Source organism: Acomys russatus, chromosome 32 (genome assembly GCF_903995435.1).
Source record: "Acomys russatus chromosome 32, mAcoRus1.1, whole genome shotgun sequence".
Lineage (NCBI taxonomy): Eukaryota > Metazoa > Chordata > Mammalia > Rodentia > Muridae > Acomys > Acomys russatus.
The window spans coordinates 23,882,355-23,954,443 of record NC_067168.1 but is presented as its reverse complement, the minus strand read 5'-3'; the positions used below and the strand labels follow the sequence as shown (position 1 = coordinate 23,954,443).

Here is a 72,089-nt window from a genome sequence, read left to right as displayed (position 1 = left end):
AAGCCAGGCATTGGGGCTGGAGAGATGGCTCAGAGGTTAAAAGCACTGTCTGCTCTCCCAAAGGTCCTGAGTTCAATTCCCAGCAACCACATGGTGGCTCATAACCATCTATAATGAGATCTGGTGCCCTCTTCTGGCCTGCAGGTATACATGCAGGCAGAACAGTATATATTTAATAATAAAGAAAGAAATCTTAAAAAAAAAAAAAAAAGCCAGGCATTGTATCTGTCACCTCCTAGTGCTGTGTCAAGTGGAAACAGGTGGAACTGGCCAGCCATTGAGCTGAACCAAATGAGCTAAAGGGTTCATAAGAGACCCTGCTTCAAAAAATAAAGTGGAGAGTGATAGAGGGAAGTGCAATACCTCTGACCTTCTGACCTACACACACACACACACACACACACACACACACACGTGTATATACACCAACCCCCACACACCCATACACACAAAGAGAGAGGCTTGAAATAGAAATATTAAGTTGGACCTTGGAATGAGACGATATTGATAGCAGTAAAGTCAATACAGGTAGTAAGAAAAACAGCAGACTGTGCATGGATCGCCTGGGTTAATCTTCAGAACAACTCAGTTTACAGATAAAGAATCCAAAGCTCGGAGAAGGCAGAGGACCTTGGCCAGTGATGGAATCAGGCTTATCAGCAGTCTAAGCAGGCGTCCTTCCCAACACATCCGATGGACGTGCCCCTCCCCAGGGGTAGACAGGAACAGTCCTTGCTTGTCTCTTGATAAAGTCTCTTGATATTTTCAAGTTGTAAAACTAATGTAGTATGATTCAAGGGCCCCTGGATCAACGTAGGTTTATAAAAGAAAAGTAGCCGTGGCTTGTTAGCTGAGTTGGAGATCAGCTGGTCATTCATTTGTTCTGAATAGATCCCAAATCCTCTGAGGAAAGAAATGAGATCTAAGGAAAACAAAAATTAGAGGTAAAAGACCAAAGCAAAAGACCCCACTCACTGGGAAGGAGAAGAGGGAATGACTAACTTAAAAAAAATTTTTGTTTCAATTTTCTTACATTTATTGTGTGTGTGCATGTGTGTGTGTGTGTGCCACTGCACATGTAGAGAGGTCAGAGTTCAACTTATGAGAGTCTGTTCTCTCCTTCCCCTGTATGGGTTCCAGAGAATGAACTCAGCTTTTCAGGCTTGCCAGTAAGTGCTTTATCTGCTGAGCCAGCACTCTGAGCCCCAAAATGGCTAGCTTTCAGAGAGAATGCAAAAGCTAATGGACTCCAGGCAGAGAAGAGGCATGGGTGTGTGGGAACCACTTCTGTGTGCTAGTACACCTAGGATCACAGGTGATGGAATCTAGTCTAACCGTAGACTATGTGGTACCCAGTCTCCAAGATGACGTCACATCTGTGTAGTCTCCTGCTCTATTGCACCAACATTGTGTTTTCTGCCCGCTTCATGCCTGCATGCATGGGTGCATGCATTCATGCGTGCATGCATGTGTGTGTGTGTGTGTGTGTGTGTGTGTGTGTGTCTATGTGTGTGTCTGTGGTGTTTAGTTTCACTCCAATAGAAGTTAACTACCATAGAATGACAGCCCTATTTTTACAGGGGCAAATCAGAGTCCAGAGGGATACCCACTGGGATTTCTAAGTTGTGTGCCAAGATAACGAATTTAGAGCAAAGATACATGGATAGTGAGTGATAGAAACACAGGCATTTTATTAGTAAAGAAAGCACACCAGAGGGTAGAAATGGGCCATTGATCTGGGAAAATACAGAAGTTCAAACACTCCAACATCTTGAGTTCTGATTTTTGATGCTTTACAGCTCGTTGCTGGGTCTATCTCATCTCCAGATCGCTCAGGCTCTTCTGTTTTCTGTAGTCCGGTGAGCAAGAGCTTCTAATCAACTGGCTTATTTCAACTCTCTCTCTCTCTCTCTCTCTCTCTCTCTCTCTCTCTCTCTCTCTCTCTCTCCCTCTCTCTCACACACACACACACACACACACACACACACACACACACACCTACCTATTCTCCTGCCACAACCATGGCAGAAACAACCACATGAATTTAGAAGCAGTTTCCCTGACCTCCTGAGTGGAACTTTAAGGAAGACTGGCTCAAGGGAAATCCTGACTGTGACTTCACGAGCAATCCTGAGCCACAGCCACCCAGCCAAAGCTCCTCTGGGACACTGGCCTCAGAAACTGTAGAAGGTAATAAATGTCTGTTGCGTTGATGGCTCCTTTTTGCGTTAGAGCCAGTACAGAGTGGGGGAGTGGGGTTCCCAATCAGGCAGAGGAGCTGCAGAAGAGAGGAGCCCTGGGATCCTCCTGCCTGCGGGTCCAAAGCTCACTCTGCTCTCTGCTTCCACATAAGCTATTCTTTCACCTGTGGCATCATCGTCACCTGACTACCTACCTGCCTCTCTGGTCTGAACATAAACATCACCTCTTTCAGGAGTCTTCCCTCACCTCCTTCACTGGGTACTTCCTCAGTCTTCTGCCATCTTGGCAGGAACAAAGAGAGACACATGCCTTTCCCTTGCAGCAACAGACCACACGGAATTGGAACGTCCTCAGAATCTGGAGCCCTGGTGCTTACTGCCCAAGAAGAGATGTCACATGCTTCTGACAGCTTTAGAGATATAGACTCCAACAAGGATTGGGTCAGTGGCAGATGAGACTACACCTTGACCAGGACAACTTAGTTACGCACACCTCTTCCCCTCAGTTTGAACCTCAATCTCATGTCACAACCCTGGATATGGACTAGAAGTCCCTGGTCCCATCTGTTTGTTCTTCCTCTGCTATTACTTGTCTTTTTAATTGACATATTGAAGACAAATGGCCCCAGGCTTTGTCCTAAATGCCAACAACCATCCCACAGCTCCCCCCTCCCCCCTACCCAACTCACCTCCTTTTTCACAGCATAACTCCTTAGGGTCTGCCTATTTGTCTGTCCACTGCACAGAACAGGGCAGGCCTCATCCCAACCCCTTAGCTAAGTGTGGTCACATCATAGCTACCCAAACTTCCAAGTTTCAGTGGCTCTGAGAGCTCAGAGACGTTGATAGTCCCTAGGAGGTATAAAAGGCCCCAGACTTTAGCACAACTGACTCCATGGTAGAAGTATCATTCAGGCTGTAAAACTCAGCATGCAGAAAGAACCATCAGCCAGGCGGTGGTGGTGCATGCCCTTAATCTCAGCACTCGGGAGGCAGAGGCAGGCGGATTGCTGTGAGTTCAAGGTCAGCCTGGTCTACAAAGCGAGTCCAGGACAACCAAGGCTACACAGAGAAACTTTGTCTCAAAAAAAAAAAAAAACAAAAACAAAAACAAAAACAAAAAGCCATCTGCCCGAACCAAATCCATCAAAGTCCATATTGTTCTGGGAAGTTCTCAAAATGTACTAACCTTGCCTCCACATCTGGCTAACTTTTCTTGTTAACTGAAGTATGTCAAACCAGAAAACCAGACCATGGTTTTGGTGCTTACAAGCTCCCCCCTGAGACAAGCTCAGGGCTACCCTGGGATCCTGCGCATCCAGTGTAGTCACTGGACTGCTTATAAAGACTTTCCATTGGCTTCAACCCATGTCTAAACAGTCTTCTCTTTGAATAACCTCTAACAAAGAGAAGCAGCTGCAAAGAAGCTGCCGGGTCCCAAGAACTAGGGGAGAATCTTTGGGTTACAGGGGCAAGAGACTCTGCCTAAGAGAAGCCAGAATCAAGGCCACCAGGTCATCTGCCCTCAGAGCTGAAACATAATTCCAAGTGAGCTGAGGAGCCCTGAGACTAGGACTTCAGCTCTGGCCAGGACCCACCATCCAGCCGGGCCAGCGTCCTATTCCAGCTGATCGTCCTTGATCTAGAAGCCAAGCTGTCTTTATTTAGAAAGCAGCAAGAGCTGCCATGAGGGAAGGAGCCCAGGCTAAGAGTGTGATCTGTCGAGTCATGAAGTCTAATCTGGGACTATGCTCTCTCTGGCTAATCAGAAACTAGGTTTCTAGAAGACACACTAGGCTAAGGTGGGGGAGGAGGACACCCACTGGCACAGTGGAGTTTTCCATTTCTTTCCTTTCTGTGATTTGATTTGGAAAAACAAACTCAAAAGAAAAAAATGTTTTTCTTCATCTTGATCAAGAGCCAGAAGAAGAAAGAGATGAAAATTCTCTTGCATTACAGAGTTTCTCTATTCAGTCTTGATCTGTACAGGCACTGGAACCCCAGGTGTGTGCCTGGAGCAGCAGCAGCAGCAGCAGCAACAGCAGCAGCAGCTGTGTTAGCAACACTGCAAGACATTAGCACACACCCTTAATACAAGCCATTGAGGAGGCTAAGCACGAGGATTGTAAATTAGGGATCATCAAAATAAAGAAAGAAGCCAAAGTTTAATATTGTTATATCTTTTCGTCCCTGGTGAAGGGTTATGCAAATAAAACAGGCTCTGTGATTGACAACCACTTTTTCTAGGAAGGCACGTTATCCATGATCAACCCAGCCCCCGCTCCCCATCATCAGAACTCAAGGGCCCTATTGCCTTCCCAGGCTCCATTTGACCCAACGCAGGTTTATTCTAAAGCCTTGATTTGGGTTGATTCTTTAGGAAACCAAGAAACCAAGCTGCAGATCTTTTTCTCCAGTTTGTTTTTCTACTTTGCAAAAAGAAAAGCTTTGGCCAGATGACTTCTTTCAATATTCTCTGTGGGGAAAAGTTTTCCAGTGTAAATTTCATTAGGGTGTTGTTGTTGTTGTTGTTGTCGTTGTTGTTGTCATTGTTGTTGCTGGGACCAAACACCTGGCAGGAAACCACTTCAGGTAAGAAGCGTTCATTTGGTTATTTAGGTTATTCAGTCCATCACTGCGGAAAGGCATTGAGAGTTGCTCACATTTCATCCACAGTCAGGACACAGGAAGCACACCAGAAGTCCAGCCAGGCTGTAAAACTTCAAAGTCTGCCTCCCATGGCACACTCCCTCTGGCAAAACTTTGCTTTCTCAAACAGTATCACCAGTTGAGACAAAGGATTCAAACACATCAGCTTATGGGGAAGGGGGAATTTTAGATCTAAGCCACAACACAGTAATTTTTTTGGTTTTGTTTTTGGTTTTTTAAGACAGGATTTCTCTGTGTAGCCCTGGACTCACATTGTAGACCAGGCTGGCCTCCAACTCACAGAGATCCAACTGCCTCTGCCTCCCTGAGTGCTGGGATCAAAGGTGTGTGGCACTATGCCTGGTTACACAATACAGTTTTTATATGATAATGCTTTGCAAATATTTTCTTGCATTCCATGATTTGCTTTCCAATTCTTTTGATTTGACTTTGATATTTAAAGTTTTGATACATCCATTTAGATCCAAAAGAGTTATATAAGGAAACAAAGTCTAATTATTCAACAATGGACTATGCTTATTGTGATGATGAAGATGATGATGATGAGCCCCTAGCATTGTATGCATCAGTGACACAATAGCCATCTTATTTTAAGTAGATTCCATATAGCTTATATAATATTCAATTTGCTTAAAGACAACTTTCTCAAAATATACATCTATCTATGTAATTTTATGTGAGTGTCTGAGTGTTTTGCCTGCATATATGGATGTGCACCTTGTGTATACCAATGGATGGTTGTGAGCCATCATATAAGTGCTGGGAATTGAAACCAGGTCATCTACAAGAATAGCAAATTTTCTTAACTGCTGATCTATCTCTCTAGACCAGGTGAATTTAGATAGTTCACCTTCAAAACTTATGGTACTTGGCTAGATACCGTTAGCTGTAGAAAAGTGTCTTTAGAATCTGCTTTGAGAGAAATAGAAGGTGGACTTGGAAGGTCATGCTTTACAGATATTTTACAATAAAGAAAGGACCCCTTCGCAGTTAGCCTAGGCTTGGATAGAATACCTGTTGGTTTGAGGCTGGGAGTAAATCAAGTTCTTTCTGTGTTAGGAATATTTAGTTCAAATTATGTTGCTATGACAATCATGTAAACACAATGTTTTTTTTTTTTTTTTAGTAGGACAGGATTTATTAAGGGATATCACACTTCTAAAAGAGAAGGAATCATGCCAGAGCTAGGAGGGATAATGGAAATGCAAATGTACCATGGCAGAGGGCTGTGCCACTTTATAGGTCATGTGTACAGCACATAATTTTCCACTCGTGCTTCATCTGTTACATAACACAATGGCTTTAGCCCAGGGAAATTTATGATTAAACTTTGCCAAGTATTGTTTAAGAAATAATAATCAGGTCATGCTGACCATTGCTTGCAAATTGATTGATTTTTGCCGTATGCTTTATTGTACATTATACAGAACTGTTTGCATTTCTTTATTAGATTGTCTTCTTCCTCTGTTGGTTTTTAAATGTTCTATTGGTTGTAAAAGATGAGAAAAATCATGATGTAAACGGCAATAAAAAAAAATTGAACTTCACTTTAGATAAAGTACTAGGGTTAGCCTAACAAGTAAGCAAGCAAGTAACGTAGACAGGAAAGAGAGCAAGTAACAGAAGGAAATCAGATGAAAAGTAATGGTCTCCTGGGCTATAAGACCTTTCAGTTCGTACCATATATGTATGGGTCTTAGTATTTCTTTTTTCTCCCATTCCTCACCCTCTCCTCAACAATTAGTTCCTACACTAGTTGTTCACCAACAGTTGGTTTCCCTTAACCAACTATTCACTGCCTGCTCAATTCTCCCTACCTTGGAATCTTCCAAGACTCTCTTTTCTCCTCTTCACTGGTTCCCAAAGCTGGTCTGTGGGACAGGAAGTTTCCCAAGGGTAACTGGAGCATCCTAGGGAGCAGAGGTCATTAATCTGGGGGCTCTGGGCACTTCTCTTTCTTCTCAAGCTGGCCATTCACTAAGGGTAGGAATAGTATCACATCTCTGAGGGAAAATATATATATATATATATATATATATATATATATATATATATATATATATATATATATATATATATATATATATATTCTTTCTCATCAGTCAAAAGAGCTCCTGGAAATTGATGATCCTCTAGGGCAGACTGCACCACTTTCATGAATCACTGGCTACCTGCCTGGAGTATTGGACATTCCCTCCTTCCTAATGGCCCTTTCACTCACTCCTTAAACTTTCTCTGGCACTGCTGCTCCCTGTACCCATGTATGCCATGGGCCAAAAAAAAAATAATAATAATAATAATGGCTCCCTGTGTTTCCGTTTTGTTTGTTTGTTGTGCTTTTGTTGTTGGTGGTAGTTTTGGTTTTTTGAGACAGGGTTTCTCTATGTAGCCCTGGATGTCCTAGACTTGCTTTGTAGACCAGGTTGGCTTTGAACTCAGAGATCCACCTGGCTCTGCCTCCCAAGTGCTAGGATTAAAGAAGTGCGCCACCATGGCCAGCTGACTCCCTGTCTTTGATCCAGTGCTTACATTCCTCCCGGACAGCAGAAAACCACTTAGGGACATGACAGCTTTACCCCACAGCCAACCATCTTGGAAGGCTAGAAATGCCTCCTGAGCTGACTGCTGCTGAATCTGGACGGAGAAACAATGTCTTCAGCTTGATTCTGCTGCATTCCTCATCTTTTTCTGGGATACCTTGTTTTTCCCACCTTTATCAACCGCCTTTTTTTTTTTTTATCATTTTGTTCTCCTTGTCATATATATGTATATATTTTGATGATGATGATGATGATGATGTTTGCAGCTTTAGCCAGAAGGGCAAAGGACAGAACTAAACAGAGTCCTGAGGATATTGGGATGTTCTGGTGGGACAGCAAAGAGGATCATGGCATATACACCAGTGTGGAAAACAGACATTAAGGACTTTCAATGATGAAATAAATCAAGGGGGCCAGTGGTGCAACGGATGACGCATCTAGCAGTGAGTCAGAAAAATGACACAAATTAAGGTTACTTAGTGGTGATCAGAGTTGAAGTCTGCAAGAATTCATGATTAATCTATCATAGAGAAAAAGTTAATACACTTTTATTATTAATGATGCACTGTATTATTAATACAAATAAATGGTCCCTTTTAGCAACTCCATCTTAATATGGCCCACAGCCTGATGTGGTAATCCCTGGGGAAGGAGACAGTACAGAGCTCTGAGCTGCTGTGGGCTGAAGTTACAGGTACCTACAGCTTCTCATCTTTACAGTGATGATGACATCACTCAGTTCACTTTCAAGATTGTGGTAATGATATGATGTATCTCACATACAGTAAGCATGTGGCACGTTCCTATGATTATATAGAGTTAACTAATGGAAGTTTATTCTACTGAAATTACCTAGTACCTACTGAAGTCTCCTTGTCCTAATCATGACGCTTAGTGGGCTAGCATCTCTGTGGTGATGAGCTAATTTGGGTTAAATGATATTTTCATTAGAGGTGCCACGTATTTTCTTCCTTATTCCATCCACTCAGTCTCCTCTCACTCCTGGCCCTGCCATCATCCAACAGAATGTTATTTCCTCTGAGACCACTGCCCAAGTTGCCATTGGCTGCACCTCCTGACAATCTCCTATTTCCTTTCTAGTCCTCCTTCTATCCAACTTCTGCATCACCAGAACAATATTTGGAAATTGAAAACTAGACCCTCATACTATCCCCACTTAAAGCCTCCAGCAGTTTCCCATGTCCCTTAAAATTCTTGCAGTGACCTATAACATGAGCTGGCCCCTGTCTTGTCCTTCCTGCTTCCTCTGCTTCAGCTCCACTGGCTGCCTCTGTCCTTAAACTTACTCAGGGCCTTTGTGCTTTCTATCCTCAGATTATGCACTTGACCTCTTACTGTGAATTATACCCTCCAGCAAAACAGTAACAACAACAACAACAACACTCACTTTCAATCCCTGCAGGAATGTGACTTCTTTTGTAAAATAGGCCTTTACAGCGGTAGCTAAGGTTAAAAAAAATTATATATATGTGTATGTATGTATGTATATATATGTGTGTGTGTGTGTGTGTGTGTGTGTGTTATTTGTGTGGAACCTAATGCAAAACGATTTAGTTCTTCATCAGAGGAGATCTTGATACAGACACACTCAGGGACAGTACAGTCAGAAGGCAGCTGCCTGCAAGCCAAGGAGAGGCCTCAGAAAAAGACTAAACCTTTGGATTGAAGTTCTGTGTTGAAGGCCCTAGTCTGTTCCACTTCATCAGAGCATCCCTGACACTCTACTACAGCCCCACCCACGTCTTCACATTCTCGGTTCTTGGCACAAATGGCACATCTTCAGAGAGGATGTCCCTGCCCACGCATTCTGAACAACTCTTCTTTCATTTGTTTGTTTGTTTGTTTGTTTGTTGTCTTCACAGTAATGTGTCTTGACTGGTATTGTTGGTTTTCCACTAGAATCCAACTTTGGTTAAGAGATGGCTGCCTTAATCTGCCACCTGGGCTAGGGTAGAGCCTAGCAGAGGGAGGGCAAATGGACACTATGCATTGAATGTCCACATTGGCAAGCACGTAAGAGGCTACAAATATAAGCTGCTGCAAGCCTGGAGAAGCATGCTGCCAGCTATGTGCCAGGAATCCTGGCACTCGAAGGGTGCCCGGGTAGAGGCTGTAGTTGGAGCATTGTCTGGAGAGGTCGGAGGAGAACTGGACAAGCACAGAGGGGAGGGGTGTGTTCCAGAGGCGTGTCTGCAGGCACAGAAGAGCGAAGCGGTTGTGTGGCAGCCAGCAGTGCAATCGACCTAGAATAACCTGTATTTACAGGAAGGGTGCAGGGGTGGGAAGGAGAGGCAAGCAGCCACTTCAACGTGAATGGCTGAGTGCCAAAGTCAGTAACTCTTCCCACTCACTCCTCTCCTTATAAGTAGGGAGGAAAGTACAACTCACAGATAGGTTGATAAAAAATTAACTAAGTGAATTTAGCTGCCTATCTGCGTACACAAGTTTTGTTTCAGTCTTTGACCCAAGTGGATTCTACAGTTTCTCAACCACAATCACAGTTTGGCTACTTTGTGACTTCGTCAGCTAGCCGCCCCTTACATGCACATACCTGGGAACTTCATACCATTGGCGTTGGCATGATCTCTTTGACCACATCAAAGTATGGTTGTGCACACAATTTATAGGAAGCAAATTGTATCAGCTGTAGAGTCACTGAAGCCTGAAACAGTCCTTTAGTTCAGCTAAAAGGGCTAACTTCCTATTTTAATTTCTTTATGCTCAAAAACCAGAATCTGTGACTCCAATCCTCTTAAATTTTTTTGAGATGTGTTCTGTTGCTCTGATAGGATCCGTAGGATGAATGTTCCATGTTCCACGTGGTGAATGTTCCATGTTCCACGTGGTAAATGTTCCATGTGTGAACAACATGAATTCTTCTGGGTAAGTAGGAACACACCTGCAGTCTCAGCCCTTGGCAAGTGGAGGCACAAGGAGTTCAAGGCCAACTTCAGCTAAAAAGTTCAAAACCAGCCTGGGTTACAAGAGGCCCTGACCTCAAAAATGATGACAATAGAGCTGGCAAATGTGGGTTGCATTCCCAGAATTCACAAGAAGAAAAGAAAGACCCGGGCCCTTCAAGTTTTCTGCCTCTCCATGCATGCTGCGGCATGTACGTTTACTTCATCTGTCCAACACACAAATAAGTGAAAAATAAGTTTTAGAAGATGAAGGACAAGCCAGCAAGGAGAAACCATTGAAGACAGTCCAAGGGCATTCCCGGTGTTTCACTCCCTCACTGGAAAGGTGACACAGCCACAGAGAGTGACGAGAAAACCTACTGGCGTCGTGGCGCTTTGCCCCAGAACTTCACAACGTGGGGGATAGATATAAAGTCCCTAAAAGGCCTTGAAAATATAAGTCAGAGAAGCAGGCAAGCAGATTGGAGCAAGAGCTCAGTCTGCATTGAATATAACCAGAAACGGAGTTGATGAGTTAGGATGCAAGGCGGAAAAGTGACAGGGATCCAGGGAGGAAAATAAGCCCCTCACACAGGTTTGTATTTCTCATCGGCTGAGAGACAAGAATCTCTTCACTATTGAAGGAAAAACTAAGAATAAACAAAACAAAACAGCAAGCAGACAGAGACACCTGAAAGACTGCCAAGAGACGCAGCAATCTCTTTCCAAGAAACATCTTAAAACAGCATCAAAACAGAAAGGGGGAAAGCCTCGGGTTTTACGTGAACTTCTTGCTCTTCTAGAGGACCCAAGTTCAATTCCCAGCATCCACATGGTAGCTCACAAACACCTGTAATTCCAGTTCCAGGTGTTTGGTATCCCTCTTCTGGCCTCTGAGGGCATGAGGCACACACATGATGCACAGACATGCAGGCACAGCATCCATATACACTATATAAAATAGCAAAAATTATATTAGGTAGAATGATAGATAGATAGATAGGTAGATAGATAGATAGATAGATAGATAGATAGATAGATAGATATTAGATAACATTGAGGTTCTGTGGCTTCTTGGGCTTTCCCACGTTGCTGGGGTTCTGCTGGCCCCTCTGTACTCTAACCCTACTGCTGAGGTTCTGGGCTCTTGCCCCAGCCTGCGGGGTTCGACTAAAACTAGGGAAGAAGTTCACCTGTTGAAAATGCAAGACACAAAGAAGGAGAGCAAGTCTGATTGATCAAGCTCTCAAACTTTATTAGTCAGGCAGCAGCTTTTATAAGTCAGAAGGCAGGGAAGCATATTGCTGTAGCAACCCAATTGCAGGCTTTTCTCAAAACACAGGGAATTCCAGGCAGGGTCATAATGTCCTGCCACACAGGGTATCTGGCTCCCTCTTTGTCTAGTCGAACTGCTAAACCATAACAGGATTGCTCCATCTTTATCTGTCTTTAGTCTAACTGCTGACCCACAACAGGGTCAGCTAGTTTCTGGTGAAAGGCAAGCTCTGGGAAAAACAGAGACTTAAAGGTGCAGGCTCTGACAAGATGGCTGAACATTGGCCATATGGCCTATTGTCCCCAACAGTCTCTCTTTTCTGGGCTCTATCTCGGCAGTGGCTTAGAAAACCTAGGACCCTGGATGCAAAAAGAGGTAGTAGAGGTGACATCTTTTGGTGTTCCCAATAAAAACTTAATATGCTGCCTCTTCATCCCATGTTGATCCACTCAGAAGACTTGGGCCAGTTTAGAAACTCCCAGTCTTGCTGGGTGTAGTGGTGTACGCCTTTAATCCCAGCAATTGGGAGGCAAAGGCAGGTGGATCACTGTGAGTTCGAGGCCAGCCTGGTCTACAAAGCAAGGCTACACAGGGAAACCCTGTCTCAAAAAACAAACCAAAAAAAAAGGATAATAAATAAATAAAATCCTGGGTTGGAGAGATGGCTCAGTGGTTAAGGGCACTGACTGCTCTTCCAGAGGACCCAGGTTCAAATTCCAGCACCCACATGGCAGATCACAACTGTCTGTAACCCTAAGATTTGACACTCTCACATAGACATACATGATGGCAAAACACCAATGCACATAAAATAAAGGTAAATAAAAATTTTAAAAATAAAATAAATAAATACATACATAAAATCCCAAACTCTAAGCCTCTCTAATCTCTGTGTACAGGACCCCACCTGGCCTCTTTTACCCCCACTTCTGCTAAACTCTCAGGCCTCAGTTCATTTTCCCGTAATAAAACTGGCTCTTGGGCTGCAGGAGCAGCACGCCCCGAACTTAGGTCAGTTACAAGTTGAACTTAGTGCCATTCCAGTGGGTTCTTGGAAAAGTAATCCTTCAGCTGACTCCACTTACCACTGTGGCCTTCAGGGAAACCTCAAACTCCTATTCAAAAACAATTGGTCCCTTTCTAGGCCTGCTGGCTAGCATGCCACATGGACGCGAGTGGCTGGCATCTTATTGATGCATGAATACAGATACCAACATGACCATCTGACCAACCGGCACAGGAGAAAACTTCATCGAAAAGTAGTCAGAATAGAAATAAATGTCCGTAAACTCCTCGGACCTCACCTCCCTCTATTCCTTATCCCACAAAATAATACCTAATTGTGTGTGTGTGTGTGTGTGTGTGTGTGTGTGTGTGTGTGTGTGTGTGTGTGTGTGTGTGTAAGTAGTTGTCAGATATCTTGGAGCTAGATTTAACAGGCATTTGTGAACCTCCTAACTTAGGTTCTGAATCTGAACTTTTCTGATAAGATAGTAAATTCTCTTAAATTCCTGAGCCATCTCCCCTAGTCTCCCACTTTTATTTTATTTTAATTTATTCCTGGGGGTGTCATGGCTAGTTTTATGTCAACATGATATAAGCTAGAGCCATATGGAAGGAGGGAATGAGAAAATGCCTCCAGGAATCCAATTGTAGGGCCTTTTCTTAGTTAGAGATTGATGGCGGAGGGTCCGGCCATTGGGGGTGTGGCCGTCCCTGGGCTGGTGGTCCTGGATCTCTAAGAAGCAGGCTGAGCAAGCCGTGAGAACAAGCCAGTAAGCAACATCCCTCCATGGCCTCTGCATCAGCTCCTGCCTCCTGGTTCCTGTTGTTTGAGCTCCTGTCTTAACTTCCTTCAGTGATGGACTATGACGTGGAAGTGAAAGCCAACACCCTCCCGATTTGCTTTTGGCCACAGTGTTTTATCACAGCAATAGAAACCCTAAGACAAGGACCACACATCTTCTTCAGGATGTGTGTAGAAGTCAGAGAACAGCTTGAGTTAGCTCACCCCTTCCACTATTTGAGTTTCAGGGAATCAAACTCAGGTCATCGGGTTTGGAGGGAAATAATTTTACCTGTCGAATTGTCTTGCCTGACCTCTTTTTTTAATTTAAGTTGAAAATTTTTTTGGTTTTTTAAAGATTTGTTTATTTTATGTGTATGTGTGTGCCTGCTTGTTTGTATGTATACTACATGTGTGCAGTGAGGAGACCAGAAGAGAGTGACAGGTTCCCTGGATCTGGAATAACAGGAGTTCTGTGTCACCCACGTGAGTGCTGGGAACCACGCCCGGGTCTTATGGAAGAACAAGCAAGTGCTTTTAACTACTTAGCTATCTTGTGTGTGTGTGTGTGTGTGTGTGTGTGTGTGTACATTGAGACCCAGTCTTAGTCTCACTGTGTAACTCTGGTTGGCCTGGAACTCATCATGTTGACCAGGCTAGCCTCAAACTCACAGGACTCTTCCGGCCTCTTTCTCCTCAGTGCTGAGATTAAAGGCGAGTGCCACCACCCTACTGGACACCGCCCCTACCATGCACACACATGCGCTGAAATAGTAGATTACGGCAACTACTCCCGATATTGCACATATCAACCACACCTTACAGTACTTTCTCCGGATTGCTGAACTCCTACCATGTAACAGCCCCATAGGACTGACTTCCTAAACTACAGCCTTATAACCTATCTAGGCCCCTCAGTAATTTGTTAAGCCCGGAGGCCTTCTCTCCTAAACTCAGTGACCTCCCCTCTCTCAAAACTCAGAGATCCTACGCTCTAGTGCATTGGTTCTCAGCCTTCCTAATGCTGTGACCCTTTAATACAGCTCCTCATGTTATGGCGGCCCCCAACCATAAAATTATGTCATTGCTACTTCATAACTGTAATTCTGATGTTGTTATGAACAGTAATATAAATATCTGATATGCGAGGTATCTGATATGTGACCCCAAAGGAGTTGTGACCCACAGATTGGAAAACGCTGCATAAAGTCTATGGATATGAGAAATCGTCTTTGATCTGCAGGTGCTGTTGAGTCTCCTATTCCAGCTTCCATTGCTATGAATGGCTGGCCTTAAGAAGGACCAGATCTCCCGAAATCTGCTTAAGCACATCCGTTTACTGAACCTGGATTTTTTTTATTATTTAAAACACTGAGCAGTTGGGATTCCAAGCCCTCGCCACCAAGCCTGGCTTCCACCTTGACCCATCTCAGTGTAACTCAACACCATCAGGCAGATTAATATCACTATGTAACCATCACCATTTCCAGATCTTCCCATTATCCCAAACTGGCCTTCATCCGCATTAAAGTTTAAAGTTCCTACAACCTTTCTCTCCTACGGGCATCTAATTCTGCTTCTGTCTCTGTGATTTTTGCCTTTCATTTATTTTTAAGAAAAAGAGAAAGAGATGTGGAACTTAAAGCTAAAAGCAAAATCTTTTTTTTTTTTTTAATCATTATTTTTATCTTATGTGCATTGGTGTTTTGCCTGCATAGGTATCTGTGAAAGGGTGTCAGAACTTGGAGTTAGGGCTGGAGAGATGGCTCCGAAGTTAAGGGCACCAACTGCTCGTCCAGAGGTCCTGAGTTCAATTCCCAGCAACCACATGGTGGCTCACAACCATCTATAATGTGATCTGATGCCCTTGTCTGACCTGCAGATGTACATGCAGGCAGAGCAGTGTATACATAATAAATAAATATTAAAAAAAAAAAAAAAAAGAACTTGGAGTTACAGACAGTTGTGACCTGCTATGTGGTTGCTGGGAATTGAACCCAGGTCCTCTGGAAGAGCAGTCAGTGCTCTCACCTGCTGAGCCCTCTCTCCAGCACTTACAGAGATGAAAATGAAGAGCTAGGAAGGTTAGGGGGTCTGTTATTTTTTCTTGTAACTTTCATAGTAGTATATATTTGCTTTATGACCATGTGCGCTGCCTACATACTTTTATTGTGATTAAAAATCTACAATATAAAATTTTACATGTCAACCACTATGGAAGATAACATTTATTGGTGTTTAAGCATCCTCATGAGTTAGGCGTGCTGGTGCATGCCTGCAAATCCAGCACTCAGAAGATAAGAAAGGAAGATTTTAAGTGTCAGGCCAGCCTAGGATGTATATAGCAAGTTGAAGATGAGCTTAATGTATGTACTGAGACTGTCTGAAAAAAAGCAAGAGCTTGGCATGTAATTCTGTGGTGTAGAGCTTGCCTAGCCTGTGCAAAGCCATGGGTTTAACACTCTTATTGTGTGGCCGCCATCCCTATCACTGCCTGGAACACTTCTATCATCGTAAACTGAAATTCTGTACCCATCAAGCAACACCTCCCCTTTCTTGTCCCTTCTCTTCCCCTACCCTGGGTGACCATTTCCCTGCTTTCTTTTTCAGTGGCTTGACTATACTTCATACTAGTGAAAACACAAAACATCTGCCTTTTTATGTCAGGCTAATTTCCTTTAAAGTTCCTCCATGCTGCAGCCTGTGTCACAGTGTCTTTCCCCTTAAGGAGGAGTACCATTCCTCTGCATGCACACATCATATGTAGTTCATCTACTAGTGTGCTTGTAGCTGGGGAAAGCCCTCTAGCTGTACTGCATGCTGCTGTTGCTGCTGTTGCTGCTGTTGCTGCTGCTGCTGCTGCTACTACTACTGCTGCTGCTGCTGCGAGCACCCAGTCATCTCTTTGAGTGCCTGCTTTCATGTCTTAGTGTATGTCTAGAAGTGGAACTGCCAGAGGCTGTGGAAATTCTGCTTGACCTTTTGAGGAAGCACCATGAAGTCCCTCACAGAAGCTGCAATGGTTTACATTCCTGCCGGCAGTAAGCGAGACTCCAACCTCTCCAAACCTGGCCAACCCTTGTCATTTGGGGCTTTTTAAAGTCTGTTCGGTCACTATCTCATTTTGATATTGATCTCTATTGCCTTGGTGATTAATGACATTAAATGTATTTTTCATGAACTTGGAACCATTTATATTGTTTTCTTGGTTTCTTGAGACAGGGTCTCTCTGTGTTAGCCTTGGCTGTCCTGGACTCACTTTGTAGACCAGGCTGGCCTCGAACTCAGCGATCAGCCAGCCTCTGCCTCCCAAGTGCTGGGATTAAAGGCATGCGCCACCATGCCCAGTAGGACCATTTATTTTTAAGTCAGTTTTTTGTTTGTTTGTTTTTGTTTTTGTTTTGTTTTATAAAGGCCATTCAAATTCTTTCCTCATTCTGTTTGATCTGGACTGTTTATTTGACTACATTGACTTTTGTTTGTCTGCTTGTTTTGTTTTGTTAAATAAAGATTTAGGGGCAGTGAAATGGCTCAGTAGGTAAGGACACAGAATGGTTAATCTTAGTTGTCAACTTGATTGCATCTGGAATCAACTAAAACCAAAGCAGCAACTTGTTTTTTTTTTTTTTTAATTCCCTGACTGACCTCAAACTCAAGAAATCTGCCTACCTCTGCCTCCTGAGTGCTGGTATAAAAAACATGCACCACCACACCTGACTATTCATGATTTTAGACAATCTGTGGAAAAAGAGAAAGTGATGCTATCTGGTTGCTCTCTCTCATCTCTGCATAAATTGACAAAAGACTGAGATTCCTGATAACGTTAACCAACTTGGAACATCTCAGGATAGTAACAATTAAAAAGAACTAACTTCTTGATACAATTGACTGGCTCCAGATGCTCATGAACAGTCTAAAGGTTTCAAGCCCCCCCCCCCCCCCCCCACCCCCTACCGGAAGAGAACCTTCTCTACACTAGCCATAGAGCCCAAATTGTGGAAAATCAAACAGAAGCTCTCGTTATAAAATTGGCTGAGTCACAGCAAAAATTCCAGTCCTAGCCTTGTGGTTAAAGTAAGGCCACTGATGGTTTAAAAAAAAAAAAAGTCTTATAGCTTGCGATGGAGATGTATGGGAGGCAGGGACATAGAACTTTGAACTCTTAGATCAGTGGTCCTCAACCACCCTCATACTGCAACCCTTTAATACAGTTCCTCATGTTGTGCTGGCCCAACCATACACTTATGTTGTTGCTACTTCTTCATAACTATAATTTTGCTGCTACTATAAATCTTAATGTAAATATCTGATATGCGCTATATCTGATATACAACCCCTTTGGGAGTTGAGAACCATGGCCTTAGATTCTCAAGGGTTTAATCTCACCTGGGGAAGTGGCTGTTCCCCTCCCTTAGGAAAGGATGCACAACCACTCCCTGCAGTATTGCCCTTTCTGCCTTTGCCTGAGAAATTAACCCTTCAGTGTTTTCTGAACAGCCAGGGCTTTCCCTGAAGGAGATGCCAGGCATGACAATACTGATGTCCCTCAGGGCCCTTCAAAAGTTGCCTCTAGACCTATAACCAGACTTAAGGCTAACAGGCTCCTATAGAGAGGCGGTAGAAGACTGGGGGATGCTCATAGGAATGGATTTTAAGGTGTGGGATAATGGTGGGAGGAACAGAAAACTCGATCAGGCTGAGTTTGTTGATATGGGCCCACTGAACGGAGATTCAAGCTTCAATATGGAAGCTTGTACAGTTAAGAAAGGCTGTGAAAAGTTTGATTAGTTGACAATATTGGACTGCTTCTTTCATGGTAATGGCAATGGTTTGAATTTACTGGAAATGATATTTATTCTAATTATGGATTTTCCTTTCCTGAATGTAATGCTTCTGGCAAAACTGCTATCCATGGACTTACAGAATGCCTTATCCACTGTCACAGCATTCCACATGGCATTGTTTCTGACCACACAACTCACTTCCACAGCCAGGTAAGTCCAACAATGGACTCATGTTCATGAAATCCATTGGTCTTAGCCTATTCTCCACCATCTTGAAATATCTCACTGGATAGAACTATAAAATGACCTACTTTTGATTTTTGATAGAAAAAAAATAGTTTTTTGGTTTTTCAAGACAGGGTTTTTCTGTGTGACCTGGACTTGCTTTGTAGACCAGGCTGGCCTCAAACTCACAGAGATGCACCTGGCTCTGCCTCCCTGAGATAGAAAAAAAAAAATTTAACACACAAAAAATTTTATATGTATTGTTAGGTTTCAAACCTGGGGCAAATGGCTACCTGAGGTGCCCATTAACATAACAAAGCAGACACTGGCTGCCAGTTCCTCCCAGCATCCCTCAGTCTCTATGTGCTATAGGGCCCTCCTGGCTGGCATACCTTGCCCCTTACCCTGAATTCTCCAGCCCAGACACTGGGCTGGGCATCCCTCCCTCTACCCCCACAGCTCCTCTGGCCCCTATATAATGCTGTCATTTGGATATGCCAGTCTCTTGGCCCAGGCTGTCCCTCTTGGTTGGCAGCTTTTCTCTGGCCCTCCCCTCTCCCATCCTTCATCTCCTCACAAAGTTCAGGGTCATCTTTACTCTAGACTCTCCCAGATGTCCCTGCCTCTGGCTGTGATCTCCCTTTTATCCACAGTAAACTTTCTCCTCCACCTTACCTGGAAGCAGTCATGTCCGTGTGTGTGTGTGTGTGTGTGTGTGTGTGTGTGTGTGTGTGTGTGTGTACATATGCCACCTGTGTGAGTCTAGGATGTCAGATCCTCTTGAACTACAGTTAAAATGAACTACCATGTGGGTACTGAGAATTAAACTCAGATCCTGGAAGAGTGGCCAGTTCCCTAAACCAACGGCCCTAAGCCCTTGGAATGGCCTTTTGAAGACACAGTTACAATGCCATTTAGGTATCAGTAGCTTGGAGGGCTAAGGTAGCATTGTTGAGAATACGTTGAATCAGCATCCAGTATGCGGTACAGTTTCTCCCATAGCCAGGATTCGGGGGCCCAGGAGTCAAGAGCTGGAAATGGAAACAGTTTCATTCATTATCACTCCTACCGACCCATTAGGAATATTTTTGCTTCCTGTTCCCGTGACCTTAACTTCTGTTGGCCTAAAAGTTTTGGTTCCAGGCAGTGGAGCAATTTTTGTCTGGAGACACAAGAATTGTCTTTTGAACTGGAAGTTCAGCCATCCCTCTGGCCACCCAGGGCTTTGGGTATCCTTAAGAAAGGAATAGCAGGGAGAGATGGCTCAGAGGAGGTCCTGAGTTCAATTCCCAGCAACCACATGGTGGCTCACAACCATCTATAATGGGATCTGATGCCCTCTTCTGGCCTGCACTGTATACATAATAAATAAATAAATAAATATTTAAAAAGAAAGAAAGAAAGAAATGACAGTCTTAAGAGAGGTGATTAAGCCAGACTGCTGAGGGGAAATTGGATGGCTTCTTCATAATGGAGGCGAGGAAGATTCTGTCTGGAGATGCTTTAGGCCCTAAAGTGGTTCTCAAGCTTTCTAACACTGTGACCCTTTAACACAGTTCTCACATTGTGGTGATCCCAGCTATACAATTATTATTTTCATTACTACTTCATAACTATAATTTTGCTAGTGTTATGAATTGTAACATAAATAATTGTGTTTTCCAGTGCTCTTGGGTGACCCCTGTAAAAAGTTCGGTTGATGCCGGGTGTGGTGGCACACTCCTTTAATCCCAGCACTCGGGAGGCAGAGGCAGGCAGATCAATGTGAGTTTGAGGCCAGCCTGGTCTACAAAGCGAGTCCAAGACAAGACAGCCAAGGCTACACAGAGAAACCCTGTCCCAGGGGCGGGGGGGGGGGGGGGGGCGGCGTGCTTGACCCCAGCAGGCCGAGAGCTATGATTAAACTCAGTGGGAAACTAAACTACCAGTACAAGCAGGATGACACAAAGACCCTTCAGGAAGGAACATGTGGGTGACCCCTCCTGGAAAAAACAAGCCAGCCCTGCTGAAGTGCTTGATAAGGGTTAGGGAAACACAGTCTCAACAGTAGAGGTTAAGTAGTTACAAATACCAGCCATGTGACTAATTGCAGAAAAAGTGGATTATAACTGACATGAGTGTTTCTACCCTGTTTTGCTAAGAGCATGTTCCCACCTACATGCACATACATTAAGCGGTATTTTGTTTTCTTTCTTCATCTTGTAACCCCTACCCGACACATTTAAGTTATGTTGACACTAAAACACCAAGTGTTCCTCAAGGGGCACCGCTGCCTATTTTAAAATATACGGTGCATTTGCAGTTGTCCCAGCTCCGAGAAGGAGAAGTACACATCGAGTTCAACCCCTGACCAAGAAGCTGTTTGCAAATGATGCCTGCTTGGAAAGGGAACATCAGCTTTCCCCACGGGAGCGTCACTGGGTGCATCATCCACACTTCAGGACAGGCCCCACGCCCAGAAGTTCGAGGCCAGCCTGGTCTACACAGTGAGTCCAGGCCAGCCGGGGATACACAAAAAACCCTGTCTCAAAGGAAAAAAGAAAGCCAAAAGAAGTTCAATGTCATCCTCAGATATGTAGTAAGTTTAAGACCAGCCAGAATGCATGAGGTCCCATCTCAAAAAAGAAGATAAGAGCTGGGTGTCATGGTGGCACACATCTTTAATCCTAGCACTCAGGAGGCAGAGACAGGCAGATCTCTGTGAGTTCAAGGCCAGCCTGGTCTACAAAGTGAGTCCAGGTCAGGCAAGGCTACACAGAGTAAACCCTGTTTCAAAAAACTAAAAAAGAAAGAAAGAAAGAAAGAAAGAAAGAAAGAAAGAAAGAAAGAAAAAGAAAAAAGAAGGAGGAGATGAAGAGGAAGGGGAAGGAGGAAGAGAAGAAGAAAAGAAAAGGCACATCTGGTAAAAGATTGTCTACTTAACCTTGGAGCAGTTTTAATGAGAAGTGTCCCACACAATTTCAGGCATCCGGATGCTTTGGGCCTCAGTTGCTGGTGCTGTCTGGAGAGGTTTGGGTGGTGAAGCCCTGCTGGAGGAAATACCTCATTGGGAGCAGGCTTTGACCTAAAGAGACTTGTGCCAGCTCCAGTTGGCTGCCTGCTTCCAAGGTTGCCACAGAGGATGTCCTCAGCTTCCTGCTCAGGCATCATGCCTACAGCTAGCTGGCTGCTGTGCCTCCCCACCACAATGCACTCTTATGCTTCTAGGACCCAGAACTGAAAGAAGCTACCTTAAGTTGTTCTTGGTCATGGTGTTTTACCATAACAATACAATCTTTTTTTCTTTTCTTTTTTTTTTTTTTTTTTTGTTTGTTTGTTTTTTTTGAGACAGTACTTACTCTGTAAACCAGGCTGGCCTCGAACTCTCACAGCGAATCGCCTGCCTCTGCCTCCCAAGTGCTGAGATTAAAGGCATGCGCCACCACACCCGGCTAACAATATAATCTTATACAACAAAACCCCATCAAACATTTAAAAGTGCTGTTGCCAACCCAAGGCCTGAAGCTTAGAAGAATTTTTAAACATGCAAGAAATAAAAATAACAGGAAAAAGGCCGGGCATGGTGGTGGCTCACGCCTTTAATGCCAGCACTCGGGAGGCAGAGGCAGGTGGATCGCTGTGAGTTCGAGGACAGCTTGGTCCACAAAGCTAGTCCAGGACAGCCAAGGCTACCTCAAAAACCAAAAACAACAACAACAACAACAACAAAAACCAACCAACCAAACAAAACAAAACAAAACAGGAAAAAAAAGAGATTAACAAAGGCCAAAAAACAGTGTGGCACTGATCTAACTGTGACCTACTCCATCTACCCTCATAGACACTACGAACTTCCTTCAATTCTCTAGCAATTAAAATTAGGAACCATCCTTAGTCAGGAAGTTGAGGTCTGTGTTTGTTTTGAGGTACTCGTCTAATTGTGACCGCCCATGCTGACGGCATGGGGAAGATCAGTTTGGTCCCTAAATCTCTAAGAGGTTTTTATCTCCCCAAAGCCCTCTTGGTAGAAATTATTAGGGATAGGAAGCTTTCACTTCCAGTCTCCTGGCCCTAATACCTACGTTCGGGAAAGCGCAAAGAAGCCTGCAAAAAGGGCAAAGGGAGCTGTGGAAAGAATTTGTTGAAGAGGCGTCCCAGTCCAGAGAGATAAGGGAGGTTACGACAGTACTGTGGACCCGGCATGCCTTGAGTCCTTGTGGACTTCAGTGTCCCATTGGGCGGCACCCCGACTTAGCCGGAACATACCTGGTCAGAGTCTGCTCCACAGTGGCCTCTAAGAGAGATGGAAAAGATGTACAGAAACACACCCACAGAACGTGTTCTCAGCCGCAGCTTTGGTAACAGCCTCAAGAGTAGAAAGGACCCGGCTGGTCATTCACTGAATGTGGACCATATTCAGTCAAGGAAGGAGTATCAGCTGGGAAAGGTAACGGAGCAGGCATCATGCAGCCTGCTAGGGTTCAAGTGAGTTTGGATGACACTGTTCGGTGAACAAGTCCTCACACCAAAGGCCACACATCATGTTATTTCTATTCACGTGCAATGCGCAGCACAGGCAAGACCTGAGGGATAGGAAATAGATCAGTGGTTTGTGGGAGGAGGAGGAGAAGGAGGAGGGGGAGGGGGGGGGGAGGGGGAGGAGGAGGATGGGAGTGACTACTGACAGATAGTGGTTGCGTTGGGGTGGGGAAGCATTCCAGAATTAAGTAGGTAAAGCTTGTACAACCAGGAAAATACACAACAACCCACCAAACCACACACCCTAACAACTATACGTTATGGGAATTGTGTCTCAACAAAACATCCATATAAAGAGATACTCACGGGATGTCATGCCGGAATTTTTGGCATTTGGCCAGAGTTGTCACTCTTTGGGTCTGATCTTCTAGTCTTTGCCCCATCCCCCACCCCCGGGGGCCCTTTCCTTCTCTGCTCCAATATACAGCATTTTTTTTTTTTTTTTTAAACAGGGAAAGCTCTGAAGTCAGACTCTCCTGGATTCAAATCCCAGCTGTTCTAGGGTGAACTCGGTAACCTTGGGCAAGGAGTTTGACTTCACGCGCCCCTCCGCCAATAACGATACTAATCAAAATAAGAAGGCACACAACATCACCGGCACTGACTCGGCGCTGCTGACGTCCTCTACTGTGGCGCGAACACTTGCGGGCTGTACGTTTTGTAAGGATTTAGGTGCACGTCAAACACGGAGAAAGCTAAGGCAATTAGAGACTTTGTGAAGGAAGCGGTGCCGGTAGGAAAAAGTGTCTCCGGAGAATTTCATATGGGCTGGAGAGGGTATTGGGGGCCCTGCAAATGGGAAGGGCAGTTGTATGAAATAATAATAATAATAATAATGATGATGATGATGATGATGGTGATAATGATGGCGATGATGATGATGAAAAGTTGTTCTTTCGGTGTGATTAGCATATTGGTATCTATATTATTTTGCAGGTTCAACTGTATTGAAAATAATTACCAGTTGCAAGGGCTGGGCAGCCTTCCAGATTAGCGGATCAGGTGCGAGGGCGAGCCTGCTGATCTACTACACGGGTGAAAGCACTCCCGCCCTGCCCCGCGGCCCTTCATTGAGGAGCCCCCCCCCCCCCCAGAGATCACGTGAAAGAGGTGTGCGACTGTCGTGACGTCACGCCACCTAGACCAATAGGAGCTTCTGTTTATGTAGGGACCTCCGACTCCTCGCCGACTCCGGCTGCGCAGTCTAGCCGGAGCAGGAACGCCGCGGGAGTGGGTTCGCCGGTGGCCCTTCCGCAGCCGCGGCTCCGCCCGCTCGCCGGCGTCCTCCCCTCCCCACCCCCGCCCCGTCTCGACCCTCGCCGCTGGCCGCGGCGGGCTGCTGGGTCCGAGTCCCGCCTCTGCGCCCGGAGGACATGCAGAAGAGAGAATGAGCCATAGGGACACGCTGGTGCATCTGTTTGCCGGAGGGTAAGGTCGGTGGGGCGGGCGGGGTGGAGGCTGCGGGCCTAAGGAGGCCACGCCGGGCCTGGGCGTTGTCGCGGCCTAGCTGGTCTATACTGCGCGACAGCTGGGGCGCGCGGACCCCGGCCTCAGGGTAGGAGGCTCGGCCTGGCGACAAAATGGGAGCAAGCTCGGCCTCCCCTGCCTCCCGCCCCGCGCGCCTGGGCCCTCACGTTGCCCACGTTCGCGGGCGACCTTGTTTCCGGCCGCCGCTGCGCTGTGGCTGCTGGCGGGTGTCGCAGCGGGCAAGGAAGGCGTTGCTGTGCTGTCGCCTGCGGTGCCTGAAGGTTATTTCCAGCTCTGGAAAATTTTTCTTTCCTTAGCTTACCCCGGCTAAAGCGGCTGTGACTTTGAAGTCCGTTTTTCTTTTTTCTTTTTTTCTTTTAAAGCAGCCCTCAGCACTTCGCTGCTTTGGAGAACGGGTGGGCGTGGGTTGAGAGAAGTCAGGTATTTAGGTGAATATTTAACTATATATGTGTACAGGATTAGTATGGAGCCTGGTTTGCTGATCCTCCTGCGTGAGTGCTACAGCCATTTTGCTGAGCCAGGCTTGTTCCTCCATTCGATATGTTCCTTCCCAATTATTTAGAGAAATAGAACAACGTTAAGACTTTTATCTGCAAGGTTATAAAGTTGTCGTAAAATATAGTTAGGATGAACTAACTTTTTTAACCCGTATAACAGAATAAAGAGTATTCTCACACCCTATGCTTTAGTTTTTTGGATCAACCACTTTAAGAATATCAAAGGAATACATACGCATTCCCTTCATGGTTGTGTGAGTTAGCGTGTGGGGATTCACACACTAGTAATTCCCAGTAATCACAATAGTTTCCTTAGTCGGCACACATTTAACTCAACGTTTATTATTCACCAAATTTGAACCGTCCTCTATTCTGCCATTAAAGCAACTACTAATTTTGTGTTTGCTTTTTATGTTTCTGAAAATGTTTACTGCCAGTAAAGGGCAAATTAAATCTCTGCTGTACCTGTACTTTGCACGGGCAGGTCAAGTTCTTCACCTCCGGGCTGCATCCCTAGGCCCCTCGAGTGCTATATTCCTCTGTCTGTCTGTCTCTCTCTCTCTCTGTGTCTCTCTCTGTGTCTCTCTGTCTCTCTCTCTCTCTGTCTCTCTCTCTCTCTGTGTGTGTGTGTGTGTGTGTGTGTGTGTGTGTGTGTAGGGGGGCGTAGGGAAAAGTAAGGATGTTTTGTCCTGCAGTAGCTGGATTTCTACTTGCAATTAGATCGTCTGAGAAAGAGAAGTTAGAAGGCCATAGATGTAGTTCAGGCTGATAATTTGAATTAAGAAATGGGCAAAACCCCTTTCATTTTAATCACTTCACCTGTAAAACAAAATTGACAAGGTCTCTTCTGAGGCAGGCCCTTCTGTGGCTCCTAATACGTGTTATTCTTTGTTCAGGCTTTATATATTGCAGGTTTTGTTAAAGGTATATTATGCTTGTATATGATGTAATTTAGTCTGAGTGTGTTAACTTTCCAGGTGTACTAGGCTCATCACTTTGTGTTTATTAATACTTGTAGATTTAGGCCATTCTGTTTAGGTTTTTGTTGTTGAGAGATGGAATGGAGGATTTTTTTATGGGATCCAAAAATATCAGTTCATTCTTTCCACTTACCAAAGAAGTCTAGTATGTGCACAGTGCAAGGCTAAATGGGACAAGATACTTGTTTTGAGTTGTAAATTCCCTTTCTTTGCATTTCATCTCAATTTCATATTTGTATACAATGGTTGCATAAGTGATTTTAACATACACTCCTTATAGAAACAGAGTAATAGGTGATAACAAAAGTCATTTTGATCAAAATACAGATGTCAAAAAAATTCCCTAAGGTCAGACATTTTCATACATGTAAAATGAGGAAGAAGTAATTCTAAAAGTCTTGACAATTTTACAGTACATAAATTCTGTTTTGTATAATCTGGCAGTGTTGTATGTGCTTAACATGTAGCAATATAGGCAGGTTATGTTGGAAATGTTCTTTATTGAACATATCTAATTTACATATCAAAATTGCTTATTTTTGGCAATAATATACTGTTTTCTTCATAAGCACTAGGTTTGTTTACTATGACAGGATTATATATACTAGAAATTGAAAATTCATTTTACTACATGGGAGAATGGTGTCTTTGTAGCTCTCTGCCCGGCCTTCCTCACATACAGGTATTCTTTGTATTATGCTCAATAAACCTTAAAAGAACCAAGAGTAACCTTTCATAGTGGCATTTATTCATAGGCAGGGGTTTCCTTAACATGGGAGCCTTTGAGTTCCTTTTCTGTTAACTAAAATGCTTTATACTCAGGTGCATCAGGATCCAGAAAGATTATTACTAGGGCCTGTATTGTTAAATAGGAATGCTTGAAACACTAACACTGGACCTTGGGTCTGAATGACATATTCATGTGCTTAACTCGTGCTTTCTTTAAGGCACCCTTTGATCTCATTATGCTTTTGCCAGAGTTAATATTCAGAATTTGTAAGATCGTGGGTCAGCTGAGTTTCAGAGACATTCCATGGTAGCCTGTAAAGATAAGAATGTAAATAAGGTTTAGTTTTCATTGTACTTGAGATGTTATGTATCTGTTCACAAACATAAAGTATGAGGAGAATTTTTATCAAGTTATTTATGAATATCATTTATTTAGTAAGAAACTCTTGTGATGAATTTTGTTGTGAAATTATTTCAACTGCTTCCTTGTAAGAGGCCAGAAATAGAATACTTTTAATGAGGTTTTTTTTTTTTTTTAACTATGCTATGTCCATATTTTTTTACTATTCCCATTTCCTCCATCTTTTTTATTTTTCCTGTGGGTTGGTTTTGGGAGGGGGTTGTTTGTTTATGTGTGGCTGGAGAGATGGGTCAGTGGTTAAGAATATTTGTTGCAGCCGGGCATGATGACACACACCTTTAATCCTAGCACATGGGAGGCAGAGGCAGGCAGATCTCTGAGTTTGAGGCTAGCCTGGTCTACAGAGTGAGTCCAGGACAGCCAGGGTAACACAGAGAAGCCCTGTCTGGGTGGGGAGAGAGAGGGGAGAATATTTGTTGCTCTTGGAGAGCACCCAGGTTCTGTTTGATTCTCAACATTTATATGGTGGCTCACAACCATCCGAAACCCCAGTTCTGGGTGATCTAACAGCCACGCACGAAACAGAACATTCATATACATGAAGTAAAACAGACTTAATTTTCTTTTAAAAAGTGTGTGCACATGCGCATATCTGAGTGTATGTATGTGCACTGCATGTAGGTAGGAACCCATGCAGGCCAGTCAAAAGAGGAGGGCATCAGGTATCCTAGAATTGGAGTAACACAGTTTTGCGCCACACTGTAGGTGCTGGGAACTGATCCCAGGTCCTCTACAAGACCAGTAATTGCTCTTAACCATTGAGCCATGTCCCCCGTTCTGTGTCTTACTTAGACATTTTGGGCTGCTATACCAAAATACCATAAATCAGGTGGCATCTAAAAAGGTAACGTTTATTTGTTTCAGTTCTAGAGTCTTGAAAGTCCAGTTGATGGTGATGGCAACTTGCATGCCTGCTAGTGAGGGTCTGCTTCTTCAGACTGCGTCCTCTCAAATGGTAGACGGGACTAGCTAGCAGCACTCTTTTATGACACTACCAAACATAAGGCCCAGCCCCTCTTCTCAGTACTGTCACCTCAGCTGATAGGATTTGAATTTATGAAGTTGGGTGTGTGTGTGTGTGTGTGTGTGTGTGTGTCTGTCTGTCTGTCTTAAACATTGAGATAGACCCTCTGTGAGAATATCATTCTAAGGAATTGGAAAACTAAAAGAAGCTACTTTTCCTGACAGAGAATTCTTCACCCACTTCCCCGTGGTGGATTAGTGTAGGGGCTGTGATGGGTGAGGCTAGGACTCTTTAGAATTCCCAAGAACCCTTGGGGTGATCTGGGGTCCTAAGGCCATGCTCATAAAGATCGTCAGACATTGCTCGCCATTCACAGCCGTGCTGACATTTGCACTGGCAGTCTAAAGGCAAGGCTGTGGAACTGCAGCTGTTGGCAGTCTCAGAACTCCTCATCAAGGAGCAGCGGTTTTTTCTGGGAGTGGGGGTGGCCGAAAAAGGCCTGGGAGACGGACCATTCGAGGGCCTGATGCTGCCTGAGCATGCCTGCTTAAGGTCAAATCTTCAGTAAGGGTTGGAACAGGAGGAACCATCAAAGCACAAGAGGCAGCCGGGCATGGTAGCACTCAGGAGGCAGAGGCGGAGCCAGGCAGATATCTTCCAGGTTAGCCTAGTCTGTATAATGAGACCCTGCCTCAGCAAAGAAAAGAAAGAGTCAGAAAATGTGTTCTGAACCTCAGTGAATGAAGCAAGTATACTGTTGCAAGGAAAAAAATGTTGAGCTTTCTAGTTACTGCCATATAAATTATGTTTAAGAGCTCCTAGCCATCGGATCTGTTCTGATTAGAGATTTTTCGTGGTTTTAATTAGGTGTTTACAGGGCAAGGGGTTAAAAATGCTGTTGGAACAGGAAAGTCTTAGAAAACAAATGAACAGTTTTGAAATTTAACGCAAGGGAAGCAAATAGATTTGTTATACTTTATCAGAGAAATTTACTTTTTAAAAATGTATCACATTCCTTCTGTATATTTTGTTTTTATAGTGGATATTTTAGTTCTTAGTCTGATACTATACACCTGTACACTGATCTATATGATAGTTTCCTTCCACACTTCTGTTTGATCAGTTGGCCAGCATTTTCTGATTTGGGTATTACTAGTGTTTATTTGGCTCTAACATTGGAAGTAAGAATAATAGCCTGTTAATTTTTTTCTGTACCAAAAACAGTGCACATATGTCAAATACCCCTTTATTTTCAACAGTTTATTTGCTTTTTATGGTAACCTGTCATTGTATAGGAAATGAATGTTCCTAGCCATTTTGAAAAAGTGTGGTTTTTGCCTTAATACTAAAGTCTTGAGATAATGCTCAGTCTGTAATAGTGGTTAAAAAAAAATAAGCCTCAAAAGAAAAGGTTGGGGGGAGGGTAAGAATTCCTTAATGAGGTTTACAAGATTTCAGAGATGGCCCGCATGTTTTGATACATAAAACTATACAAAAACCCCTTAAGATTAATTAACATATTTGTGAACTTTTTTCTGTTGTTTTTTATGAAACGGTATATTACGTGGAGACAGAAAAATGGGCCAACCTATTCATTCTGCTTTTACAAGGCTAAACTGCATTTGTCTGCAGAAATGTATTTGTGTAAAGATAAGAAAGATGGATTCCCAAGCACCTTTTCCCCCCCTCGAGACAGGGTTTCTCTGTGTAACAGCTCTAGCTGTACTGAAACTCTGTAGACCAGGATGGCCTGGAACTCACTGAGTTCTGCCTGCTTCTGCCTCCTAAGTGCTGGGATTAAAGGCATGCGCCACCACCTCCTGGCTTCCCAAGCACCTTTTAAAATGTGCACACCACCCAGTTTTGTGGACCTACTTGGGAAATACTTTTCACACTTAAGAATTTCCTTGCCTAGAGCCTCAAAATGAAGGCCTGTGTCTGACAGTCACAGTCTTAGGATCAGTCTGTTTCATGTTCACGCCTTTCCTAGAACGGAATGTTGAAGATTCACAGGCTCCTATGCTCCCCACCCCGCTCTAGTGGCTCAGCAGTTTGAGTCAATACAGTGGTTTCTGTGTCTGCACCTGGTAGGCTCATGAGTCTTAGTGTGGCTGAAATTGATCTGCTTGGTACTGCTAGTTAGAGAAAAGTTCTTCCTGCCTTTCCCATCCCCTCACTCTCAACTTCGTCCTTGTGTGCTGTGGTAAACTTGTGTGGGAGAGTACTTTGAAGCTCTCAGTGGACACATGGCTTTCTTATAAGATGTTTGCAGAGTGTCTTATATTCAGCTCTTGGTTACACTGTGCCACTTAAGAGGTTGATAAAAGTTGCTGACCACTGGCATGCCAGAATTTTTCTCTTATGTACATAGGCAAATAGAAGCAACTCCTTAAAGTTGGGTAAACTTACCGCACAGGCAAAAGTAGAAGGGTTTTAATTAATTGTCTTTAAAAGTTGTTGAGTTGAACAAGGTTTAAGTGGTTGTAGGTTGATGTATAAACTTTCTCTGAGTGGCAGTGTGTTGTTATGCAGATCTGCAAGTCTTCGTCCCCTTGTCTTAGCCTTGGGGGTGCTGGATTTTACCTGTGTACCACTCTGCTCACCAACTGCCGGGAAACTTTTTTTTATTGTGTGTGTAGTGTTTTGCCTGCCCATGTCTGCACTAATGCATTTTGGGTACGCTTGGAGGGCATTTGATCCTCTGGAGCTGGCGTTACATCCTGTTGTGAACCTCGATGTGGATACTCAGAACAACCCATGCTCCTAACTGAAGCCATTGCTCCAGTCCCTGCCTGTAAAGGGAGGATACACATAATCCATCCAGGTAGTTTGCCTAAGATATAATGTCATTTTATAGTTCAGTAAGATTCATAATTTAGAGATTTTTGATGCTATAATGAATTTTTAATGTTCTTTGTTCTCAAATTTGGCTGTTCTCTTCTTGGAATTGCCAGTGGAAAAAAACAGAACAAATGAGTGATTTACAGAAGAAACTTTGAATTGTGACATTTAAATAGTAAAATTCTCTATTAGCGGATTACTTGGCTGCCACATTGCTATTGCTCTAACTAATGACCACATCACTGGGCCAGAGGAAAACAGCTCTCGTAGCAGGCAGAGACTCCTGGAGTGGAGTGCAGAGAAGCATGTTTGTTCAACCAGTGAGATTTGAAGGAAGTTGATTTTTCTTTCTGGTTTGTCATTTTCTTTGTGTATTTTTATTTGCTTTACTTTTTGAAACAAAGTCTATGTACCCATCACTGGCCTGGAATTTGCTGTGTAGACCAGGCTGGCCTCAGAGATCCCTCAGCCTCTGCTTCCCCAAGGGCTGAGGTTAAGTGTGCACTACCATGCGTGGCTGCTTTGTCTTTTTCTTTCACTCGTGTTGGTAGTTGAGTGTCAGAAAACCTTGAATCCCATTTCACCTTCCTGATGATTTTTAGCCTAGACATTTCTGCCCTGGGTAGTTATAGGCTTTTCAGCTGCTTTTGATTTCAGATACTTCCTCAACTTGATTCTGCAAAGGAAACCAAGAGCCTCATAGTTCAACCTTTTTTTTTTTTTTTTTTTTTTTTGAGACAAGGTTTCTCTGTGTAACAGCCCTGGCCATCTTGGACTCACTTTGTAGACCAGGCTCGCCTTGAACTCACAGAGATCCGCCTGCCTCAGCCTCCTGAGTACTGGGATTAAAGGCGTGCACCAGCTTTCTTTTTATCTTGAGACAAAAATCTCACTAAGTTGTTTTGGAACACTGTAGCCTAGGCAGGCCTTGAGCTGCTTCTTGCCAGTTTTTAAAACATGATTATATTAGTTATGCAGAGCGGTGTTTATGAAAAGTTTAAATGTTGTCTTATAAAAATTTGTTTATTGGGATGAAGCTGGAGGAGTGGAATAAGACTAAGACAATGTTACATCGTATTTCTTGTTTGAGATAAGGCTACACTTGCTTTCACCCGCTGTGCAGCTGAGGATTAACTTCAACTTCCGATTCTGCTTTTGCCTCCCAAGTGCTTGTGCCATGGCTCCCAGGCCCTTCCCAGTAATTACTTGCTTAGCTTAGAATAATTGTGCCATCACATCTTAATTCATAAGTGAGCTAAATACTGTATATTTAATAGATTTTCATTGTGCTCATGTTCAGTTAGACAGTACGCTGAGTGCATTGTAGCCCAGTGCTTTAATCTTGTGCTCCAAGTTGATGATGCCATAAAAATAAAACACCTTTTTTGTTTGTTTTTCGAGACAGGGTTTGTCTGTGTAGCCTTGGTTGTCCTAGGCTCACTTGGTAGACCAGGCTGGCCTGGAACTCACAGAGGTCAAATACATTCCTTTTATGAACTGCCCTTGAGAGATTTTTGTCATTCTGAACTCTCATATCTGGATTGACTTAATTTCTAAGTATGGCACTTCCTGACCATTTTGTGACCAAAGGGTGTGTGTGTGTGTGTGTGTGTGTGTGTGTGTGTGTGTGTGTGTGTGTGTGTGTGTGTGTGTTTCATTCCTGCATTTAGTTTCTACTGTTTTCATTCTGAACTCTCATATCTGGATTGACTTAATTTCTAAGTATGGCACTTCCTGACCATTTTGTGACCAAAGGGGGTGGGTGTGTGTGTGTGTGTGTGTGTGTGTGTGTGTGTGTGTGTGTGTGTGTGTGTGTGTGTTTCATTCCTGCATTTAGTTTCTACTGTTTTCCCTTTGCTCCCTTACTTGGTGGAAGGCTTCTCTTTAGTTACCTGTCTAGGAGGAAATAAAATGTAGCCATTCTCATGCACTAGAGCCCTTTGTGTGCTGTAGTTGGTTGCTTTGGATTCTAGAGGTAAGTTTGTGGTTATTGAGGACTCTGGCATTCTGATGTTGTCTTTGTGTGTTATCCTCTGGGATCTAAGCCTTTCTTAGGTGTAGTTGAAAAGATTGCCTTAGTGCATCTGTGTCCAGTGCATTTTGTTAAACTTGAACTCAGATTTTTTTTTTTTTAGCTCACCAGGGAACTAGACTCCTGCCCAGGAATGTAAGGAATGCAGTTTTACTGAGTACATGAGTCCTGGGAAATTCATTAAACCTCTGGGGTTCCATTTCTGCTAGTCAGACACTTATCACACAGTCATATCCTAACTGTAGTCCCTTTAGAAAGTAAGATTTCTGTCACAAATACCTGCTACTTCTGGGAAGATTTTTTTTCTTGTTGGGTATTTTGCTTGTGGAAGCAATATATTAAATGTTTTGCATAATGTAAATGCATTCTGCTTCAGATACTTCATATATTATTAATTTTCACATTTGGCTTCTGTACTAGTTTGCTTTCTGTTGTGTGATAAAAATGACCAAAAGCTACTCACTGAGGGAAGCCAGGGAAGAGTTCAAGTTGGGCAAGAACCTGAAGGAAGGCTTGAGCTCAAGCAGAGGCCGAGGAATCTTATTTTTGACTTGCTCCCCATAGGTTGCTCCTTTTGCCTGTTTGTTTGTTTGTTTGTTTGTTTTTCTTTGGTTTTTCGAGACAGGGTTTCTCTGTGTAGCCTTGGCTGTCCTGCACTCACTTTGTAGACCAGGCTGGCCTCAAACTCACAGAGATCCCCCTGCCTCTGCCTCCCGAGTGCTGGGGTTACAGGCATGTGCCACCATGTCCAGCTCGTTTTGCTTTCTTAACCCAAGACATCTGCTGAGAGTTGTACCATCCACAGTGGGCTAGACCTTCCCACATCAATCATTATGAAGGAAATACCCCACAGACATGCCTGTAGGCCAAGCTGATGGAGTCATTTTCCCATTAAGATTCCCTCTTGCCACATAACTCTAGTTTGCATCAAATTGACACAAAACTAAAACTAACTAGCACAGTTTTTTTTTCTTTTCGTTTTCTTTTCTTTTTCTTAGGATTCTGTGTTCTTGAGACTTTCATACATGGATACTGTGAAATATATCTACTCCTGTGTCTTCCCTCCAACTCCCACCCCTGATATTTCTCCCAATACAGTCCCCCAATTTCATGTACTCCTCTTCTTCTTCCTTATTATTATAATATATACCATATTATATATTATTATATAACCCACTAAGTCTAGTTAGTGCTGCCTTTGTGTGCATGGATGTTGGTCCATCCACTGGAGCATGGAAATTGTATCAGTAGTCACACCACTTAAATTAAACAAACCCCAAGTGATTCTACTTACTCCAGCAGCTGTCCACTACCATTAGCTCTTGAGTAGGAATGGGGTCTGGAGATCACTACCCCATTTATTTTGTAGCAGACCCCAGCTACTGTGAGTTCATGAGTTTGCTAGCTATGTCATGACTAGAAGATAGTATTTCACTTCTCATCCTCTGGGTGTTACATTCTTTCTGCCTCCTCTTCCTCAGTGTTTCCTGAGCTTTGCTGGGGGGCAGGGTAGAGAGTGGGCTGATTTGATAATAGATATCCTTTTTAAGGCTGACACAGTCCTTTATTTTTAGCACTTTGACCAGTTAAAGATCTCTGACTACACACGGGCTGTGGTGGCACATGCCTTTAATCCCAGCACTTGGAGGCAGAGGCAGGCAGATCTCCGAGTTCAAGGCCAGCCTGGTCTACAAAGTGAGTCCAGGATAGTCAATGCTTTATAAAGAAACCTTGTCTTAAAAAACACCCATCCCACCCCCAAAAAGATCTCTGACTAGTAACCACAGCAAAAAGAAGCTTCTTCAATCTGTAGATAGAAATATTTAGAAGGCAATTTATAAGATGACCATTTAACAAAATAACAGACAGTAGCAGGTTCTACCCTAAGCGCTATGACTTCCCCAGCCATGGTCTTTTGACCAGGGTTATACAACTTATGAATTCACTCCTGTGGAGCAGACCTCCTCACATCCAGTCAGAAAGCAGTTAGTTAGCCTGTCACAAGCATGCTACTATAATTGGTCACATCTTGCCAGGTGGGTTGGTATTGGAGTGTGCAGGCTAGTGCTGGGTAAGGCCACTGCTGTCTTTTCTCCCCGGTTGACTCCATAGCACCTTCTGACACTGTGAAACCTAGTCTGCAGTGGGAATTTTCCCAGTTGGTTGGGATTTGTTTTTCATGCCCTGCAACCAAAGCATGTTGTTTCTTCACCAATAGAGTCTTACCATACGGTATAGAGGGGAACCAAGAGAAATAACAGCCACCTCTGTTGTTTTGGAGACCTCTGAAACTTCCCTGACCTTATGAACCATAGGGATGTATCCATGCTTTGTACTGAAGTTTTCATTTAATGACCCATATTCTGGCCACCCATATGGGGTAATTCCATTTAAAATATTTTCAGTTTTATTTTGAAATTCACTTACTAACTATAAAGTCTTTTCCTTTAGTTCTTCTTTTTGCTCTTTGAGACAGGGTTTCTCTGTGTAGCCCTTGCTATCCTGGAACACACTCTGTAGGTCAGGTCGGCCTTGAACTCAGAGATCTGCCTGCCTCTGCTTCCCAGTTGGTGGGAGTAAGGTGTGTACCACCACCACTGCTGTGCTTTCTATAGGCTTTTTCATTCATCCTTAGTTTAGGTTAACTTTGTGCGTTGTCCCCTTCTCTCCCTCACCCCCCTGCCCTTAGCCTTTAACTTCTAGTGGGCTGCTAGGGGGTTGCCCACCTGTCCTGGCAAAGGGAGCAGGGGCAGCCATGAGTACAATGGACATGAGCTTCCAGCATCAGCTTCATGGAGACTGCTCCACTTTATTCGGGGTGAACAAAAGCTATATAGTTCTTGGGGCGTGAAGGGAGAGTTCCCAGGGTAGGTGCACACTATTGGCTGGGGTTAGAAGTGCCAGGGTTGCTTCCTTTGCATCGGGCAGCACAGTCGTGCCATATGAAGGGCAGCACAGTACCTAATTATCCAGTAGGCAGCAGGGGGACTGCTAGTAGGGAACGGTGCCAATGGTCATATTTTAGATAGGGTTAGAGGCTGAAGGACACTCTCCAGATGAGGTCAGGCAGAGAGTCGGAGTTTGGGGTCAGGGGTGGGGGGGGGGAGCCCTCCATCCAGCACCTAGCTCAGAGACATGGTGGGCTGCAACCTCAAACCACAGGGTCCTCCAACAGTATTCGCTCGCCTTTTCGTTTTACATAAGTCTGCTATTCTTTCAATTATTTTCATAATTGGGCTGTGGGACAGTAGGCTTCAATGTGTCTTTTCATGCTCCCTTTCTTTGGATTCTATTAGCTCTTATTTCAGTACAATAAGATCTCTGCTGAGTCATTATTTTCAGGAATAATGCTGTAAGGCAAAATTGTTTCTCTCTCTGCTTAATCTGTGCCCACATTTGTCTGAAACTCACAGTGATCCCCACCCCACCCCCGTGTGTTTGTGTGTGTGTGTGTGTGTGTGTGTGTGTGTGTGTGTGTGTGTGTGAGACCTCCCACTGAATCTCTTGGCAGGTAAACTAGCTAGTCAGAAAGCTCCCAGTTCTAGAGTTACAGATGTCCCCTATATGGCCATGTCTGGCTTTCCATGGCTGCTCAGGATTCCAACCAGGTCCTCATGCTGTTCAGCAAGTGCTCTTACCTTAAACCCCTACCCTTCCCTCATCAGCCTCTTGAGGGACCACATCCTGTTCTTGTGTATAAAGGGAATAATTGCTTAGGTTATTACCTAATTCTTTTTCCCCCGTAACTGGGTTTGGTTTTTTGTTTTTGTTTTTGTTTTTTGGGTTTTTTGTTTTGTGGGTTTTTTTGTTTTGTTTTTGTTTTTTTGGTTTTTTGGTTTTTGTTTTGTTTTGTTTTGTTTTTTTGAGACAGGGTTTCTCTGTGTAGCCTTGGCTGTCCTGGACTATAGCCTTGAACTCACAGTGATCCACCTGCCTCTGCCTTCCAAGTGCTGGGATTAAAGGCGTGCTCCACCACCACCCAGCCTTGTTTAGAGTTTTTGTTTTGTTACTCTGATGATCAGCCTGGGAAAGAAGCATTAATCAACTCTTACGGTCTTAATTCAGTTTGTCAGTCATTTTTAGTAATATCCATCACTAGAAATCTTCCTTTACCTAATTATACCTTCTGTGTAAATTACTAAGCTCAGGTTTTTTATTTCATATTCTGATATGTGGGGACTAGGGTCACCAGTTAACACATGACAGAGCTCTTTCCTTAGTTCCCTCCGTTCGTGTCAGTGACTGAAAGTGTTCATTTGCAGTCAAGTAAGTGAAACTTTCAACAAAATTAATCTTCAAACTTTTAAATTTTAGTAAGGTTGCAACCTTTGGGTTAGAGCACTGGATAGGGGCATATATATTCTCTTTGGCTGATTAGATGCCTAAATTCTGCTCTTGTTTTTTGTAGATGTGGTGGTACAGTGGGAGCTATTATGACATGTCCACTGGAAGTTGTCAAGACACGGTTGCAGTCGTCTTCTGTGACACTTTACATCTCTGAAGTTCAGCTGAACACCATGGCTGGAGCCAGTGTCAACCGAGTAGTGTCCCCTGGGCCTCTCCATTGTCTAAAGTGAGAGCAAACCACGCTTACTTTTTTTTTTTCTGTATTTTAAAAGGTTCTTTAGAAAATTCAATTACAAAAATTAGTATGAATCATACTTGTTAGTGGCACTAGGACATAATGGAATAGAACAGTTATAAAGATTATATAACATGGAATATTTCCAAATTGTATATATTTAGAATATTTTTTCTACATTTATACAATGGGTATCTTTTTTAAAGGTATTGTAGGTATTTTGTTTTGACTTGTAATTTGTTTGTTTGTTTGTTTGTTTCATTTGTTTCTAGGCAAGGTCTCACTATGTAGCCCTGACTGGTTAGAATTTAGTATCTAGAACAGGCCTACCTCTGTGCCACCATGCCCAGGTGGCTGTTTTACTTAGTTTTGACATGAAGGTAGTGTTAGTGCTATTGTGTGTTTAATGTTCACATATCTGCACAAGTACCTGCATCTGATTGCCGATCGTCTGTTTGCTTTTTACAAAACATAGAACCTAACCAGCTTCAGCTTCAAACAGTTATCCCAGTTTTAAAATCTGTGTTGTCATTTTTCTGATGATTTGGGAAAAAATGTCATGTTTATATTACTAGACTTAATTAATGTGGTTTCAAGACGGGCCATGGTGACACACACCCTTAATCCCAACACTTTGGAGGCAGAGGCAGAGGATCCCTGAGTATGAAGGACAGCGTGGTTCACAGAGCAAGTTCCAGAACAGCCGGGACTACAGAGAGAAACCCTGTCTCAAAAAAACCAAAGAAAACAACTTACTTAGATCAGTTTCTTCTACATCTTTAGGTTTGTGTTAGAGCTCAGTGCCTCTGTGTGTGTGTGTGTGTGTGTGTGTGTGTGTGTGTGTGTCGGCCTTATCAGCTCACGTGACTTAAATCTGTTTGAACTTAGCTCAATAGTGTTTGTTTTGTCAGAGCAGATGAGCTCATACAAGGTATTTACATTTGCTGCTAAAAGATTGCATCACACCTTTTCAACTTGGTTACCCAAGTACATGAAAGGTAGAAGAAAACTGTCAGCAATTTTGAATTAAAATGTCAAAGTACTAATTGATTTGGGAAATGTCTTTTTATTTGTTTATGTATGTATTTTATGTATATGGGTGTTCCATCTACATATGTGCGCAACAAAAGAGGACATTGGATCTCCTGGGAACTGCAGTTATGGATGGTTGTGAGCTGCCATGTGGGTACTGGGAATTGAACTCAGGATCTCTGGAAGAGCAACCAGAGGCTCTTAACCACTGAGCCATCCCTGCAGCCCCAGGAATCATGTCTTAACATCATTATGCCAGTACCATTGGTCAGGCCTTCTTAAAATTCTCCTTTAAACCCCTGAGACACATTTCTTTATCTCTCTAGGTTTATTTGTTCATTTTAAATTTAGATTCTTCAGGGTTTTTTGTTTTGTTTTGAGACAAGGCTTCATTATATAACACTGGCTGTGTAGACCAGCCTGGCCTCAAACTCAAACTCCCCTGCTTTTGCCTACCCAGTAATAAGATTAGAGGCATATACCACCTCCACCATTTCCTCAAGTTTTTTATGCTCTCCTTTAATCTTTTCAGAAATTAGTTTAACTAATCACTTAAATACTCAATAAGTGAATACTGTTTAGTTTCTTTTTTCCCGTTTTTGTTGTTGTTGTTGTTTTATTATGTTTTTGTTTGTTTGTTTTGTTGTTTTTGGTTTTGGGGGTTTTTTTCTTTCAAGACAGGGTTTCTCTCTGTAGCCTTGCCTGGCCTGGACTGAACTTTGTAGACCAGACTGGCCTTGGAACTCACAGCAGTCTGCCTGCCTCTGCCTCCCGAGTGCTGGGGTTAAAGGCCTGCGCCACCACACCCAGCTCCTATGTAGTTTTCTTATCATAAAACTGCAATGAGTGGAAAGTTACTTTTTTCTCAGGGTTGTTTTCCACCCTTGTACTTCACAGAGAAAGGTCTTTCCCCTCAGCTTATGCTGCTGATTAACTGTTACATTAATCTGCCTCCTAAGAGGTCTTTAGTCTACAGACACTCGGAGGAGCTCTCTGAGTAGCCATCTCTTAGCTCTAAAGTTCCCTTTGCTTACTATTTATTTATTTATTGTCCTAAATCAGATCTAATTTAGAATGGCCTGAACTACTTCAGCCTCAGCCTTCCAGATGTGGAATTATAAGCATATGTCACCACATCTGGCTTCTATATTAAAATATAGGTGTCTCTTCTCACCTCTGTGACTTCATTGAACTACTTAATCTCAGAAAGCCTGATATAGTTTAGATTCTCGGTCCCTTTTCTTCTGGGGATACATTTCTTGTACAGTATTTGTTTATTGCCACCTATTAAATTATTTGCCTAAACATTTTTTTTCACAAATACTCGGCAAATTTTTCAGTGTGAGTGGCTGTATGCTTTTCTATCTTTTTATCTAGTCATGAGCTCTTTTTATATTAAGTTCGCAATATAGTAAATATTAACTGATTGGAGGGGAAACTCACCAAGCATTCTAGTAACTGCTAGGGTATTAGGGTGATAGATTTTGCTATAGCATCTCACTGGAACAGGTGACTGACATGTTACTGCTGAACTTGCGGGTAAAGACTGGACTGTGGCTCATTGGTGGAGGGTTTGCCTTCTGTGTGTGAGTCTGATCCCCAGCACCAGACAGACTGTGAAAGTAGGAAGAAACTACATTTTTAGCTGTAGACTTGAACTGGCTGATACCAGTAAGAATGAAGGGAGGGAGAGCACACAAGAGGGCAAGTCAGTGTCACAATCTCTATACTTTTTAATCTTTTCCACTATTTTTGAAATAGGGTCTCAGTGAAGCCCAGCCTGACTTGAAACTCACTTTGAAGTCCAGGTTGGCCTCACACTTGGGATGATCCTCTTATCTCAGCCTCCTAGGTGTTGGAATTACAGGCATGAGCCTACATACCTTGCTGAAACCATAATTTAAAAAACTTTTGTGCATGTGCATATATGGGTACATACATGTTACAGTATGCATATGGAGAACAAAGACCAACTATGTGGAATCAGTTTTACTTCCGACTTTAGGTGAGTTCCAGGGATCCAAATCAGATCCTTAGGCTGTGTGGCAAGTGCCTTTACCCACTGGGCCATCTTGCCAGTAATTTTAGATAATAATATGTACCGAATTTTATCATCACTGGTAAATCACTTGATTCTTCAGTACTTTTCCTGCATGCTCCCCTCCCCCTCACCCCCACAAAAAGTGTTTTTATGAGTAGTGAAATAGACCAGAAAGGTACATTATAAACTGATGTTGGCTTTGCCTTGCTCTAGGATATTAATAAAGGACAGTAGAAGAACACTTCTTTCTAATAATCTGCTTTTCTCTTTTCAGGGTTATCCTGGAAAAAGAGGGTCTTCGATCATTGTTTAGAGGATTGGGCCCCAATTTGGTGGGGGTGGCCCCCTCCAGGTAAAAAGGCGGGAGAGCTAAATAAAATGTTGGCTGTCTGTATTTTAAGGTATCTGGATATAATCATTTGCAGGAGCAAGTAGATTTATAAGTGCAACTTTCAGTATTAATGGGAAGTTAGATAGATGAGAATTTCTGGTGCTAATCAAAAGGAAACTACAAAGAAAACTTTGAATCTGGGACTAACAGATCTATTGCACTGTGAATACAAAGAAGATGTTTCATGTTGTAAGGGAGAAGGTATAGTGTTCATTTTAAACTGTTGGTGCTCATACTTGGAAAATGAAGTGTGGAATAAAGTAGCTCTAAGGTTAAAACTTATTTATAGATGAAAGTTTTATATTTTAAGTTTCTACGAATGGGCCTGAGATTTGAGAGACTATTCAAAACTATAAATTAGAATAAATGTCTTTAAGTATGAAAAGGATCTATTATACTGGTTATGTTTTCAAAATAAATCTGAATTTCATCATAACAAATAACTTGTCTGTTGTGATACCTCCTGACAGAATGTTTATATTCTTTTGACCTTAGGAATTAGAGGAATTTCATACTTATGGGAAGGGCTAAAAATTACACAGGACAAAAACTATAAACTGAACTTAGAAATTCACCTGCCTCTACTTCCCAGACTGATTTTTATGACAAATTATTGGAAATTTTGCTTTTAATTTAACTCTGATAACTCTTAAAAGTCTAAATAAATAAATAAACAAATGGGTTGGTTGTGTGGTGGGGGGAAGAGATGTTCTTGGTTTTTATTTTGAGACATCTCACTGAGTAACCCTGCTAGCCTCAAATTTATTGTCCTCCTGCCTAAGACACTTGAGTACTACCAGGACTATAGAGGTTTACCTAACTATAAATAAGCATTTTAAAAAATATATTTATTATGTATGAATGTTCTTCCTGCCCAAATGTATGTATACCATGTGTGCCTAGTTAGGAGGATGGTCAGAAAAGTTTATATTTAGAATGAACATGGACACCTAGTTCTGTACTTAAAACCATATCCCTCATTCACATCCAGTTGCTTACTGGATTTAACTTCTTTCATTTTAAGAACGTATTCAGGATTGAGTTCTGTTGCCTATACCTGTAATGGGGAGGCTGAGCAGCATTACCTTGGACTCAAAACCAGGGCTTCGCTACATAGGAATGAAAAGAAGCAGCGGGTGGTGGTGGTGTATGAAAGGGCCTGCACGCAAGCCTGATGACGAGTTCAGCACTCAGAGCCAACAGTGGGGGAACAGAGTGAACTTCTAAAGTTATTCTCTGACTTCCACATGCACACAGGAGCACACACAATGGTAATAAAATTTAAAGGTTTAGTTTCTGTACTGTATTACCTTACTGGTTGTACTTTCCACACACATTCATTATTTTCTTCATAGACAGCCACCATTAATAAGCAGTTCAGTGTACTTTTTCCCAGTAATTTTCCTGGGTTGTCATATGCATGAAGAATTGTCCATATTAATTATTTACATAAATGGATCATAAGAAACATAACTTTTCTTGAAACTCCATGATACGTGATTTTGTTTTTGATTTGTTTTGTTTCTTTTTTGAGATAGGTTTCTCTGTGTAGTCCTGGCTGTCCTGGAACTCCCTCTGTAGAGGAACTCCCTCACTCTGCCTCCTGAGTGCTGGGATTAAAGGTGTATATAGCCGCCACAGCCCAGCCAGCCTGTGATATTTTTAATATTTATTTTTATCTTGTATATACATGTGTGTTTGTGTGGTCAGGTGCCTACAGAGGCCAGAAAAGGGCGTCCTATTCCCTGGAGCTGGAGTTGTGCTCCTGATGTGGGGCTAGGAACCAAATGCAGGACCTACGGGAAAACATGAAGTGCTCTTAACGTCAGAGCCATTCCTTCAGCTCCTGTTCTGACAGTGGCTCTGTGGACATTCCCAAGCCCTCTCCTTCTGCAGTGAAGGAAGCTTATTGGCTTAAATGTGCTTTTGTTTCTTGAGACAGGGTGGTACTAAATAAAATAGCCAGGCTGGCCTCAAACTCAAAACTCTACTTCTGCCTCTGGGATGCTGGCATGATAGTCATACACCACAGTGTTGCAAAGAAATACATATATTTTTTTACAATGACTACTTAAGTAGGGTTTCTGGATAAAGGGAGCTAAATGCATTGAAAACTAGAAATTGCTAATTTGTCCTCAAAGGAGGCATACCAAGTTTTTCTTTTCATATAGTGAAGTTATTGCTCTTAAGCCACATACTTAAGAATGCTGGCTACTGTCCAGTTTTGGTTTTTTGAGATGGGATTTCTCTGTGTAGCCGTGACTGTCCTGGACTTGCTTTGTAGACCAGGCTGGCCTCGAACTCACAGCGATCTGCCTGCCTCTGCCTCTCGAGTGCTGGGATTAAAGGCATGCACCACCATGCCTGGCTCTGTCCATTTTTTAAAAATAGTTACTAATAAACTAAAACTTTTCTTTTGGTATTTTGACATGTATTTAATTTTTTGTGTAATGACACCCTCTTTATTATAAGTTGATTTCCTATATGTGTACTCTATACCTATTTTCTTAATTAAGGTGTCTTGTGATTTCTCGGGAGCTCATCCCCCTCATGGTTCAGAATTGTGTGTGCTAAGTATCTTTTCATTATAATTTTTCTCATAAATAGAATGTTTTGTTTTACGTTGTTAACTAGCCCCCCCCCCCATTTTGAAACAGGCTTTCACTTAGGTCAGCTTGCCTTTGAACTCATGACTCTCTTGCCTTACCCGCTGATTGCTAGAATTGCAGATATAAGCCACATGTCTGGCCCTTTTTGTCTTAAGTACTTTTTAAAAAGGATATATTAATGGAAAATGGCGATGCTGTGATGATTTAGTAGTTAAGAACATTTACTGCTCTTGCAGAGGACCTGAATTCAGTTCCCAGCACCATCAGAGAGTCTCATAAGCATCTATCATTCTAGTCCAGAGGATTTGCCATCCTCTTCTGGGCTCTGTGCACTCATGCACTTACATACATGGAGGCAGAATACTCATACATAATAAGAGGAAATGGTTCAGTAATGTCAGTTACTACTCTATTTTGTTACCACTCTGTAAATCAGCATTGTTAAGTACTTCAAAGGCTGAAAGAACTCCAAATTTAATGGGATGTTTACAGACATTGCAAAACATAACCTGACCTGATGGGCCTAATAACATTTGTTAAAATTATTTGTCTTAAGAATACTATGGGAGGGGCGGCTCAGCGGCTAGGAGCTCTAGCTGCTCTCCCAGAGGTTCTGATTTCAATTCCCAGCAACCACATGGTGGCTCACAACCATCTATAATGAGATATGATGCCCTCTTCTGGTGAGCAAGCGTACATGCAGATAAACCACTCGTATACAATAAATAAGTAAATAATTTTTTTTTTTTTAAAGAGTACTGTGGTCAAGAGATATAAAGGGGATGAAGGTTTGGATGGGATCTCTAGCACCAAAAAAGTAGAATATATAAACCTATTCTGTATATGCTTATAATAGAGAATAGACCACAGAATCTTAGAACTGTCCAGCATTGGACTGATTAGATCCGCTCTACCTATTAAAGTTATATTCACCTAACTCAAGTTAAACACACTGACTTCTGAGTTAGCACTCACAGTGCAAACACCACAGCCTCATGAAATATAAAGTCTCCAGTTATCAAGATTATACAAAGTCTTTTTGCTTCTTGTAATTGCTAAGTGGTTGAGTACAGCTTGCGTGATGTGAGAATGGTTGCTACGAGCTATACATTTGAGTTTGGCTTTTCTTAAAGTACAAAATGTGCTTTGTGGAGAAAATGAGTAAGCCTGATGTTATATTGAATATGACTGATACTTTTTTCTAATAGATTTCTCTATTCTAAAATTATGAAGATTTATACCATTAATCATTTTTTTGTAATTTTTAGAGCAATATACTTTGCTGCTTACTCAAACTGCAAGGAAAAGTTGAATGGTGTTTTTGATCCTGATTCTACCCAAGTACACATGATTTCAGCTGCAATGGCAGGTATGAATATTTAATAGTAAAAACTCTTCTCAGCCTGGCGATGTCGACATATTATGATGACTTCATATCGAATTAAAATGGTTACTGTGCCTCTTAATAAAGCCTGCAAAGAGGCTTTCTTCATTTGAGTAAAACATTTGTTACATGTAAAATCTGTTATCGGTTACATCTTTGTAACTAAGAATTAAAGTTGACAGACTACAGGTAGTATATTTATTTTGCTATGTGTTGCTTAATATTTAATGAGTTTATGCTTTAGGAGTCTAGCCGTAATTGCACTGGAGTTAGAGCTGCCACTTACTCTCCTCGATTTTCTCTTAGTGCCTTCAGCTCCTGTCTGAAGCACACCGCCAGTACTTGGTGACGCATTCATTACATCCTGGGCTCAAATGCTGCAGGCTTTGTGATGTTTATTAGGACCCAGTTAGTGTAATTGATGTACGATTAAGAATGTATCCCCAGCACTCTGGAGGCAGAGGCAGGCGGATTTCTGTGAGTTCAAGGCCAGCCTGGTCTACAAAGGGAGTCCAGGACAGCCAGAGCTACACAGAGAAACCCTTTGTCAAAAAACAAAAACAACAACAAAAAAAAGTATATCATTCCTCATAATCTAGACTATTGGGCCTGAACTATAGTAGACACTGGCTTATGTGTACATGGCTGTGTAAAAATGTTTCCAGGAACTTGGATATGATTCTGAATCAAAACACCCCTCACAGGTCTCTGTATTACCTAAGAACGAGTGGTGGAGATTGTCCTACGGTTCTGAAATCATTGGCTGCCATGCATGTTAAACAAAGCCTTGAATTTCAGTTCTTAATAGAAATGTCTCCCAATTTTCTGAGAATTATTGTTTAATCTATCTCATATTTCTAAGTTATCCTGTAATTTCATAAAGAAAATCGTAGCTGCTTTTATCAGCTGTTGATCAATAAATAGATTTCCCATTGTGTACTTAATGAGTGCCTTAAACTGTTATTCATTTTCTATTTAGGATAGTTTTATTTGACAACACATATAACCAACTAAATATACATTTGAAATTCTGATTTGCAAACTATTGATACCTTACAAATTAATTTCGAGATTCTTTATATTTTGCAATTTTTGGCTGACTGACATTTTGAAGCTGGAAGGGACAGTGTTTTAAGTCAAAATAGTGTATATTCCGGTTTGCCAGTCTGGAGATCTTGAACAAGTTAGGTAATTCCCTGGAGTTTTTTGTACTCTATCCATGGATTAGCTGAATTGATCTGGATAGATTGAGTAATTAGTTCTTGGTGTAATGATGTTTACCTGGTTACAAGCTGGAATGTTTAATTGTACCTACTTATGCACACTGGTGATGAATGTCCGGCTGGGTATAGGTGAAAGTTGGGCCAAGTAGTTATAAACCCAGTAGTCATTACACTAGGTTAATAATGCATTTCTAGACTTCAGCATTTTGGTTTTGGGGCAGTGGGTTATTTGTCTCTAACTCCAGAAAATTAAAAAGAAATGTTAATGTTACATTAAAAAATTGAAATCAAGAAACTAGATAGGCAGTCATTTTAAAGTTGACAGTGTATCATGGATTCAGTATTATAATTTTAGAGGTTCAAAGTTTCTAAAGTCTTACTGGAACGTCTTATCAGGATATCTCACCAAAACTTATTACTGTTTTTAAATTACATTGTAAAGTAATTTAGTAAAACTTGTAAATTTTTTTCTCAAATGTGTAACATCTTCATTAATACTGTTTCCCAACTTGAGTTCCTTAAGTTTTGAAAATTTGATAAGCATTCATATTCAGACATTACTATACTGTGTGCTTACTGCATAATTTGAAAACATTTTTTTCACTTATTTGCAGTTACGTTGTCCTGAAAATTATGCCTTCAGCATTTCCTTGCACTGTTTGTTAGCATTAACATTTGCAGTTCTTCTGTGTAGTTATATGGCTGGTGAAACAGAATGGCCCAGTACAGATTGATTAAGGTAGCCTTTTGCCCCATTTGTCCTTAAAAATAACCCCCACCAGATTGTTCAGACTTTTCTTCTGGGTCATATTTTTGGACATTAAAGAATAATTTAGAGGTACAAAATACTTCAAGACAAATCACATTAAAAAGATTTTAACTGGCTGTTTAAACAAAAAAATGCTAACTGTGTCACCTTAGTAGCAAAAATGCATTAAATGAGGCAGCTAGCCTGTTGCCTCGGGGATCTGGCATATCAGTCAGCACATGCAGCCTCTCTTCAGTCTCATTTTGTATGTTGTCCAAATCAGCTGAAGCACGTGATTCAAACCTTAAAGCTTAGTTCAAGGTGCATTTAAAGACAGTCTTCATTTGTTTGCTGTTACATACAAGTGGCCACACCTTATGTTTTTGTTTGCTGAACCATTTCCAATGACAAAGATATTTAATCCAGTAATGCTGATCGTTTCTGTGTTTTACCGATCCTTTCCCCTTACATACCACTTTTGAACTAACTGTTTAGGGGTATCTGTTTTATGTCTGATTTATTGAAATAATTTTGAGTAGCCTTCTGAGTACACCATGGCACCATACCAAAAATTGTATTGTTTCTTCTTTCTTTACAATAATTTCCAGTTTTTAAATTTACCTCAATTTTTTATTATGTTTATTCCTATAGTTAGTATGAAATTTCTAATGTATCAATAAATATAATCATTTAGTGTTATCAGTATCCCTAGTGAGTAGTATTTGCTTACAGAATACATTTTTTTGTTTGTTTTCAAGAACCCATTTTTTTTCAAGGTCTATTTTTCTGTGATTTTAACTTCATTGTTTAAATATAAGGTTAGGTGTTTTTTACTCCTTAAAGTTTACCTTAACAGTATTCAGCCAAATGCATGGTTGGACAGCTGCTTTGTATGCTTATTTGTGAACATTTTTCCTGTTTTCTGTTTTGTAGAACACAAGAATTAATACAAATAATCCAAAATATTCCATAAGTATGGATGTGCAGTATTACTGCTAGAGTCAAAGGTGACAGGTACCACTGTTAGCAATGTGTACTTTATTAGTTACAAAAAGTTCCAGACTTCAGTATTCTGATGGGGCTCTGTTTGTTTGTTTATTTTAATTACTAGATAATCTGATTATTAAAGAACAGATTAAAGTGTTTGTAGCTCTTTTCATGGTAGCTAATAGTCGTAGGAAATGGGACATAGAATCCCTTCTAATAATTTTTTTTTTTTAGCTTTTCCCTTGACAAGGTTAGCATTTTTTCTTTAGAACAAAATTGGTCGTCTTTTAGGTAAGTATTTGGACTCTGAATCTGCTGAAGATGGTGGGATTGTCAGTACTCTGCACTTTTATAATAAAACACAAGGCACATTCTGATATTCTCTTAACTTTAAAATTTAAAAAAAAAAAACAGATCTCACAGTAAATATTTATTAAATCCTTCAGTGGGATTCAGTTTGTACACGTGTATCTGATGAGGTCGCTGCTTGTTGTTATGATACAGAAAAGCCTGTGTCTATTTTAGGCATTTACTGTACATTTCTCCCGAGAAAAGAGTGAGATCGTGTCATCTCATGCTCCCCATCCGCAGGTCACTTCCTGTAGAAATATGGACTAACTTAAACCTCGTGAGTACTGATCTGAGCATCTCTTGCAGCCTCTAGTTTAAGAAACACACCCTGGGATGTAGCTATGGATGAGTAGAAGGCGGGACATGAATTTGTGTGCATTGCTGAGTAATTCATAAAGATTTAACCTTATCCCTTTGTTGTCCTTCTAGAAGGAAGAATGGTCTACTTTTCAGTTACCATGTAATGTAAACCTGAGGTCTTCCGGTGGCCGTAATAGCCTTGACCTCCACAGAATAACAACAGTATATGTTAATACATTAGAGAGGTTGTAGTTTTAATATGCTGCCCTGCAGCTGTTAAATAATAGTTGCTGTCTTCTGTCTTTGCTTAGCTGATGTTTAGAGTCTAATACCGTGCTTTCCACTCTAGTCCATTGGTGCTTGCTTACTGCTCTTTTGAAAAGACTAACGCCTACTTTCTGAGAAGTACAGGCTATGGTGAATGTGGTCTTAGCTAGATATAAATTTTAAAATAGTTTCAATACTCTTAGGAGGTTGTGTATGCTTTCAGAATTTAATTGAAGTAAGTACTGAAATGCAACACTGCAGGTATCACTCACTTAAACATTTTCAGCGAGTTTCTTTAGGTGGGATTATGTTTTTAATTGACTTATATAAGCAGGTGGAGTTCTATTTGATGAACAACTTAAATTTGCATTTAAGTTTTTCTAAAGTTTTTCAATAAGATTGACACTACTAACTCAATGCCTATATTGGCACTTTGCTTTATTTAACTGATTCTGGAACAATAGAGATTCTTAATCTTTAAGTGACTTCTTCATTATACTTCCCAGTTTGTTGTCATGCTTTATTGGTGTTCTGAATACATTACGTAATGTAACAAAACTAAAACGCACAATAAAAAGTGATCGGCAATTTCTAACCTTCAGTATCACTATGCCAACATTTGTGTTTGCTGTCATAAATGGAGCAAGATGACGTTTAGTTGTGGTTAACCACAAACTGCCTCACCACATAATTTTGTTAATAGTAAAATTTTATTTTATTCCACTTGTTTTATTTCCTGGGTTAATAGGTTATTTTTCCATATTTAATTAGCTTAATAATGTCTGTTTGCTACTGTTTTTTGGTTAAGAGAAAGTAATTGTGGAACTTAAGAACCAGTTGGCCTTTTTTTCCCCCCATTTTAAAGGACCAACTGCCAAAAACCTATAGATAATGCCTAAATTTTTATCCAGCCAGTAAGTAATTTGCTGATTAGCTACCTGTCTATTACACTCAGCAGTGCCAGTTACTAGGAGAATTAAGCCAGAACAGTCACAGTGAGCAAGGCTTACAGTAATGCCAATCACAGGACACACTCTCCTGCTTACCTGCATTTTAATGTCAGCCCGTCACATACTGTGTCTGGAAATGAACTTTAGTTAAGTGAGAAATACCTGTTGTTTGCTTTCTGACATTGTTTATTTATAGAGAGATATTAAAGTTACCATTTGAGTATTAAAATTTTGTATTCTGAGTAATATTTTAAAATATTTTGATATGTGGTAGTCCTTTTCTTAAAGTGAGGGATTTTGTGATTTGGAAAGCAATTGTGGGCAGAATCTTGAAGTTTTATTTTAATGTTAAACATGGTGGTAATCTTTTGAAAATATTAAGTTGAATAAAATTTTTTAATTGAATAGCTTTATTTTTAGCTTAAGAGAGATTTTCCACTTTATGCCTTTTAAGTTACGTTTTATAAGAAGGCAGGTGTTTTTTCCTAGAAATAATTAAAGTCATTATGAATAACATTGTGGATTTATGCTGCTCCCCACGTTTTTACATAGAAACCCTTAATCTTGCTGTATAGATATCTAGCCAACATAAATATTTAGGAATTGTAATTTTTGTTTAACAAATAAGATTTGGGGTTGTGGTGTGGCTTTTTAGTTAGATGACTGTTTAGCAGCCTTGAGGCCCTGGTTTCAGTCTTTAGAAACAAGGAGTCATTTAGTTGGTGGTCTGTCCTGTATTGATGTCTGCTAATATATAAAATATGTTGAGTTTAACTTTCCCATTTAGAAAAGTGGGGTTCAAAAGAAGAAAATAACAATGTATGTTTATTCTGAGACTAAGCATTTAAGACAAATATGTAAACTAGTCTAATAGTCAGTCTTTTCTTTCACCAAGAATAAACTCTTAAGAAGAACCTCTTATTTAAAGGATGCTCTGTGACAGTCTGCTTCACGTTCTAAATTGTTATTACCAGCAAATGCTGCCAAAGCTACTGGTCTCATTCCTCTGTGTAGTATTAAAACACTTAAGAAAAGCAGAAACTAGTCACAAAATTACTTAAAAGTTAATAAACCACACTTTATCTTGCTAATAAATAGCTTTAATTGGGATACCCCTTTGTGTGACATGCAGCTATTTCCAGTGTTAATACAGGGCATAAAAGAAGTAAAACTTGAGTAAGTTACTTACCTGATATTATAGAGTAGGAAAGAACATTATGAGGCTTTGAAAACAGTTGAGTAAAAGCATTTGACTTATGTAGTAGCTTTAAAAGCCAAGAAAAGTTTATGATTGACTCTAATAACTTTTAATGTAGTATTAAATACATCACAGCACTTTTGTTCATAGTAAATGTACTGAGTAGAGTATGTTCTTCCTAAAAACCTGTTTGACCTAGTAGTGTTTGATAGAGGATATTAAAATAACTAAGTTCCTTACTTCTCTGTGTAAGTTTTCAGTGAAGTTTAAAAGCCAGTATGAATAAATGTAATTCTGTGAAGTTTATATTACTGATCTTAAATGTAAAAGCAAAATAAATGCCCTGTTTTGTATAGACGAAACATCTTATAAATTCCTGTCATTAAGATTGCATTTTCTATGCTGTTTTTCTTTAAAAAAAAAAAAAAAAAAAAAAAAAGTAGGAAGATACCAAGTAAAAAGAATGCATTGCACCAGAAACTCTAGTTTACTGTCTGAAACTGAGCCACCCCACCAGGGGACTGCTGCTCTGTGGTAGTAGTTACTAGGTGACACTTGAACACTTGTGAGGGAGAGCTGCCTTCTACCCTGACTTTCTTCTGTCTGTAAAAACGAGAGGGAAATTCCCATTTGTAGCTTTTGGGACTTGAAGAGTTTTTATTTGTTAAATTGAATTACAAGAAGACCTCATGTATTAACCCTAACAGAAACTTTACCTCTATGCTAGTACTTATTTTAAAAAACAAAAACTTCTGGGCCACAGACCAAAATATAGTATGTGGTACTATTTATGTAGAATTCCTTTTGAATGTATGGTGGGTGATGGAACTCACCGCAGGGCAGCTGTTTTAGAATGCATGCTTTTTAGCTCTTGAATACACACAATTTCTGTTTGTAAACTCGGATTACAGAGTAGAGAGCACCTGTTTTCATGTAGGTCAGGAGAACAGCTGAGGTGAGGGAGAGTCTATCCCTGAAAGAATACCATCTAGGAAGGCCAGAACAGGTGTTCGTGGTATCTGGACATAAAATGACAAGTGTAAAGCTTATTTCAGTTAATAGTTTCAACATTTGTAGACATATTCATACTGTGTGTGAATAGTGTGACTCCTGTCTGCTGACATTGATTTTAAATATATTTGTTTAGGTTTTACTGCAATCACTGCAACGAACCCCATTTGGCTTATAAAGACTCGGTTACAGCTTGATGCAAGGTATGTTTTTATTTGGTTGGTTTGGTTCTGAGACATAGTCTTTCTGTAGCCCAGGAGGACCATAGGCTGCTCCCAAATGTGTGGTGATATCTTTCCTCAGCTTCCCAAGTATTGTTCTTGAAAGTGAGCCAACACACTCAGCTTAAGATAAACTTATTCTTTTGTGTGGGGGGTGTGGTGTGTGTGTGAGTGTGCGCGCATGCGCTTTGTCTGTATATACACCCACATGCCAGGAGAGGGTATCAGATCCTTTTATAGATGGTTGTGAGGCACCATGTGGTTACTGGGAATTGAACTCAGAACCTCTGGAAAAGCAGCCAGTGCTCTTAACTGCTGAGCCATCTCACTAGCCTCCCGAGTGCTGGGATTAAAGGTGTGTGCCACCTCGCCTGGCTTAGCCAATGTTTTTTAAAGTGTGACTTTATATTACTGTAAAACTACCACAGTTATATATTACAGAAGTATTTTGACCAAGTTATATATTTGTGAAAGAGTAGATTCTGTGCCTTTAGGAATAACTGCAGTACCCTTAAAGTGACAGTAAAGGAGATCATGTTAGGAAAGATACCAAGTAGTTACTTTGTGAGTGTGAGGACTGAGTCATCATTTATCAGGCTACCGCAAGATCACTACATAGGGAATATGGTTTACATTTATCTGGTAACTTTTTGGATGGACCTATGTGAAATTGTAAAAAACCCAGTTATACTCCTCACTTTAAGGTGCAGTGTCAGAACACCTCCCCTTTTTTGTTTTTGTTTGAGGGGCGGGGGTTGTTAGTTTGTTTTTTGAGACAGGCTCTCCATTATGTAGCTCTGGCATGCCTGGAACTAACTATGTGACCAAGCTAGCTTCAAACCCAGAAAGATCCATTGGCCTCTGCTTCCCAGAGTTTTAGGACTAAAGATGTGTGCCGCCGTGCCAGCCCTCATCGTTTTCATATGTATGTATTGTAATACATGCAAAGGAAATTTAGCCTGATTAGGACTGGAATGATCACAACATAAGAGTTTGAGTGTTTGCTATTTTTGAGTCTTCCTTGGTCAACACTAAGCATGGCATGGAGTTCCCTAGAAGAGTGAGCGAAGTGTTTCCTCCCGCCTGACCCCCTTGCAGAGCACACGAAGCTGCAGAGTTACTGTAGTGTGTTTGGTAAGATGATAATATGATATCCATCTGATAGGACAAATGTAAGAGAAAGGAGAAGAAATCTAATGAGTGCATACTTCGACATCTTATTGAGTTGACTAAAGACCATGTTTAGTAGACTGCCATGTTTTTAAAAGTATATTTTGGGCCAGGCATGGTAGTGCACGCCTTTAATCCCAGCACTCGGGAGGCAGAGGCAGGAGGATCTCTGTGAGTTTGAGGCCAGCCTGGTCTACAAAGTGAGTCCAGGACAGTCAAGGCAACACAGAGAAACCTTGTCTCGGAAAACCTTTTTTAAATAAAAAAAGTATATTTTGTTAACTTTGATTAAAAAATATCTTCTAGTACTTAATATTTTTCCCTTTATGCCTTGCAGAAGTCGTGGGGAAAAGCAAATGGGTGCTTTTGAATGTGTTCGTAAGGTATATCAGACAGATGGACTGAGAGGATTTTATAGAGGCATGTCTGCCTCATATGCCGGCATATCAGAGACAGTTATCCACTTCGTGATTTATGAAAGTATAAAGCAAAAACTACTGGAATGTAAGACTGCATCTATGATGGAAAGTGATGAAGAGTCTGTGAAAGAAGCATCAGATTTTGTGAGAATGATGCTAGCTGCTGCCACCTCCAAAACCTGTGCCACAACCATCGCGTATCCACATGGTAAGAGTGTGGCTGGGTAATAAGAAAATTGCCATCTAGTGAGGTGCTGTTCTTAATATTGTTAGTCAAGGCATGCTGTCATTTTCAAATGGGTAACAAGAAGAAATGTTAAAAATTATAATTTGCCCAAGGGTATATCATAAATGAATCCCAAATTTAAAGTCTTTAAGTTGCAAGGATCCAAGCAATCTTAAAGTTATTTCACGTTGGTACATTCAGCATGTCCTCCAAAAAATTGTTTTTAATATATCCTGTATTCATCTTTACTACATTTATGAATATTATTTGCTCATCATGCTGTATTTATTTTATACTTTAGTTTGGTGTTTATGTAATTTGACTGGTTCCAGTGACCTATACGTTGAATAACTATCATGAGTTTATAGAGGCACAGATTGGGTGTGTGCTCAGTATGAGGGGAGTGGAAAGACAGCAGTCAAATGATTCTTCTTTTTTTTTTCCTAAACAGAAGTTGTAAGAACAAGACTTCGTGAAGAAGGAACAAAATACAGATCTTTTTTTCAGACACTGTCTTTGATTGTTCAAGAAGAAGGTTATGGCTCCCTTTACCGTGGTCTAACAACTCATCTGGTGAGGCAGATTCCAAACACAGCCATTATGATGGCCACCTATGAACTGGTGGTCTACCTGCTCAACGGATAGCATCAGGGTGGCCATGCTTCAGAGCAGGAGGATCAGATCACAGTGGACCATGGAAGCTTGAAGCCAGCAAGGTGGACAGAAGGCAGTAGTTTGGAAGCATGTAACTACAATGGCTGAGTGGAAGTTTGGTTGTAGGAAGTAAGGTACCACATTCATCTTTCAGTGACAAAACCCTGGGCCACCTCTAAGAGAATGCATTGAAAAGCATTCGTTTCTCAAAATTGCCATTTTCTCTGCCATCAATCACCAGCTATGGTTTTGTTTTATAGATTTATGGCATTCAGAATATAGTGTTAATTCAATGAGCTCTCTCTCTCTCTCTCTTTTTTTTTTTTGGGGGGGGGGCATTTGAAACAAAATCATCCCTAAGTATATACTGTACTGTGTTTTTCCACAGATGTCTAACTTGATATCTCCTGTGATTCTCTAAAATAACAGTAGGTAGATCCTTAATACCATTTCTCCAAGAGGGCCTGCCTGGCACAGTGTCAATCACTATAGTTTGACAACCAGTGAAATAGCATCTAAATACTTTATATATTTTCAGCATTAAAATATTTTGGTTACAGCTAAAAGATCTATCATAATGTGGACTCTAAATTAACATATCAGATGCACATGGCTAATGGTTTGGGACTATATAGTGAGCTAGTGGATACTGATTCCGTGACTCCTTATAACTTCCAATTATGTGAGAAATGAATTAATGCAGTTTTGATCCTGTAATCTAGGAGCTATAATTTGATTATCATGGTCTCATACCTATGTATTATTTACTTTAAAAGTAGAAAAGCTAATGACTTGAATTTTCTTCTACTTATTTTCATATTAAGAATTTTAACCTTTGAATTATTTCCACATCTGTATAGGTTATTGGTTGGTAGAGAAAATGATAATTTTCAGTTTTGTCTTTTATAGGTTCCTTGAAGTGATACTAGTATTTAGGACAATATAAATACTACAAAAAGAAGCCTTCAGCTATCAGATACAGCAAATCTTAGTTGGCAAAGACCTGTGACTGAGTGTGCTGCATTGGAGAAATGTTATTCTGTCCTCGTTTCTTGAATGCTGTATCATAGAGTTGGGCTAATCTTAGTTCATTGTGTTAACAAGATAGTTTTTAAATTTTGCTAATAAGTCAGCTACACTTTTTTGAATACTTAAATATATTATATATGGCCATTATAAAGATGTTTGCTGCAATACTATAGCTTTTCCTATGGAAGTTGCTATACTGGTGTATAAGACTTCTCCAGTTAAATTCCACTGTGGAACTCATCAGTGTACCTTAACTTTACATTGTGTGCAATGGCTTTCTCTTTAGAGTGACTTTGCAAATGCACTTTGTGGCCTTTTGAGGGGTTAAGAATTAGGAGAGAATTCATGTTAATTTTTTTAACATTGTTATGTATTAGGCAGAAGCAGTGTTCATAATATTTCCTGGATTTTAGGTATGTTTTGGAGATCTTACAGTGTTTTAAGTATGCAGTGTACTGTGTAATGCCACAATATTATGGAACAGCCGTATGCCATTGAAAGCTTTCTCTGCTGTCACCAATGAAGTTTAATTTCCTCTTAAATTTCTCACATCGATCAACTTTGTAATAGTAACTGGATGTTTTTGAGGTGCTCAATTGGAATTAAAAATATTCCAATCTATTTGGAGACCAAAGGCAAGTTTAGATTGTTACCTTTGGAATTATAACAGTTTTGACATTTATTACACGGGACATACCAAAAATGAATCCCTACCTGGGCTTTAACTTAATCTGTAGAGAAGGTCTCAGGCTAGCGTGCGGCCTCTTCAGGTGCCACTGACACTGCCTGACAGCGCCATTTGCTCTTGTCTTCACCTTTGCTCCATAGTAGCTGGCTGTGTTGAATGTAGAGCATGTTCTCCTGTGTTACACAGATCTCACATGAAGAAGACTGACACAAAAACCAGCAGCCAAGGAACAGCCTATGTAGCCATAGCAAATCCCTGATAAGTGTCCTTCAAGGATGAACATGCTGTTCTGTATTTTGCAACTAACACTAACCTCTAGTGCATTGTACTCGGCTTCTCAGTGTTGGCGTGCGGTCTGCAGGAAAGAGGGCTTAGAGTCTTAGTATTTCCTAGTAAAGCAGCTGTTGGAAAGGAGCAATGAGGTCATTTTGTTTTTCCACTTGAGCACTGTCTGCCATAGTTTTTACTTTATGACAGAGACAATCCAAAAAAAGAAAATCACATGTGTTGTTAGAGTTGTCTCTAAAGTATTTCTTTGAAGATTTTCCTAAATCAGTTGTAGTGTTTAAAAAGATGTGCATGCTCAGAGCATTGGGTTTTTAAAAGCTTGTTTTCAATCAGGTAATCTTTTTAAATGTCTTAGAGAGTTAGTGTGGATCTTGTATACTTTTTCTGTAGTTGTCTCAGAAATTTGAACTCAGTTTGGCTGGAGCAGTAGCTCCTGGAAGCAAAGCCTCACACAGCAGCGGCTAGAGCTCTGCTGTTGTGTCTCAGACGCTTGAAACTTAGATCTTCCAGTTGATGAATTGCCAGGCTATAGTTAGGATACACACAGTGCTTTAAATTCCCAGGGACTGATCTACCACCAAACTTCTGTCCTTGGTTTGGGTTTGGGTTTTGTTTTGTTTTGTTTTGTTTTGTTTTTTCCTCTCTTTTTCTTTTTTAGTGATGGGTCTCTTGTTGCCCAAGATGGCCTTGTACTCCTGCCTTTCCTTCCTCTGCCTACTAAGTGCTGGCATTAGCGACCTGCCTGTCCCTCCATGCTCACTCAATCTGTCCCAGTGCTCATTATGTAACTGTGTAGAGACAACCTGACTCACTAGAGGGCGCTCAAGCTGGCTTGTCATTATGAAACCATGACATCATAGTTAGGTCACATAGCCCAGCCTTTGTCTCCTCAACCTGGATATCTGCTGTGTGGTTGCCATGTTAGAATGTGCACAGTTTGGGGTGTTCAAAAGAATAAATGTTCACTTAGGAAAGACTAAACATTTGGCTTTTCGTGAAACAGTGATTTCCATTTGAAGAACTGAAGTGTTAGGAATGAGTCTCCCCCTTTGTCTAAGGACTTACACCTTTCTCGGTTCACATGCTCTTCTGTCTAAACTGTTAGTGGACTAGGGACCTCTGTGGGGCTGCTGCGCGGCTAGTTTATCCTCACTGACCATGACTTTCAACATTCCTGAGAAGATAGGTATGTCTAATTAAATAGGACACAATTTTACCATAAAGTATGCTTTCTGCCCCCTCATATACCTTCCCCACCACACCTTTGTTTCTCCTTAATTGTACCTTGATTTTTATGCTATCAAAACTAAAAAATCTAGTTCTAATCAGTTATGTTAAACTGTTTGAATGTACCCCAGTGGATGTGAATTAAATTATACCAATCGCTCATAGTTCAGTCAGCTTTAAAACAGCTGATGAGTTTTGCCCATTCATGTGAGTATTGCTATTGTTGCATTTTTTTGTACATGGCTGCAAATTATGTGCATTTATTTTGTATTTGTTAACTAGCTAACTTGTACTTGAATTAAAATTCAGAAAATTAAAATATGCTTTTGAAAATGTGGTTTTTAAAATATATATCTTAATTTTTGTTGTGATGAAGATGAAATCACTGTACTGGCATTGTACTGTGCATAGAGCAGACTACATTGCTCTTCTCAGTTATGTGTTGGCTCATTTATTCCTGCAGCAAACTTTCTGCCTGTTAAACCCTTAATGCCTTTGTGAGTATCAAAAGTCAGGTAGTGTAATTCCTTCATAGCTTGGTAAAAAGTATCTGTTGTTGTGTGGTCTTGCAAGTCTATTGATCTTTGCTTTTCATATATTAAAACAAATCAATTTATAGACCACTGAACAATAGGAGTCTGGTGACTAAATGGGTATGCTCTGTCTAGGAAGTGACATCTCCACACTAACTTTTTTGTTTTTATTACAGGTTTCAAGAAGAGATTGTTTTTTAAACTTTTTTTAGAGCTTGTAGAATAACCTGGTAAATCTATATACAGTAGATGATGTGGATAAAAATGATGCTGGTGGAGGAGGCACTTGCTGCGAGCCCTGACCACCTGTGAGTCCTTGGAATTCACACAGTGGGAGGCAAAAACTAATTCCTGAAAGTTGTCCTCTGACTTCCCTATGCAGACCATGGCACTCTAGATCTCTCTCTCTCTCTCTCTCTCTCTCTCTCTCTCTCTCTCTCTCTCTCTCTCTCTCTCTCTCTCACACACACACACACACACACACACACACACACACACACACACACACAAAAAAATAGTTGTTTGTAGCCAAGTTGTGCTCCTGGCGTCTACCTACTTTATAATTGTCATATTTTAAGTCTCCCTGAGTTGCTGTCAACAACAAACGACAGACAGGAAGAAGCCAGGTCACATTTGGGGGGGGGGGGTGTTGCTATGGCAGGGAAATAAATTTGGATTTTTGCTTTCTCAGCCTTAGTGTTAATTTGTACAACTTGTAAAACTCAAGGCATTTTCATTACACAGTTTCCTGGCCTTTGTTAGATAGTTTTCCAAGGTATGCTTTAGGCTACTGTGAAAAGAACTGTTTCCTTTGTTGCGGCTACTAGGTTTCTTACTGGTATGTAGGAAGGCTGCTGGCTTTTATGTTAATTTTTGTATCCAGCCATTTTGCTTAAAGTGTTCTTGGGCTCTAAGAGTTTTCTGGTGGCGTCTTTAGAATGTCTTTTGTATAGAGTCATGCCATCCACAAAGAGAGAATGCTCGGACTTCTTCCTGTCTGTTCTCCTTTTATTTGGTCTGTTTATCTTGTGGCTTTAAAGACTTCTAGTATTATTGAATAAGTACAGAAAATGGATACCTTTGTGTTATATTAACAAAATACAGGTTTGCTGTGCACTTTTCATGATACTGAGATATATTCCTTCTATTCTGAGTGCCTTTAAGACTTTAAACATGAAGGGCATAACATTTATTGAGATATCAAACCATCTCTGCATCTCTGAACTAAAACCAACTTGATAATTGTGAATGATCTTTTTTCCCCATTAATTAATTTGCTTTACATTCCAATCACAGTTTCCCCTCCCTCCTCTCCTCCCAGCCCCTCCCTCTCCCTTCCCCTCTCTCTTTCTCCTCAGAAAAGGGGAGGCCTCCCATGAACATCAACCTGCCTTGGCATCTCAAGTTGTAGTAGGGCTAGGTGTATCTTCTATTAAGGCTAGACAAGGCAGTCCAGTTAGGGGAGAGGCATCCAAAGCAGGCAGCGTAGTCAGATAGCCCTGCACCAGTTGTTAGGGGACCCACATGAAAACCAAGCTGCACATCTGTTTCATATGTGTAGGGCTAAATGATATTTTTAAATGTATTCTTGAATTCTCTTTGGAGGAATTTTGTGAGAATTTTTGTGTCTATGTTCATGAGTAAAATTGATCTGGAATTTTCTTTCCTTGCATCTTTGGGTTTGGTATTGGCTAATAGTAGCTTCACAAAAGAGCTTGGTAATGTTTTTCCTGTTTTATCTCATTGAATATTTGGAGGAGCACTGGTTTTAGATCTTGGAAGATTTGATAAAATTTCACCAGTTAATCTGTCTGGACCTGGACTTTTATAGTTTGGAGATTTTAAATTACTGCTGCAATCATATTTGACCATCTTCGTGTTATTTTTGTAGACCATATGCATCTATAAATGCATTCATTACAGCATTTCCAATTTAGTGGAGTGTTGAGGGGGGTTGTTTTTGCTTTGTTAAAGACAGGGTTTCTCCATGTAGCCTGGGCTGTCCTTGATTCACTTTGTGGAGCAGGCTGGCCTTGAACTCACAGAGATCAGCCTGCCTCTGCCTCCCAAAGTGCTAGGACTATTAAGCATGCACCACCATGCCTGGCTGGAATGTTAGTTTTTAAGGCAAGACTTAACGATGCTAAATATCTTTTTAAATATTTGTTTGTTTGTTTGTTTGTTTATTATGTATATAATGTGTCTGCATGTACACCTGTAGGCCAGAAGAGGGCATTAAATAATATAGATGAGTGTGAGCCACCATGTGGTTGCTGGGAATTGAACTCAGGACCTCTAGAAGAGCAGACAGTGCTTTTAACCAATGAGCTATCTCTCCAGCCCCAAGATGTTTAAATTTTTATCAGTATCTACTTTACAAACAGCTCCCTTTTCATCTCTTTATTTTTATTTGTTTAGTTGGTTTGGTTTTTTTGAGACAGGGTTTTTCTGTGTATCCCTAGCTGTCCTGGAACTCACTGTATAGACCAAGCTGGCCTTGAATGCTGGTCTTTATTGCAGATAGACCGGCTGCCTCTGCCTCTGCCTCCCTGAGTGCTACAATTGAAGGCAGCACACCTGGCCCAGCTTTTTGTTTTATTGATTCCTAGTACTTTCTGTTATTGTTCTATTTCATTAATCTCTTCCCTGATGTAACTGTTTCTTCGTATGTACTGATTTGGGTTTTGGCTTTATTTTCCCAATGTTCTAAATTGTATCATTAAGTAATTAATGTGAGATGTCTCCTAACTTTCTGTAGGCACTGATAGTTGCCAACTGCCCTCTTAGGACCACTTTATTATTTTCCAGGGGTTTTGGAAGGTTGTGTTTTCATATTCATTTTTCTCTAGAAATGTTTTGAATTTTCATTTTTATTTTAGTTATTATTCATCATCCAATGTTTGCTTTTGTAATTTGAGTTTTTCAGAGTGACACCTACATAAACTTCTGCAGTACAGTTGATTAATACAGGCCAATGCAGAGCTTCGTCCCATGGATACCAGACTCCCCTTGTGACCAGGTGTGTGTTGTCCTGGGGGCGAGGGGACGCCAGAACTCAGTCTAGGCCATGTGGTTTAACCTTATCCTCTGGGTGTCAAGATGTCTCTGTAAATACTCGGAATAAAAATTAAAATGTCAGCCAGGCACAGTGGCAGATGCCAGTTATCCCAGCACTCAGAGGCAGGGCAGGCGGATTGCTTTCTGCAAAGCAAGTCCAGGACAGCCAAGGCAATACACAGAAACCCTGTCTCAAAAAACCAAAAATGAACGAACGAATGAGTAAAATAAAATGTCAGCCTGGAGTGATGGCTCAGCCGTTAAGAGCACTGGATCAGTCAGGCAGTGGTGGTGCACACCTTTAATCCCAGCACTCAGGAGGCAGAGGCAGGAGCGTCAGTGAGTTCGAGGCCAGCCTGGTCTACAAAGTGAGTCTAGGACAGCCAAGGCTACACAGAGAAACCCTGTCTTGAAAAACCAAAAAAAAAAAAAAAAAAAAAGGAGCACTGACTCATAGAGGACTTGGGTTTAATTCTCTCCACCTATGTAGTGCCTTAGAACAGTCTGGACTCCTGTTGCAGGGTTTCCAGCACCCACTTCTGGCCTCCACAGGTAGCAGACATACATGTATACACACATACACATAACTTACCTAAAAAGAGTAAAACCATCAAAAAAATTTAAAAGGTTGAATATCTCAATACCATTCTTTTATATATATATTTATTTGTGTTTTATGTACATTGGATTTTTTGCCTGCACATATGTCTGTGTGAGGATGTCAGATCCTGTGGATCAGGAATTAGAGACATTTATGAGCTGCCATGTGGGTGCTGGGAATTGAACCCAGGTCCTATGGAAGAGCAGCCTCCGAGCCATCTTTGCGGCCCAATATCAACACCATCTTATTGATACAACTAGAAAAACAAATCACTAAATACATAATTGTTATAAGGAACACTTAACCAACTTGATCTAGTTGGCATTTATAGAACAACAAACATCTTTTAAATGAATATGGTGTATTCACCAAGGTAGTGTGCTGGGTTATAGGAAGTCTGAATAAATTAAAGGAAAATAGATACCTGGAATAGCTACCACAATACTCTAAAATGCAACAGCACATTCCTAAGTAGCATGCATCAAATCATAAGAAAACAATTTTGAAGTAAACAACGGATAAGAAAAAAAATATCAAAACTTTGAGAAAAGAATATGCCTCAGAGTAGAGAGCTACTTAAACCAAACCCTTAAACTACGGGAGAGACACAAAATCAGTGATATAAACTGCTACCTTAAACTAGAAAATGATAAAGCTCCTAAATAGAAGAAAGGAAACAAAAGTAGTAAGGCTGTCGGATAGAAAATGAAAATCATTTAACATCAACAGCTACATTTTCTTAAAATAGATAAAAGATTTAAAACAAAAACTAAAATAACTCCAATTAGTGTGATCAGAAGCAGAGACTGGCATCTGATAAGTGGTACAGCTGCCGATGGGCAGTCAGCAAGAGCTAACTACTTTGAAGTAAGTCAGTACAGTGCACTACAGCAGTGCCCATCACAGGCTGTGCTCACATCTGCTCCTTCCTGTGTATTTTAGAAGCAGCCCCAGACTCCAGTGTGCAACTCTTTCTGCAGGGAAATTAGTAGCACACGTTTCACTTTCACATTCTAGATTCCCCTCACTCTTAGCTCTTGTGTAGGTCTTAGTGATTTAACACTGAGTGAAACCCAAACATCCATCTTTGACAGGACTGGTATCTGGTCACTCATTTTGGAACATGGGTCTCCGGTACCAGTCCAGTTACCATCAAAACTGGACAAGAGAACTGTTGTTGAAATGGTTATTAGGTTCTCATGGGCTTCTCTACCCTGGCCAGTTCCCACATAATTATAACAGAGACCTCTTGGATTTATAAAAGCTTTAAAACTCAGTAACGGGGCAGATAGTCACCCCTCTAAGCTATTTTGCTGTTCCTCAGCTACACAGCCTGTGTTACTGACCTTTATCATTCCTCTCTGGGCTGCTTCTGTTCTATCCAGCCAGCCCTCTTGGCCACGTGCTCATGGTCCGTTCTCCTGGTTTGTCTCCCCCTGCAACATCTTCTGCTTCCCCTCTCCCCTCCTCCCAGCCTCATGGCCTCCACCTGACCCCAAACCCAGAACCTAAGCTCTGCCTTCCTTTCTGCCCAGTCACAGGCTTCAACAATTTTATATACCAGTCAACTCTAAATTAGGCAGAGCACGGTTTACATAACAAAGATAAGTGTATATGAGAATGCACTCCCTTCTGGGCAGCAACCAGATCTTGGGGGGCCAGGAATTAGCATTAGCATGCACAGCACCGGACCAACCCCAACAAAGAACCATTTATAGACAGCAGTCATACCCCTACCTGTTCCTAGGAAACAAACTCCCATCTTTCTCTGAATTATGACAGTTGATTCCGTTGACTAAAACGGACTCCTCTTGCCTCAAGACGTGAAGAGGCAATGTGGCCAGTGCATCTTATAATTCAAATGGGCTCTTGATTTGTGTGTTTGCAGAAGTGCTTCTGTCTTTGGAGACCTAGGCCTCTAAATTTGCAGAGCCCAGAAGTTGTGAGCCCCTGAGAGTGAATCGACTCAGCCCCCTAGCCCATGTGTCACTGTCAGCAGACGTGCAGAACCACATCATTAGTGTGTGCAGTGTTTTAACACACAACGAAATTCAAGTCAAGTTCTGTTAGAACACATTTCTGAACTTTCTCAAAATGCAAGACAAAAAAAATTTAGACACACGAAAGTCAAGTTCTGTGCGAACACGTTTCTGAACCTTCTCAAAATGCAAGACAGTAACAGCCAACTTCTCAATGGTTTCCCCATCACAAGGAAAGGATCCATACTTGCCACTTAAGCTTCAGCCTCCATTTGAGGAAGACAGCCACTAGGTGGCAGCAATAGCTAGATGACACCTGACAGGTCCCTTGCTTGGCTACTATACCTGTCTTGAGCATTAGGGTAGGAATTTAAGTTTTCCAGAGGCATCAGCGCCAGATGACTCTATCTAGAGTCCTGTCCCTTCCCAATCACACTTCCAGCCTGGACATAGCAGACCTGTCTTGGTTAGGTGTTTGAAGCAGACTGTTTTCATGTTGCTGCCCGTCTCTGGTTTTCATTCTTAGTTTTCAGCTGCCTGCTAATCATTGCACTCTTGATAACAGCCATCCAAGTCAGTGCATTTGCGATTTTCTTTTCTTTTTGGGGGGGGGGGGTGGGGGGGTGGGGGGGTTGTTGAGGTTGTTTGTTTTGTTTTGTTTCAAGACAGGGTTTCTCTATGTAGCCTTGGCTGTCCTGGACTTGCAGCAATCCACCTGCCTCTGCCTCCCTATCCCTGAGTGCTGGGAGCAAAGGTGTGTGTCACCACACCCAGCTGCGTTTGCACTTTTTCAAATGCATGATGCATACCCTCATAGTGTGCTTGTCTCCAGAGTTTTGACAATGGACAAAGGCCACGTGTCTGTCTCAACACTGTCCACGTCTTCCTTTCTTCTGTACTTCATCCTGCCTGGAGTGAGACCATCATGCCCGAAGCCAACCAGCAAGTCAGTCAGAAGTGTAACTATGGGACTGAGTGGAAAGACAGAGGCATCTGTGTGCCAGGTAGCATGGTGGAGCCACCACAACACTCTGCACAACCCAGCTCTGATGTACAAGAAAAATAAACCTTCTTAAGTCACTAGACTTTGGATTTCTATTAAGGGAAAAGGCAAATTGCAGCTTATTTTAATTGTTTGTGGAAATGTTAATAAACTTACAGTTTACAAGGATGGTTAAAACTATCAGTACCTTTACTTACAAGTATCCTTGAAAGGTTTAATCATCTGTTTTATTAGCCACGCAAGGATCAAATCGTCCCAAGTTCACACATTTTACCAGAGAGTAAGAAACAAGCCATGCACACTGATCTTTTGGGTCAGTTATACCTTGATATGAAAGTGCTAAGAAAAGCTGCAGCTGATCTCACTCTTGGACTTGGGGCAAACTGGAGTTATTCCTGCCTAGAGGCCTTTTTGGTTTCTTTTCCACACAGGATCTCTCTGTAACTCAAATTGGTCTAGAACTATTATGTAGACCAGGCTGGTCTCAAACTTAGAGCTGCCTGCCTCTGTCTCCTGAATGCTAGTATTATAAGCCTGCTCTACCATGCCTCATGTTCATGACATTTAAAAAAAGTTATATGTGCCTATGTGTGCAGAGACCTGCGGAAGTCAGAGGAGGGTCTCGGGGCCCGGGGAGCTGGAGTGTACTGTTTGACGTGGCTGGAAACCAAAGTTTGGATCTCCGCACGAGCAGCAGCACACTTAAGTACTGAGCCTGCTCTAGTCACGACATTTTGTAAAAAGCTAGTAAGTCATGACAAAATAGGATTAATTCCAGGTTCATTTGTCCTTAAGTTATTAGGGTAAATTTACCACATCAGAAGTTTAATGGAGAAAAAACACAGGGTCCTCATGGAAAGGCATTCAGCAAAACCTGGTGTTTGTTCACAATTACTTAGCAAACTAGAGATAGGAGAAGGAGGAAATTTTCCTTGACTTAAAAATATCTCCCCACCCTTAGGGAGACAGGTCTCTGAGCCTCACTGGCTAGCCAGCCTAGCCTAATCACCAAGCCCCAGGTCCAGTGAGAGACTGTCTCAGAAAAGGTGTAAGTCTCTTGAGGAAGAACACCTGCGGCTAACCTCTGACCTGCACATACATCCGGCCACATGAGTGCACATACACCGTGCACACACATAAAAATCCAAATATGCCGTAGAACAACAGGCCTAAGTAGCTTGGATGCTTGCCAAAAGGTGGGAAGGGTGACATCGCAGCCACACAGTTCAGGATAATTGGAGGCCACACGGCTTGAATACGGGGATATAGAGAAAATAATGGGGCTGAAGGCAGAACCAGACACAGGCTTAAAGCAGAATCTTGACTGGCAGGTGGGTGTGGTGGCGAATGCCTGCAGTCCCAGCCCCTGGACGGGTTGGGCAGCAGATGGAGAGATTGAAGCCACCTGGGACTGCGTATAGCAAAGCTCTTGACTAAAAGAGAGAGAGAGAGAAAAGAAAAACTATTGGGTCAGAAATAGCATGACAAAACTGGACAGACCATCCAACAAAGTGGTACTGGCTCTGGTTATTAATATGGAAAGAAATCAAACGATCTTCATCTCCAATTGGTGCACACCTCATGCCCTAGAATCCTTTTCAGGTGGATTAGACTTAAATGTGACAAGCCAACCTTTTGCAACTATAAGAAATCAGGAAGAAAGTCCCCATAAATTAGTGGGGTGGGGGTGTTTACTGGGCACAATATTAAAATGCATGCTAGACAGGAAATGGCTAGTAAATTAGTTTACATTAAACTTTAGAACTTCTTTTCCTCAAAATATTTAACAAAAAGGAAATTTTAATCCAAAGCCTGGAAATGTTTGCAATTCATAAAACTGTCAAGAGATAGAACTGGAAAATTAAAACTATGAATCAGTTAAACCCAGCCTGATAAAAATGTGGAAAAAGATAATCAGTGGGCATTTTACAGGAGTATAAAACCGTCTAAGTCAGGCGAAGTGGCACACACCTTTAATCCCAGCAATCAGGAGGCAGAGGCAGGCAGGTCGCTTTGAGTTCAAGGCCAGCCTGGTCTACAAAGGGAGTCCAAGACGGGCAAGGATACACAGAGACCCTATCTTAAAACAAAACAAACAAAATCACTGGGCAGTGGTGGCTCACGCCTTTAATCCCAGCACTTGGGAGGCTGAGGCAGGTGGATCCCTGTGAGTTTGAGGCCAGCCTGGTCTATAGTATGAGTCTAGGACAGCCAAGGCTTTACAGAGAAGCCCTGTTTCAAAGTAAAAAAAATTTTTAAAAACCTAATATACCATAATAAGCATGGGGAGGGGTCATCTTAGCAATTAGAAAACATGAAATGTGATTTTTAAATCTTTCAAAAATGCAAGTAAATCAGACCGTATCAAATGGATGTGGGACAAAGAAATTCTTAGGCACTGCAATTACCTAAAGTGAGACTGTATCAACACTGGGAAAAATATGCATTGTACAGTTGATGCTAATAGCATATAAGCTGGCTGGTTTGCTCCTAGACACAGACCCTAGAGAAAACAGAGCTCAGATGTTCCAGGAGTCACACAAGAATGTTCATAGCAGCCTGGTTGCCATAGCAAAACACTGAAAACATTCTCTGTGTCCAAGAATAAGAGAATGGAGAAATTCACATGAGGGAAAATGAATGAACTCCAAGACCAGCCCGACTCAGTCCAGGAACCTGATTTTGAATAAGAAAAGTAAGCCCCAGCTGAAGATCAAACCTGCAAAATACAATATATTTAAGCAAGCAGGTCCTTGTTAAGAAAGAAAGAAAAAGAGAAAGAAAGAAAGAGAGAAAGAAAGAGAAAATTCCTGATAATAATCTTCTTGGGCAGGAGAAAATATTTTACTTTTCTGTCACCATATGACAAACTACCCCCAATCTTCACTCAGATATTAGATAAAAAGATTTATTACCACTTAGTTTCTAGGGGCCAGGAGCCTGGACCCTCCATCTCAAGGACTCCTAGAGGCATGGTATCAACTGGGGCTGAAGGCAGTTGAGGAAGGATCCACTTGCACATCCTCCTGTAAGAATTGTCAGGCCTCCCCTGGCCATTGCTAGGCTGAGGGTTCTGGGTCCCCAAGTAGTTCTTTATTTTGGGGGCTTAGGAAACATGTTACCATGGTGCCCATAGGAACAGTGTGTGGCACCTTTCGGGAGCCATTCTCTCCAGCCCCTCCTCTACCCCCACTCGCTGGTCATACCCTCCCTGCCTCCTGGGCAGATCGGCTCTCCAAGGTCCCGGAGGACAGCGCTTTCTCACTGTTAACATCCAGGCACCTGACCCAGGACCCAGCACTCGAGCAGGTGAAGCAATGTACACTGAGCGAAAGGATGCAAGCGATTCTGTGGTGAAATGTGGTTGCCATGACAAAGGTGTAAAGGACTGTAAAGTTCCTGGTGGGATGGGGTTATAAAGCGCTTTTGAATTTCAGATTTTATGTTTGTGGTTGCTTGAAATACCCATCATTACTGGGAGATGTTTCCTTTTTCCAATTGAGACTTTTCATCTTGGGAAAAAAAAAAAAATTAAGCCTATAGAAGTTGCTTAATTTACATCCTTCACTTATTAACTCATTTGTTAACATCTTGATGCATTCACTCTGCGTGTGTCTTAGGCAATACAGTCCTTGAAGTGTTCACGTCCTAACATGGGGACATGTCGTGCATATGGCAAGGAGGGATTCAGGCTCCTAATCAGCAGACCTTAAGCTAAGAGGCTATCCTGGGCTATTAAGGCAAGCCCAGTTCAATCACAAGTGTCTTTGTGATTGGGAAGAAAGAAAGGGAAGAGCCAGGGCCACAAAGATACTGTAAGAAGGATTCAGCCAGCTCTTACTGGTTTTTAAGATGAAGGAGGATGTGAGCCAAAGAATTCAGGCAAAATCTGGAAGCTGCAAAAGGGGGTGGGGGTGGGGTGAGATTTTTTTCTGCTGGAGTTTCAGAAAGGAATGCAGCCTAGTGGGGCCCATCTCAGACTGCTCACTTTCATGACTGCAAGACAGTAAGTCTGGGTTCCTTAAAGCAGCTAGGTTGGTAGTAGTATGTTGTGATAGTTGGCTTTGTATTGCAGGGACAGCACCTGAGAAAATCGCTTTATAGGAAGCAAGGCTTATTTTAGCTCATGGTTTTAGAGGCTTCAGCGAATGGTCAGTTGGTTCCATGGCTTTTGGGCCCATGGCAAGACAATATCTGGGCAAGTGCACACAAGGAAGAAGGAAAGATGCATTTCAGAGCAGCTGGGATCACGGGCAAGGGGCAGGAAAGAGGGGGCAGGATCCCAACATCCCCCTACAAGGAAGGACACAGCTGTGATAGCTAATCTTGATTGTCAACTTGACATACCTGGGAAAAGGGAACCTCTATTGAGGAATTGTTTCCATTAGATTGGCCTGTGGGCATGTCTGTGGGGCATTTTCTTGATTGCTTATTGATGGAGGGGGACTCAGGCCACTGTGGGCAGTCCCATGCCTGAGCAGGTAGTCCTGGATTATGTAAGCAGGCTAGGCGAGCAAGCCAAGGGAAGTGGGGCAGTAAACAGTCCCTCCATGCTCTCAGATTCAGTTCCTGCTCGGACTTCCCTCAGTGATGGGCTATACACTGTGAACTAAACAAGCCCTTTCTGCCCCAGGTCAGAGTGCTTTATTACAGCAACAGAAAAGCAACTAGGACATACCCCAGGGACTGAACTTCCCAGAGGCCTCGTATCTTTTTTTTTTTTAATATTTATTTATTATCATGTGTACAATGTTCTGCCTGCATGTACACCTGCACAGCACACCAGAAGAGGGCACCAGATGTCATTATAGATGGTTGTGAGCCACCATGTGGTTGCTGGGAATTGAACTCAGGACCTCTAAAAGAGCAACCAGTGCTCTTGACCACTGAGCCAACTCTCCAGCCCTGAGGCCTCATCTCTTAAAGGCTCCATCACCTCCCTATAGCACTACAACTGGGAAGCCAAACCCTTAACACGTGAGATTTAGGTGATACACAAGATCCAAACACGGCAATTGTCAAAGGAACTACACAGTGTGCAGGTCATTTGTGTGTTTTCACTCAGATTTTCCCTTCTAAGTTTCATTCGGTTTTGGTTTGTTTTGCTTTTGAGCATCTATCAGGGATCAGCACATTCATTCATACAATCATAAAGCAACGGTCAAAGTCAGGAAAGCTGCTACCAGGCAGTCCAGCTGTCATGTTCTGCAAAACTCAATTGTGCTTGTTGCAAAAGACCCAGTTCGTGGTCCGTCCAACTCACGAACCCATGTAGCTAGCACATTGTTTTTGCCCTTCTGTAAGATTGCTTCCAGTCTTTGACTTTTTTTTTTTTTCCAAGACAGGGTTTCTCTATGTTATCTTGCCTGTCCTGGACTTGCTTTGTAGACCAAGCTGGCCTCGAACTCACAGTGATTCACCTGCCTCTGCCTCCCAAGTGCTGGGACTAAAGGCGTGCGCCACCACGCCCGGCCCAGTCTTTGATTTTGAGACGTTGATATTTTCTAGGGCACAGGCTAGTTCTTGTATAGAGGGACCCACACTTACATCTGTCTTATTTTGATGCTGTGCCTGAGGGAAGGGATACCACAGGAATTGTATCATGCTATTGTGGGGTCTTTTCCATTTTAAGTTTTATTTATTATTATCATGTGTATATCTGCATGCATATGAAGTGTGCATGAACATGTATGCCACGCAGCATGCACGTGTGAAGGTTGGACGACTTTCATTTCTCTCTACTGCGGGTCCCAAGAATCAAACTCAGATGGTCAGGCTTTCATGGGAAAGGCTTTTGTCCTCTAAGCCATCTTGATGGCCCTATTGTTTTGTTTTTTTGTTTGTTTGTTTGTTGTTTGGTTGGTTGGTATTTTCAAGACAGGGTTTCTCTGTGTAGCCTTGACTGTCCTGGACTCGCTTTGTAGACCAGGTTGGCCTCGAACTCACATCGATACGCCTGCCTCTGCCTCCCTGAGTGCTGGGATTAAAGGTGTGCACCACCACCGCCTGGCTTGACTGCCCTATTGTTAGGTATTTAAAGACTTGGTAACTCCTGAAGCAATGACAAAAATAAGTCCCAGAGCATCTCAGGTTTCAAATTCGGTGAAAAATGATTTGGAGAAAGCCATCCCGCCCAATAGCTCACCATGTTCTTGGCTGAAAAGGCTTTTAGGACCTGACCTGAGGAAGGCACCATTCACTCTCAACGTCTCTAGGGCCTACAGGCACCTGCTGTGGGTGGGGGTAAAGCCACATTCTGGTCTCCTGGTAGATTCTTCCTGCCCTCCGGATCAGACACTAGGAGCCCACAGAATCTGAGGACAGCAACACGTGTGGAGGAGGAAAACGCTGCAGGTGCCAGGAGTCTGATGCTGAAACACAAAGGAAATATTTTATAGTCTTCTGTAGTAAAGGCCAGTTAAATGCAGTTTGAATAACTATATTTACAATTAGGCATTTACCCAGTAGCAGCATTCTATGTAGGCCAGGTGTGGGGGCCCATGCCTGTGACCCCAGCACTTGTGAAGGATTGCCACAAGTTTGAGGGACATAGTTTCAGGTCAGTCTACACTGCACTGTGAGACCGCCCCCAAATCACAAAACAAACCAACGAGCCAAACCCCACACCATTAGTACTGTTGAGTGCTTCCAATTTTGTGTGGCACATTAATTAGTTTATGATTGAATGTTGTCATTTCGCTAGCATGAGCTTGTAGTGTTGGAAATAGCTAAGTACTCCCAGATCTCCCATCTCACAGAAAAGGGGTCTACAAAACCATGGACACTGTATCTTTAAAAGCAACTTAATTCTGATCTAATTGCAACTCAGACAAGTACTCTCTTCATCTCCCTTTCAGCCCCTGTCTCTTCCTGGGATGGGATTTTACACTGACTTGAGTGGCATTAGCACAACACCTGGCCACGTCACTCAGGAAACTAAGGATTTAAAGTAATATTGTGTTTATTGGTGCAATTTCCTCTTCATTCCCTGGTGGTGTAGGTTTAAAGCGGGTTGGGACAGAGGAGAAGAGCCCAGCCCTTCGGGAG

The 72,089-nt window shown here is 41.8% G+C and overlaps 1 protein-coding gene across 1 annotated transcript; it reads left to right on the top strand.

Moving 5' to 3' along the window:
* The first annotated feature begins 24,130 nt into the window (after positions 1–24,130).
* On the top strand, positions 24,131–54,960 carry Slc25a36 (solute carrier family 25 member 36). The gene is made up of 7 exons (XM_051140770.1): positions 24,131–24,349; positions 37,282–37,446; positions 40,803–40,880; positions 44,797–44,897; positions 52,084–52,150; positions 53,676–53,965; positions 54,435–54,960. The coding sequence occupies exons 1-7, from the start codon at positions 24,309–24,311 to the stop codon at positions 54,626–54,628; spliced, it is 936 nt and encodes a 311-aa protein (XP_050996727.1). The 5' UTR covers positions 24,131–24,308; the 3' UTR covers positions 54,629–54,960.
* The last annotated feature ends 17,129 nt before the right edge of the window (positions 54,961–72,089 follow it).

Bases quoted from the DNA above. Each gene is read 5' to 3' on its own strand.
- Slc25a36 (XM_051140770.1), top strand. From the start codon at position 24,309: ATGAGCCATAGGGACACGCTGGTGCATCTGTTTGCCGGAGG. The intron at 37,447-40,802 runs GTGAGAGCAAAC...TTCTCTTTTCAG, and splicing joins GGGCCTCTCCATTGTCTAAA to GGTTATCCTGGAAAAAGAGG. The intron at 40,881-44,796 runs GTAAAAAGGCGG...TGTAATTTTTAG, and splicing joins GTGGGGGTGGCCCCCTCCAG to AGCAATATACTTTGCTGCTT.